Source organism: Periplaneta americana, chromosome 13, assembly GCF_040183065.1.
Source record: "Periplaneta americana isolate PAMFEO1 chromosome 13, P.americana_PAMFEO1_priV1, whole genome shotgun sequence".
NCBI lineage: Eukaryota > Metazoa > Arthropoda > Insecta > Blattodea > Blattidae > Periplaneta > Periplaneta americana.
This window is the reverse complement of record NC_091129.1, coordinates 86,854,053-86,926,141: the sequence shown is the minus strand read 5'-3', so window position 1 is coordinate 86,926,141 and position 72,089 is coordinate 86,854,053. Positions and strand designations below refer to the sequence as shown.

The 72,089-nt window shown below is 35.3% G+C and overlaps 1 protein-coding gene across 1 annotated transcript; it reads right to left on the bottom strand.

Moving 5' to 3' along the window:
* Window positions 1-14,022: 14,022 nt before the first annotated feature.
* On the bottom strand, window positions 14,023-68,999 carry LOC138712090 (sodium-coupled monocarboxylate transporter 1-like). Its single transcript, XM_069843483.1, has 13 exons — window positions 68,812-68,999; window positions 66,371-66,580; window positions 56,585-56,744; window positions 53,169-53,286; window positions 45,797-45,864; window positions 39,977-40,131; window positions 36,554-36,694; window positions 32,737-32,845; window positions 30,023-30,132; window positions 28,276-28,459; window positions 23,521-23,607; window positions 19,272-19,447; window positions 14,023-14,367 (listed from the first exon to the last, which is right to left on the bottom strand). The coding sequence occupies exons 2-13, from the start codon at window positions 66,571-66,573 to the stop codon at window positions 14,076-14,078; spliced, it is 1,803 nt and encodes a 600-aa protein (XP_069699584.1). The 5' UTR covers window positions 66,574-66,580; window positions 68,812-68,999; the 3' UTR covers window positions 14,023-14,075.
* Between the last annotated feature and the right edge of the window lie 3,090 nt (window positions 69,000-72,089).

Below are 72,089 nucleotides of genomic sequence, written 5' to 3'. Positions count from 1 at the left end.
AATTACTATGACGTAGTAAAAGTGTAATAGTCAACGTACATAATAATAGTTTATGTAAATTATTCCGCTTTATCGTTTCATTTCGGAAAAATCACGATCTGAAGACACACATTTAAAATCATGGTTACATTATTTATAGACTTAGTTTATTTGAGCGAAATTTTCCTGACTTAATGCAACTGGGAAAAAAATGATTAAGGTTTTATTGATGAGAATAATGTGCTATTTAACAACGACATTTTTATCAACTGCTAGGTTATTGGTGATAGCCTAGATCATATATGTAACAGATTGCTCACCCCTATGTTAAAATCGGCAGCACTTTGAAGAGAACAATCACCAGGATCGCTACCCGTCCGCCGTAAACGAACACGATTTGGCAGTACAGTCGCTAATGCAATTCAAATGGGAGTTATGACGTGACACTTTATGTAACAACTAGATGGCAGCATAGTAAACCTGACAAAAGTTGTAAGGCCGAGCAATCAGTGTATATATGATCTAGGATGATATCAAGATGGCATTGGTCGAGATGAGGCACAGGATTTTGTTTGTGATTATCTGACATTTGCCTTTTCGGTTGGAAGTGGAAAAATTCAGATATCTTGGAGCAACACTAACAAATATGAAAGACACTAGAGAGAAAATTAAACGCAGAATAAATATGGGAAATGCGTGTTATTATTCGGTTTAGAAGCTTTTATAATGCAATCTGCTGTCGGAAAAGCTGAAAGAGTTTATAAAAGTTATATTATCACTTGTTCTGTATGGTTGTGAAACTTTGATTCTACTTTGAGAGAGGAACAGAGATTAAGAGTGTTCGAGAATAAGGTGCTTAGGAAAATATTTGGAGCTAAGAGAGATGAAGTTATAGGAGACTGGAGGAAGTTACACAAGGTCGAACTGCACGCATTGTATTCTTCACCTATCATAATTATGAACATTAAATCCAGACGTTTGAGATGGGCAGGGTGGGTGAATCTGGAAATGCTTATAGAGTGTTAGGTAGAAGGGATGAGGGTAAAAGACCTTTGGGGAGGCCAAAGAATATATGGGAGGTTAATATTAAATTGGATTTGAGGGAATTGAGATATGATGGTAGGGACTCGATTAATTTTTCTGAGTACAAGGACCGATGGCGGGCTTATGTGGGGGCGGCAATGAGCCTCCGGTTTCCTTAAGTCATTTGTAAGTAAGTAAGTATATTCATCTGTCTTTTCAATATAAAGAACATTAAAATGTATATATAAAATTAAAAGCTGATAAGTGAATGATAGCTAAATGACTGGAGACAACGAATCAATTTTATTCACCAATTTTAATACAGTTTCTCGCAGCACATGACTTATAACTTAAAATATATTGCAAAAATTAGTGTGCTTCCGTTTGTGTGATAGGAATACAACTGAAAGAAACCTCACAAATTTTTCTTGCTGTATGTCACAGAGTAATTTTATTTTTAAATGATAATTCTGTATCGGAATGTGGTATTGTTATGTACAAGTAACTGTGAATTTTTTTTTCCTGAGACTACGTTCTTCTAAATACGACGATGCTTGACGTCGGAAGTATATGGCCAAACCTACGTGACCTCCTTGGGAATGAATTTGTGTGAGTGATGTTTTTAAATTATCATCGTTCACAGGGCTGGAAATGTTGTTTTAAGTTTTTAAAAATATTGACATACGTTATTGTTTTCCTGAACCAGTATTTCTAGAAGAATTGTAAATAACTGCGATGTTATTTTATAATTACTCTTTGAATCCTTTACATCTATATATTTTGCTGATTTTATTACGTAACAATGCACACAGTTTCATAGATTCTGAAACTAACAAATATTACTTTCGAAATAACACAAATAAAGAGGAACTGGTTATAGCACGCTGTTCCCTCTTGGACGCTTCCATCTCACATCAGTGACTTTTTTTATTTATTAGGAGCAATAATGAGAGGAATTCCAACCATACCTACCAATATAAAGTCCATAGCCATTGTTACCAATAATCTTAGTGTGATTTTTCAACACTCCTGTATCACATACTTATTGAGTTCTTAAGCCTCGACATAGGCGGAGAGAGAACCGTTTCCTTGGGGGGGGGGGGCAAATCAAAACCATATAATCCCTATATAACGGGGTTATGGGGGATATCATGAACCTCCTACCCCGTTATAGCTTGACCATGGTACAGTTTATCGAAATATGATCATTTAATAAATGTATTATCGGGGGGGGGGAAATATTTCTTACAGTGTTATATCCATATCCGCGATGTTTGGGACCGACTTGTAGCTATAGAGCCTGAACTGTAGGTCTACTACCAAATTATAATAGTGCATAACTCAAAACAGTCTCCCTCTTTTTCTCTGTCGTACACAAATACATACATTACATCAATAAAAGTACGTAACAGTGCTAACAGAAACTTTTTTATATATGAAGCTTACCTTCCTGAAGATACCATATGAAATGTAAACTCTAATTATTTTATATAATCTCGTCTTTACGTTTATACATTATACCGGGATCACTTTTCTCTTTTCTGAATTGTTTTGCAATATATTATCCATATTTCTCCAAGTAGCGGCCTGAACATCTGCAGACTTCTAACACATGAGTACAGGCTGTTACAAAAGAAACATTACACTGCTTCCATTCCTCAAATCAGGTATAGAAATTCCTAAACATTCAGAAATGTAAAATACATATTATAGTCCAGATACATGATCTGAAGACATTAATTCATCAGTTTAAGCACATAAACCTAATCATAAACCAAAACAAAAAAGATTTTTTGAATTCAATATTTTCTAACGTTAATAGAAAAAAAAAGATTTCAGACAAGTTTGGGGGGCAGTGCCCCCCATGCCCCTCCTTAACTCAGCCTATGAGCTTCGATTAACTTTCAATTGAAATAACCAAATATTTTCTATTTCAAACTGTCAAGAGTGGCTTAGACAAGATCTTCTGGAAAGTTCCCATGTTAATGTTTTGAGATAGCTGTTGGGTAATTTTGAATCATAACTTCCTTCTTATGTTGAGATCAAGAAAATACTATTTCCTTGCCATCTGTGTACCGTAATTTCGTGAAGATGGACAGACTTTATCTTGGCTGTGGATATATTGAAATTCATTTGTTTAGTATTTACTTCTAAATCAGTGGTATTTGTTCAGAAAATGATAATTACAAAAAAAAAAAAAAAGCTGTTTTAAGATACAATCATTTTCATTTTCACTTTTTCTTTGAAGATCAGAATTCTAGTTTACATACAAATATGAATAAAAATAACATAGATTAGGACACCGTTTAATATGTGCTTTTGTACAGCTTCTAAGTAGCCTACCGGTAAGTGTGGATAATAGGAAATAGCCATTTTGGAGTTATCATGTTCTGACTAACACCACAGTCTAGTATATACAGTTACGAAGCTTGAGTTGTGAGGGTGCAAGGAACAATGGGCTGTGCCGGTACTATTTCGCATTGTCTGTAATGAGGCGATATTAGCTATCCTAGTGGTTAGCAACTATCTATGGATGCATATTTACTATGTATTGAGCTTCGTGACTGTATATAATAGACTGTGCTAACACCACAGAAATATCTTCTGACTTGATAGTTTAGTTGTAAGCAGTTATTACCAGTATATTTAAAATATTGTGTTTTCATAGACTTTGTATGGTTCGGACACACTGATAAAAGCTGAACCATTGTACGTCACAACTATTATAAATTATTCTAATCCACAGGGCAAAAAATCGATTCCATAACGCCTGTTTCACCGCGCAGCCTTGTCATATGTAGAGAAGTACCTATAAATAAATAATAACCCCGGTGCACAACACTCGGCAAAAAAAGAGAAAAATATATAACCGCCTTACGATTAGAACGCTGTGGGCGGACAACGGCCAGCTCTCATTGTGAGCTCTAACGCTCCGGTTCGATTTTTGTGCCCCTCCACATAATATGAGCAAAACACGTTACGGCTCGCAAAGGCAACAGTTAGAATGTAATTAAATACGGAATGGTCTGAAATAGTTAATAATTTGGAAGGGGTGGAAATATTTCTCCGCTTGTAGTTAACGTGACGGCTAGGTTGTGCGGCTTTAATGTTGTGTGGGATGTACTGTCGTGGGTTGAAATTCAAATTATGGTGTGGATGTTTGATGATTGCTGGTGTGGTGCTCTCTGTTGTCTTGGTTGGAAAACTTCCGTCGTGTTCACAATGTAATGGGAGGTTTGTGTTGTGTCCAGTGTTGCCAAATCAGAAGAAAGAAAACTCGCTAACATACCCTCTAAAAACCGCAGAACCTGAATAAAAACAGCCAGATTTTAAAATGTACCGTAAATTTTTTACTTGGTTATTTAACGACGCTGTATCAACTACGAGGTTATTTAGCGTCGATGAGATTGGTAATCGCGAGATGGTATTTGCCGAGATGAGGCCGAGGATTGGCCGTAGATTAACTGACATATGCCTTACGGTTGGGGAAAATCTCGGGAAAACCCAACCAGGTAATCAACCCAAGCGGGAATCGAACCCGCGCCCGAACACAACACAGAATCGGCAGGCAAGCGCCTTAGCCGACAGAGCTACGCCGGTGGCTGTACCGTAAGTAACTGAGTAAACTCTAATGTAACATGTAAATGGCTGAAGAATATCACAATTCGTACAAACGCACATAAACATACATACACCACATACATAATTATATATACTATACATACATATATATCTGTATATATATTTAAATCTAGCAATATTTGTCTATGCTGATTTCTTTAGGGAGAATTACATCCTCCCGATTCATCATATTCATACTGTCTGCTCAAGTGCTCAACAAAACCAGACAACTTCCAGGAATTTATTCCTACAGCTAAACTATTACAGGATAGCCCTATTTGAACCATATTCACTCCATGACATTCAAAACTTTCTCTTTCACTGCTACACAAAAATTTAAAAATATGTACGCAACAAATAGAAATAGAAATTTTAGGCTCTAAAATCTTAAAAATAGATTTCAATTGGTAAAATATGCAATATTAGACACCATAAAACCGCTTGCAAACGTTCATATTTTATATAAAATGTGAAGACATTTAACTAGTTTTAGTTTATTTCTACAGACAAAGATAAATAGGTATTTAACCTAAAATCCGAGGTCTACATATAGTATTAACACCAATTATTATTGAAAAAGCGAAAATAACGAGATAAATTCATGTTAAAGTTTTATTAATACTGTAGATTTCATTCATTCATTCTAATGGAATTAAAGCCATCAAGCCTTCTCTTCCATCTCTCCAGAAATAATATGTATGCTACATGTACAAGAAATTGAAATTAGTAGTCTATTTAGTAAATTATTGTCAGTGTATTTCGAACTGGCGGATCAAGATCAAGCAATGAACTGCATTTTCCACGCGTGCTTACCCCATTCCTGAACCATTTTCCTCAACTAAACTCAGCTGGGACAACCGGGATTACCAGTGCTTCAGTTCACAGTTTTCAGTTCAGTGACTCGTGCGTGGTTCATACGTTCCTACGTTTGTACGTAACCTTGTTTCGCCAGTTCGAAGAGCACCGACAATAGTTAGTTATGTTCAATTAAACCGGAAATAATATCCTACTAGTACTTGTAAATATTTTTGTATTTTTTTTATCACATAAACACTTCAAGTTTCACGACAGTCGTAGCATAACTGTAAAATATATTTATGGTCTACAAGAATCGAGTTACGCCCATTATGTAACTGAAATTCAATAACATAATATTAGTGAAGGAATCTATGGAGGACAATAGATTCTAAATACGAAGTAGCTTCAACTGTTAATTACAAGCTTTGATGTATAACTTTCAGGAAACTCATGAAAGTTATCAGTGCAATTAAATTCATAAGAAGTGTTACATAACTGAGAGTTAACTGAGGTGTATCAGAAACCAGAAATAAATTAATAAGCCATCAGAATTAATGACATGACTTACGGAGTAACCGGTATAAATACACTATATGTTCATTGCCTTCTTCAGGTGTCTAATCAGAAATTTGAGTAGATTAATTTTATTCTGAAGTGATATTCCTTCAGTCCATGTGTGACTATAGTAAAGAGCTGTACCATGCTATGTTTGCAAAATTGTTCTCTCATAAAGTAGTCTTTGATCTTACAAAATTATACCTGAAAATTGAGTTGCAAATGTGACTAAATTTACCTCTAAGTATGGTACCATACAACGTGTGAGTGACTAGTAAATAAAGGCTTGTTAGGCTAAAAATTAATAAGTTTGTGAGTCGACAAACAATCTGTATTAAAGGCCTGCCCGGATGTTGAATGCATTCGAGACCTGCGGCGGCAGTAAGCGACGTGTAGAGTGTGAGGTCTACATTCAGGCGCTAGCGACGAATGTAAACAAGGGGGCGCCATCCGCCTGCAGGTTCGCATCTGTAGCTACACGCCCGCTCTCATGACTTCATGGGCTTTTCTGTTTACTGTCCCCCTTCCTGTTTGTTTGCTGTGCGACCAGTCTCGTTTTCTCAGGTGGATGACGTGTGGAATTATTGATGTCTGGTTAATCCATGTGGACTTGAAGTACATTTATGTTGATATAGTAATCATAGTCAATGTTACATATTTTATTATATAGCATTCCGTTTCATCAATGCATGGACATTGAATAACAAATACACGGGTTCAAATTCTAATGAAATGAGTGTGCCTTAACACGAAGAGAGGACACGATTTTACAATCTGAGATTTTTATTATCGTTTTTTATAGAAGCTAACGAAGTACAGAAAGGTAAAATTATACAACTCTCAAAGATTGGGTAATTATTACAAACTAACAGGAAGAGGTCACGATTTTACAAACTGCGATTTTTATTACCGTTTTTTATAGAAGCTAACGAAGTAGAGAAAGGTAAAATTATACAACTCTCGAAGATTGGGTAATTATTACAAACTAACAGGAAGAGGTCACGATTTTACAAACTGAGATTTTTATTACCGTTTTTTATAGAAGCTAACGAAGTACAGAAAGGTAAAATTATACAACTCTCAAAGATTGGGTAATTATTACAAACTAACAGGAAGAGTTCACGATTTTACAAACTCAGATTTTTATTACCGTTTTTTATAGAAGCTAAAGAAGTACAGAAAGGTAAAATTATACAACTATCGAAGATTGGGTAATTATTATAAACTAACAGGAAGAGGTCACGATTTTACAAACTCAGATTTTTATTACTATTTTTTTAAAGAAGCTAACGAAGTACAGAAAGGTAAAATTATACAACTATCGAAGATTGGATAATTATTACAAACTAACAGGAAGAGGTCACGATTTTACAAACTGAGATTTTTATTACCGTTTTTTATAGAAGCTAACGAAGTACAGAAAGGTAAAATTATACAACTCTCGAAGATTGGGTAATTATTACAAACTAACAGGAAGAGGTCACGATTTTACAAACTGAGATTTTTATTACCGTTTTTTTATAGAAGGTAACGAAGTAGAGAAAGGTAAAATTATACAACTCTCGAAGATTGGGTAATTATTACAAACTAACAGGAAGAGGTCACGATTTTACAAACTGAGATTTTTATTACCGTTTTTATAGAAGCTAACGAAGTAGAGAAAGGTAAAATTATACAACTCTCGAAGATTGGGTAATTATTACAAACTAAATTTTTGATGCAAAAACTACAAGAAAAAGTGGTGAGAGAAGGCTAACAACATGTCAGATGAGATTTATGAGAAGAACTGCAGGTTACTCATTACTTTAAGACAGAAGGATTGAAGATATTCTGAATTAATTAAAAATTATTATTGACCCTGTTCATTACATTACTTCATTGGAAGTAAATCCCGAAAAGACAAAGTATATGATTATGTCTCGTGACCAGAACATTATACGAAATGGAAATTTAAAAACTGGAGATTTATCCTTCGAAGAAATGGAAAAATTCAAATATTTTGGAGCAACAGTAACAAATATAAATGACACTCGGGAAGAAATTAAACTCAGAATAAATATGAGAAATGCCTGTTAATATTCGGTTGAAAAGCTTTTGTCATCTAGTTTGCTGACAAAAATCTGAAAGTTAGAATTTAAAAAGCAGTTATATTACTGGTTGTTCTGTATGGCTGTGAAATTTGGACTCTCATTTTGAGAGACGAACAGAGCTTAAGAGTGTTTGAGAATAAAGTTCTTAGGAAAATATTTGGAGCTAAGAGGGATGAAGTTACAGGAGAATGGAGAAAGTTACACAACACAGAACTGCACGCATTGTATTCTTCAGCTGACGTAATTAGAAACATTAAATCCAGACGTTTGAGATGGGCAGTGCATGTAGTACGTATGGGCGAATCCAGAAATGCTTATAGAATGTTAGTTGGGAGGACGGAGGGATTAAGACCTTTGGGGAGGCCGAGACGTAGACGGGAGGATAATGTTAAAATGTATTTGAGGGAGTTGGGATATGATAGTAGGGACTGGATTAATCTTGCTCAGGATAGGGACCGATGGCAGGCTTATGTGAGGGTGGCAATGAACCTCCGGGTTCCTTAAAAGCCATAAGCGAGTAAGTAAGTAATTTGTTCATTACATACAGTAATATAGACTTCAATAGAAAGATTATGTTGAGGAGAATGATCCTCACCAGATCATCTGTTCCATGAGGTCATGGAAGTAAAGAAAGATCCAAAAAAGATGGAATGAGATGGTAGCACTTGCACTGGTAATGAAATGTTCGATCTTTTTCATTGGTCTAATTTACGACGCTTTATCATCTGCGATGGTTGTCTAGCATTTGAGTGAACTAAAAGTGATAATATTAGCGAAATGAGTCCATGGCCCAGCGCCGGAAGTTACACAGCATTTTCTCCTAATGGGTTAAGGGAAAACCCCCGAAAAACATTAACCAGATAACTTGTCCTAATCAGAATTTAAACATTGTATTGAATATATGGAGGTACAATGAGTAGAAAAATCCGATTTCGAGAGCGATCTATAACGGCTGGGGAATCATCGTACCAACCACACATTGCTCCGATTTAGTGTTGGATGATCGTTCACCTCTGCTAAGACAGGTGGATATGAGGCCAACAGTCTGTTCATATACTTCATATTATTATTATTATTATTATTATTATTATTATTATTATATCTATTGTTATATTCATGTGCCAAAAATTATCTAGGCTAGAGAACCTTAATCTAATCTGATGTACCCTAATACAATTTCCATTGCACTAATCCAATTTTAACATAGTCTTTTGTAAGTCATAACCAAGCTCATTAATTTCATTGATAGTATTCTACCCAAGGACAGATATTTCACTACAAACTCAGTATTCTTCTATCTTTTCTATTTTCCATATTTCCCTCTCTCTCTCTCTCTCTCCGTATAAGATCCATATTATCTTAATGTTGTCTATCACCTAATATTTTCTTTTCCACTCTTATTACGTTTCATAAAAAGATCATTTCAAACACTAAACGCTTTTGGAGATAATCGTTTTTTTTTTCTTGGTCACTAGAAAAGTGTTGTTATTTTCAGTGCCAGGCGTTTGACAATAAAGTCATTTGACCTCTTGCACTCCAATATTTTTCAAAGATATTATCATGGTCAGCCAATGAAGCACAGATTTTGAGGTGTTCCGAATCCATTGCTTGGTTTGAGTTGCACAATGGGCAGTTAGGGAACTGATATATTCCAATTCTATGCAGGTGTTTGGCCAAACAGTCATGGCCTGTTGCCAATCTAAATGTAACTACTTGAAAAGTGTACTCATATGGATATATTTGGCTTCTGAAATTGAGGATTCAGTTAGTTTTGAGCAAAATAATTGATATTAGGGATTTATAATTAAATACAACTAAATACGTTTGCTGGATCCTCTGTTTTTGCGTAACTCTCTGCATATTTTGTACGAATATTTTTACCAGCTTATCGGACTGTATAGCGTAAACCAGTCAAGAGCGACTAAAGCTTTCGAGAGTTAGAGTACCCTTCTTACACAAGAGCGATTTAGAGGGAAGCAGTAGACAATACTTGAAGTAATGTAGATAAATATCTCAATGAAATAGGCCAATCATTACAATTGTGCAAGTACAGATTTGCCTCAAGTGATTGTAATAAAAACAAAGCAGAAGCAAGAATTAGCAACAAACGTAGATCATGTAGTTGTATAGCCTATTATCTTCCAGAAGTGACTGGAAAGAAATTAATCTAATCGCTCACATTAACTGTATAGCAAAATGTATGGCGTGTTACAGAGTTCTAAACCATGTTAAGACCTTCACTCTACAGAGATACTGTATTGCCCACCATGCAAACAACTGACAGTATGAGTCAAACCTAAGTTACCGCAATCTTATCGAGTCACGAGGTTGTTTTTTGACAGGCAGTGGCGTTGGGTTATCCCGGTTAGTTGATTCCCCAAAGCCCGGAGCAAGGACACACTGGTTGGGTTTTCCGTATTGATTGTTTAAACTAAGCTGGTGATTCAATTCTGTTGGCACATTACACGGTCAATCTCCGTATTGAACTGTATTGAAGAATACTTACTATCAACCATAGTTATATACACTGTACAACACATTTTCCTCGTTGGAACGTATCTACTCTTCCTCTTTCACAGCATCAGCAATTCGTTACTGGAACTCCCTATCCAGCTTTCTCAGGAACTGCCGAACGATATTGCAATTTTAAAAGTAAATTATTCAAACATGCAACCAGTGTTAAGCCACATAACTCACACCTTTAGATTTGCAAAACTCGAATGGGATTTAATTGACTATGTATTACACGATTAGAAGAAAGTATATAAAGATTAGAAGAAATAAATTACTCTAATGCAATAAAATATTAATTGACTTACAAATATTAAATAAATTTAATTTTCCCGCACTTTAATTTACTTTGTCATGGTTGTTTATGTGCTTTTATCAAGAGTATTCTCACTAGAGAAAATCAAACAAAGAAACAAATGCTAGGAAACTTACTAAAAACTATTTCACTAATGTTAGCTTCTCCAACACGTTTGAACGGAGCCGCCATTTTCAGTTGACTGTCTAGGCTGTAAACAAATGACGATCGTAAAGCATGTTTTATAGTACCGTAAAGAATTTGCAGTTTGAAATGTTGCTCCTATGGTGGAGGGTGGTTGTTTGTGTGTTATGTATCATGATATCGAACAATGTGTGGGTATTGAACTGTAATTGTTTATTAAGTATATGTTGTGGGTATAGCTTTAATATGTTCATTATATCTTGTTTGAAAGGATCTTCCTGTCTGTCCTATGTAAAGTTGTGGGCAACTATTGCATTGTAGTTCTAAACGCCAGTTGAATTACATTTATTTCAATGTTTGATGTGATTATTTAGATATTTCTGTGTTGTGTTATTTGTTTTGTATGCTATCTTGTATTTTAGTTTTCTGAATGAAGTTGAAATTTTGTAAGTATTGGTATTGTGATATGTTAATGTTATATACTCGTATTTATTCTCACGTGGTGTTTGTGTTGGTTTTTTTGTTTTGTTTTGCCTTTTTTATTAATGTGTCTATCATGTTAGGGTTATATCCATCAACAATTTTAAGTTTTTAAACAAAGTGTTAACATGAACTAGAAACGATAAAATGCTAGGATAGTGATAAAAACAAACAAATGCTAGGGAAGCGATAAAATTATGCGATAAACAGCCATGATTGGTTGAAAGATGTCCTTTCGTACCGTTTTATTGGTAAAAAGTAGTATGGTGTAGTAAAAGTATAGTCTAATAGGCCTAGTCATTGAAATTATTAACCTTCATTTTAATCTTACAAATAATTGTTAGTAGGCCTACATATTTTACCCACTATTTCTGGAAATATGTTTTCTGTTTACATCATTCATGTTTAAATCTCCCTTACGTGTATGTATGCATATGTAATATTTACCCAGATTAGCGGGAAGGAAGGTCAGTGCCGAGAGGAGAAGTGAATTTGGTTCTGTGAGTGAAAGAGATGAAATGGTGAGAAGTGAAGTGAAGAAAAAGAATGACGAGTTTATAACAGAAAATGGTGAAGTGGATGTTTCTGGTACAGAGACGGCTAAGGAAGAGACGACTGAGGACTTAGTAAATAAATTGAAATATGAATCAGAAGAGTAGAACAGGAAGTTAGGTAAGACGATAGAGGTAAGGAAAGTAGGTAAAGAGTATGGTGGAGGAGGCTAGCTAGGATAGCGAAGTATAATATGTAGAAAATTAGTGAGATCTGAAAATGAAATCTACACAAGAAACAGACATAATAACGAACATATTGGACAATGGTGTAATATGTTTTAGTAACAAGTGTTAGTAGAAACAGTGTGTGGCCGATATAGTCGAAGTAAACTGAAAATCTGGAACGGAGTGATAAAAGTGTCAATTTTGAATGAATTAGAGGAGTGTAACAGGAAGTTAAGTAGATCGATAGAGATAATGAAAATGGGTGAGGAGTATGGCGGAGGAGGCTAGCTAGGGTAATAAAGTATAATACTACGTAGAAAATTGGTGAGATCTGAAAATGAAAAGTACACAAGAAACAGACATAATAACGAACATATTGCACAATGGTGTAGTATGTTTTAGTAACAAATATTTTTAGAAACAGTGTGTGTTCGATATAAGAGTACTGAAAATCAAGAAGAATCGTAAAAGTGTCAATTTTGATTGATCTAACTGGGACGAAAGTTAAATTGTAAGAGCGTCTACAAAACGTATAACTGTAATAAATGTAATTGTGGCACCGGATACAAATTCTGAGGTCCACATTACATGGATGTAAATGTTAACATCATATATATACTGGGTGTTCATTTCAAAGTGTGTCATGACGTCACTGTTTTGAGTCAGCGATTTGAAGGAGTTTCAGCTTTTATGTCAGAGAAGTTGCCTATTAATCAAGGCGTTCAATCCGAACTTGAGAACGCGTACGATATAACTTGAACGTCGTAGCAACAGATGACGGTCTGTACGGTCTGTGTGCTACCATAACCTCTTTCGAACTGTGTTTTGAGTGGACAAGTCGTACGTAGGGTATTTGTTATCATCGGTTGCGTACGGCAACATTCCACAATACAAATCAAATACTCCGTGTCCATGTTGACCGTCGTGTCAACAAATACGTAAGTAATCGTATCTTAACCCTCTCCCCATATCCCGCAAGTAAGAAAAAAACTCACCTCAGTACGTGTTTCCAAACAGTTCACATTCCTGCCACTACCGGCGTTACCATACGTATCGGTAAATAATCTTCAGAATGAACCCCGTACTTGCTAGGCAACTTCTCTGGCACACAGGTAATACGCCTCTGCGAAAGTATAGGAAAATTGAATTTTCTAGGCTGATCGGCTAGCCACATGACGGCATACAGCGAGCCATGACACACTTTGAACTGAACACCCAGTGTATACATATATATATATATCATAATATTATATCATATATCAATATGTAATACTCCTCAGTGTTGTATAGTTATAATTTACGTCTGAATTTGTAATTACTATAATTTGTAATGTTGGTTCACTTACCACTTACATATTCATTGAGTGTAACTTCTAAGCCTTATATACTTTTGTAATTAATATTACAATGTTTGCATTATTTTACTATTTTGCACTTGTATAACTACATCAATCTTTGAGTGTTCTTTAAATATTAGTTTGTAATTATTAACTTGTCTCAGTTGAAATTGCACCGGCTTCTTTCATTTCTGGCTAAGTGGAAGTGAAGATCTGATGGCCTTAATTCGCCAGAATAAAGACAATTAATATTATTAAATTATTATGACTACTAGGAAAGGAGTCGTACGGGTTATCTTTACGTTTCGGGCTGTGTCGTCTTGCCGAGAATGGAATCTACTTCTCGTCACTTATTTAATAATTTAACACATTCTTCGAGGTTCTGAAATGCCGCCAAAATTTCCGTAGACATGACTCGTTCTACTTTTCACTAGATATCATAAGTACATGGCTGGAAGGAGGCAACTGTGAAAACGTTATTGAAACCTTTATTTTATGACTTCCAAAGGAATACAATTAATATTTACATAGCACTACCTTCTACTTTCGAATTTGACATCTTTCTGTTGTTTGAATTGTTGAGTAATTCCGTTTCTGCTTCTTGCTCCTTGTCCGTGACTTTCTTCTTTGCAAGTATGCGGTCCCTGATGAACGGTGCGAATAGATCTGGGTTCATGTCCGGATCAGGTTGCTCTGTGAAGTAACTCACGATGAGTCCCACTACAATGAGTATGATTGTGCCCAGCATTGTGTAGTACATGAAGGAGATGCGGTACAGGATGAAGGGCTCTTCTGGAGCAGAGCTGTCCGGCAACCTGATGAAGTTAAGTAAATGGATATAAGTTGTTGAGACATCCTACATATAAACGTCAGTTTTTAACATACTGCATTTACAATCATCTTCCTCAGTCACCTTCAAGAACTTAGTCTGTTTTACTGTTCTCCAACCAGGAGATAAACCGTGAAAGGAATGTGCTTACTATTGCGTCATCTATTGGTGCGAAGTAGATAGATAATATTATCGTTATAACGTCAGTTTAAAAACCATGCGCTCTCCTGCATATGTTATTTCCCGTATGGAGGGATTAAAAGACCAGGGGCCGTATTCATAGACATTTTTAGCGCGGGCTTCCGGTGGATGATCAGCGTTTTTCGTATTCATAAACCAGTGTTAGCGATAGGATACGATTTGAATTCTGTACAAGTAACCAGTGGATAGCCGGGGCTAGCTTAGTACGCTCGTAGCGCATGCTGCGAAATGTCTATGAATAGCACCCCAGGAGATTAACAGTGATCTAATTTTGTAACTAGGGTAGTATAAATATGTGTATCAATGTTATTGTTTGTGCTGTGAGAGCTAGCTAATAGAGATACGAGTACCCACGTGTGTGATCTTATGACATCTTATGTCATCAACATTCATTCACAGCATTACCCCGCTTCGTCTCATTCCGCAGAGACTTTCTCGTGGTTGGAGTACAGTAGGTATCCTACAAGCAAAACTCAGATCGAACTCCTCGCGGCGCGCATGCTATACCCCTCTTACTCCTCTGCAGTAGGCGTGAGAGCATGCTGGGAACGGGAGCATAAGTCATCTGCTCGAGAAAGTCACGCCCGCTGGTTTCTGCGCACTGAGTTTCCCTTGTTGGATGCCTATAGTAGTTGGTTTTTTTCTCTCTCTTAAGTGTTGCGAGGAGGAACGTGAACTTATTTACAGATCTCTGATAATATCTCTGCCGGTCATTGGCCGTTAAATTTCAAGTGGCTTATCTTACAACGTGGGCGTCACCGTATTGAATAGCATTGCCACATTCCTCCCATCGCCTCACATCCCCACCGCAAATGTGACGTTGCACAGTGTCAGAGATAAAATACGAGATCTGTACTGCTGCTTGTCTTATGTAAGTTTATAGTCATTATTTATGATATAGTTTAAACCTTTCTTTGAACTTCGAATGAGATATAAATTAATATGACAACCTTAATACACGTAGATTGGCAAATTCAGAGTGATTGTTGGCATGTATTTGTTACATTATGCTCTCGTGAACCTAATAATTTTACTCTGTTTACGAACGCTAAGGTATTGTAGTGACTCAGCTATCTTGCCTTTGGCATCAGGAGAAGATAAGAGGGATATATAAACATGTAGAGCACGATCGCAAAATCGTGGCACCTGCGTGAAAGACGAATTGGCATCCACTTACATGGACTCACCCAAGAGTCTTGTTGGTAGGGGGGAGGGTGTTTGAACAGTACGCTCTATGAGTAAGCAGTCGCCCGTACAAACAGAACCCCCCACTCCGAAGCCTCAGAAAGAAGCTCGCGCATGTTGGTGCCACGAGTTTGCGATCGGGCTTCTAATAGTGGGGAACAACGGGCAATTGCTCAGAGGTGATCTCTAGAGACCTATTTTTGGTAGTAGCGATAAGCACGAAATTTTCCACAATTCCTTTGTTTCCTTGTAACCTTTCAAATATCTGATAGCTATATCATATTTAAACGGAACAAATAAGGCGAAATTTGGACCATAGTGCGAAATATGTCAATAACTATGTAATACATTCCCTCTGTCTCAAAAACTACGAAATAGGCAAAAACATTTTAATCAGTATTGTAAAAAACATGTTTATGATTTTCTATTTTGATTTCGCATCGCTAATATTTCAGTATTATCTCTATTGATATTGTATGCAATTACTTTTACTATCTCTGTCGCTATCGAAAAAAAAAACGATTTCTGCAGTCAACTGCAGCAAAAATTGATTTCATACAGGAATGAAAACAATCTTTGTTGTAGCACGTTATGCACCGGGGAATATATTTTGATGTGAAGCGAGTTTTGGGGGACTAATAGAGGCCCACAATGGATCTGCAGGTAGTGTGGTTCCTTATAGGGTAAAGGTTGGTAATATTATGATACTAATAATATTATGATAGTTCTTTCTGAGAATTTTTTTAAATTTTACTGAGCGAAAAGAAGATCGTTTTTTTGCGTCAACGTATTAAGGGAATGTTCGTGGATATGTTTCTGCACAAAGCCGGCCCTTTTCTCGCTCAGTAAAATTGTAAAAAAATTCTCAAAAAGTACTATCATAATATTATTAGTATCACAATATTATCAACCTTTGCCCTGTCTAATGTGGAAAGTGAAACAGGCTTTTCTGCTTGCACGAACATACTCACTGACTGTCGCACAATTTTTTTGGTGCATAAAATGTAGAAACGATGCTTAGTTTATATTTTAGTGATGCTGATATGAGGTATATGCAGATCTAACTAAAACGAAAAAGAAATAGAAGTAGTCTTAAATTAAACATAACATTATTTTTTCTCTTGTACGGAGGAGAGACCCGAAGGCTTGCACTGCAGCCTGAGGCTTATTTTGCTTACCACTCCTATTCTGTGAATAATTGGGTAGCCGAACAGCCGCGCTCTTCTACAAGTACAACACGCCGCATCGTGATCTTAATTCGGACTGTGGTATGGATGATGATATGTGAATTAAAGATGGCGAAATGAGTTCGAGGTCCAACGCCGAAAGTTACCCAACAATTCTGCTTCAATTGGTTGAGGGTAAATCTCAACCAGGTAACTTGTCCCAACTAGGATTTGAACCTGGGTCCTCTCGTTTCACTGTCAGACGCGCTGACCGTCACTCCACAGCGGTGGACAATATAACATAATATAATGCATTTTATTGAGAATTTATTTCACGATATACCCACCAAATTGACAGCTTATTTCTTGAAATAATCACCAACATAGTGGCAGGTTTAATACCGTAATTAAAAACTTAATTTCATCAAAATATACGGTTCTTAGTGGTCTTAGATTGACGTCATGGAATAGAATATTATTTTCATATTTTTTAATCCTAAGAGAAAGGTAGATCAGAAATTGGAAACACTGTGAAATGTTCCATTAAGACTGGCGAAGGAGATGAAAATGTGAAAAGCCGAATTCTACAGGCAAACGAGTTTTTGTTTAATTGTATATTACACGAAAAAATAAAAATATTTAATTGCAAACAAAGTTTCAATGCCATAGTAAAATGAATCTTTGCCTTTAGTTGTTAATCGCGAAAAATAACAACGATAAATAATAAACACCAATTTTCACAAGCAGATGTGTGATATAATTATTAAACATAAAATAGCCAGAATTTATATCAAATAAAATTAAACGACCTCAAATAGCACAATAAATCAAGCGTAGGAAGTGAACAAAGATAGGCCGTGAGGTATAGAAATCTGGATTTGATGAAGACATGTGTTTGATTGAAATCCGCAATAGGCAAGTAATAGGGACCACTCGTAAATATATGGAAACGAACGATAGGGCCTATAGAGAAATAGATTTGTGACCTTGAAAAGAGCAGAACAAATCTGAAACGGATGTCCAGAAAGAGTATGATGGCGAATTTCTCCTGCTCCTGGATATTCCGCCAATGAACAACGGAAAAGATGAACAGTGCATACATTTTATATTTTCACGCTCGCGCATTCGGCAGTAAGTGTCTGCGCGTGCTGCCATTCAAGGACACTCGTAATCGCTGAAAAAATGATTATATTATAATCTGTTATTGAGTGCAGTACTGAGTTGAGTTTCAGAGCAGTATATCTGAGTTTAGTTGCTCTGTTTTTGCTTGTTGCTTAAGTCATGGTTCAGAGATTTAATACAGAGTAAATAATTTTCATTTACCGTTTTTTTTTTGCAAAAACAATGAATTGCTCAGTATCATAGAGAATTTAAAGAACGATGTCCTGGATTAAAGTTTAAGAAGTAGTGAATAAATTAAAATTTACATTATTAGTACTGGACAAGAAAAGAAGACGAAGGAGCAGTGTTCTGAGATTGGGAAAATTGGATGATATCGGTGCTCGATGTGAAAAATTGCCGCGAAAATCTCTCATGAATTGAGCACAACAGCAGGGACTAGCTGTTCCTCAGCACATAATGCTACAAAGTTATTAAAAAACGAGAAGAAATAGCCAACATTTCGGAAGCAGAGCTGCAACTTGTGAATTTAAATGGTTCAGTCTCCACAACGCCTGCCTTGCAGCAAATGATGAACATTTCCAACATCGCATTTGAAAAGGGAAGTATTATTTAGTATTTTTACAGTTTCAAATTGTAAAATATCTCCTTTCTACGGTTTATCTGTTCTATACTCCTAACCGAGAGCTCAGCGGGTCGTAGGCCTATATGGGAATTTGCACTGTGCACTGCCGCTTCCACTTTACTTCCTGTAATGTGGAAATATAAAATGTATGCACTATATTTTACCAGCAATGGAAACCTTTAAAGATACAACTACTTTGGATAATCTACAGCTGCTTCATTTCTTACACTAAACTATTTATTTTTTTTCAAAATTAATTTTAATTTGCCGTTCTTTACTTTTGTGTTTAAATATTTTGAAATTATAATTGCAGTTTGTCCTCCGTTTTATTAATTCAAGTAATTTTACATTTTTCTTTATTATTGTATTTTGTAAACCGGTGCTGTAGCCATTACCCTAACATTAACAAACTTGAGAGCTCCGAATAGTTCTGCTTATTTTGACAAAGATATGCGTAAGAAAGAGCGAGCTAAGACATTGGAGAGAAATAAGACGAGCACGGTATGAGTATAAACAAATAAATTAGGAGATGAAGAGACAAAACTGAAATAACAGCTAAAAGAGACATAATTGAAGTTACCGATTCATACTTACTCTATAGGGATCGCAGTTGTCGTGGTCGTTGTTAGGGTAACGTTGGAGGCGCTGCATCCGTCTGCGGTCGTGGGGAGGGGTACGTGCTTGAGAGTGCCGGTGGCGTAAGACTTCTGCGTGCCGACCACGATCCAAGCTAGAGCTAACATACTGGTGATGGCCCCAGCAAGTGCGCCCTGCGAACAGACAGGTGTGTGATTATTGAAATTAGAGAGACTAAGAGAGAATGAGGACTTGAAGAAATTACGAAAGAGGTAGAAAATAGATACGCGAGGATACAGAGAAGGAAAACAGGAGGAACGGAGGAAAATGAAAGTAAAGAAGATAATGAAAGACGAAGAGAAAATTAAAAGAAGTCTTTGAATTGGAACGGAAAGGGGAAAGAAAAAGAGAGGGCGAAATGAATAACTCGAGGAGAAGGAAGATGTTTGAAGTAATAAAGTGGAAGGAGGTCAGAAAAATATTTATTAAAAAGTAGAACGATAGAAAGAGAAAATGTAAACGAAAAGGTGAAGCAGGGAAGAAGATAGGACATAGCTAAATGAAGAAAGAAACGAGTCATACAATGCCTGCTCCGTACAGATTAGTTAACTCAACAAGAACAAGTTGAGTGTAAAATACGGGAGCGCAGTTGATGGCCATTAGGAGAATGATGAATGTTGAATCGTGCAGTAAATGTACTCGCGGACGAATCTGGCACTTCGGCGGTCGGTCTGTTCATTGGAACACATGAATATTTTAGCAAGCTCACGTGAAACCACTTCAATGTGTGGTCAGAATTACGAGGAGTTGCGTGAATTAGTAAGTTCCTTTTAGCAGTGGAGAATGCAATCGTGTTGTAAAGGTTTTGAAGTTCTTCAATCAGCCTAAAATTGATAGTTCAAAAGTTATGTTAGTCATGTACAGAATTTATACGCATTTTGGCACAAATCTTCCCAAGATTATATTTTTATATATTTTACCAAAGACTTTAATGTCTGTCGGCAACCCGTAAAATTCTGGGCTTTAGAGATTTCCTTCTGTTGGAGTATTTGCAGGTAGTAGTTTCATAAGCAGAGACCGGAAATTTAGCAGAATGCCTTTTTAAATGTGTTAAATCTATCTTCATTTTGAAAGTAAATCTATACGAATTATACCTTTGTGATTGAAACATCACAGTTATGTTGCCCTTTTTTGCCTTTTTAAATATAAATGCTTAATTTACAAAATAAATGCTTTTTTGCCTTTATTTGATTATTTATCTATTATTTATTAATATATTATTAAAATTGCCTACAGGTATATTTTAATTTATTTCAATAACCGCTACAATGAAAGTGACTTCACCGAATGTACAGGGTGGACCGCTCGAATGTACCAAATTTCAATTGTATGTCACTGGTAAACGGTTGAAGATAGAACCTTACGGTAACGTTTATATGAAAAAAAAACTCGATATGCACATTACTACATCTCTACTTGGGCTCCAGCTGTCACTGTGACGATATCGAGGCGATGAACGAGTTCTTGCCAAAGTACGTTGGAGGATGTCTTCTGGAATGCTCTCAATAGCATCTATAATGCGGTCTCGAAAATCACGAAGGTCTGTGACTGGAGTGGCTTACTCTTTATCTTTGACGTAGCCCCAGAGAAAGAAATCGAGCGGTGTTAAATCTGGAGACGGTCTAGCATCGTATTGGCGAATTCCATTCCTTTGGGTTTGTCATCCGGCTCCAGACGTTGTATTAACTGCACTTTGTATGTGGACATTTTGAGACATTTGTGGACAATTCGTTGCAATGTTGATTTTTGTACTTGAAGTTCCCGCGAAGCTCTTCTTAATGACTTCTGCGGGCTTCGCTCATACGCGGCTTGAACATTTGCAACCATTTCGTCGGATGTTCTACGACCAACACCATGCTTCTTCAACACTGACTCTGTAGTTAAAAATGTATCGTGCCACTTCTTCATGCTTTGAGCAGTTGGAGCATCATGATTAAACACTCGCCGATACTTCCTCTGAACTGTAATAATTGACTGAAACTCCGCATACACAACAAAGTTTGCGCTTTCATCTGCGGTGTCGCCATTTTGACAATCGACACAATATACGAAAAGAACCGTGTCTGCGCTCCATCTACCGACAAGATTTGACAATTGTTGAGTTTTACTTTCATATAGACATTATCGTAAGGTTCTATATTCAGCCGTTCACCAGTCACAATTTAAATTATGTATATTCGAGCGGTCCACTCTGTATATTATTGTCTTTCAGTCAGTTCATATTCTCTTTGCAACAATGAGTGCTGCCGTGCAAAAATGTATAACAGTAAGCGATAATAATGTGTTTATTTGACAAAGCAACAATGAATGCGGGTCTAACGTTATTTTTAACGGTTATTTTTCTTTCAGTTTTCATTGCGACGTTGTTGTAGCTAGCTAAATATTTCATATCAGTATAACCGAAAACAAAAATGCACTTTCCAAGGCTACTGAGAAGAATATTTCTTTGCTTCCAACAGGAATTGCAACAGTGAGTCGAAAATCTCAATTTGCATTCGAGTTATGTAAAGCTTTTCTTGCTGCCGAAATCCCTTAGTGGAAAGTGTAAGGTTGTGGGTCTAGTGCAAGGTTTTAGTAATTGCCTTTTATTGCGTATTTTAGCTATTTATAATGCCTTTTTTCTGCCTATTTTAGCTATTTATGATGCCTTTTTGCCTGCCTATTTTAATGATTCATAATATCTAAACTTTCGGTCTCTGTTCATAAGTATGAAAAGTTGCAAAGAATTATCTGCTCAAATATCTTCGTCTTTCTTCCACAGACTATCAGCATGTTCAAAACAGTAAAGAACGCTGGTTGAGAAGCTGTATGTAAGATGGATGAAAATAAGCATTTTAAGTCATCTATTATATGCTATTAACGAATATGAGTTTGAAAATGTACCATGACACTTTATTTACTAAAATGAAGAAACTATGTCAAATAGAGGGAAGATTATTAAAAAAAAAATATGGGTTACTTTATATTAGAGTTCCTAAAGTGTATACTGCAATATTTCTGCACCCAGTTTTACCTAGTTTCCATCCTTGAAGATCTGGAAGGAGTTTGTAAGTCATTAATTTTATGCCGTATTTGTAAATTTGCTAAAAGGTAGGGTAGGTATTTTCCCCTTTTGTTACTTCTTTATTCTAAGCACCAGACCGACAGGAAATTCCTAAAACGGTAGCAATCAGAGAGAAAAATTGATATTTAGTTCCAGTTTAGATTTTGGTTTTGCCTTTGATAAGTGCTTTTCAGTGAGTGTCAAGGTCTTTTTTTCTTGTAATGGAGAAGTACAGCCGCGTGTGTGTAAATTTGCCAAACAGTTTCTGTAATATATGTGGGCAGTTCACATGAAAAGTCAGCTTCATTCATTGACAGGAAAGGCAAAAGAAGCTTATTACAGGTTTATTGAATGTCGAGCACGCGATGAAAAAAAAAACCTATATTCCTTATATATACTGTTTAACGTGTTATTGTACCCTTATTCAGTGCTATTCCTTAATGTAAGATGGTTGTTGAAGTCTTTAGGACCGCATTCCTGTGAGTACGTGATTCACCGCTTGGTACCATCTTATTAATTCAGCTACGGCATCTGGCGGAGTCCGTGTGAACACGAAAGCTCTTTCGTCTCCATGCTGTTAATCTGCTGCCTCCTCAGAACGATGACATCTGTTCGAAATTCACGTACTACGTTCTGCTGCGTTACATATTGACTTGAACATCACGGCACCATAGATACCGTGATTCACCATGACGACATCTGTCTAAGGGAGCTACACTAACTGGTCTGCCGTAGTCAGCTGTGAAAGCTCCTACACCACTCTGGGATCTGTGCAGCTTGCTCAGACAGATGACATCTGTAGACGAATCACGGTACCACGTCTACCGGAACTCCTGCTGGACTTCAAATTATTGAAGATGATAGATCAACTTCAGATTTAATGAAGGCGAAATGAGTTCGAGGTCCAGTACCGAAAGTTGTGCAGTAATTCTGTTTCAAGTGGTTGAGGAGGAAAACCTCGGAAAAACCCGACCAGGTAAATTGTTTCAACCAGGATTTAACCCGGACCCACTCATCAGTATTTTATCAGTATTTTTATTTAGAAGACGATGTGAAGCTAATCTTTTAAATTATTTCGATAATCATTTTTACTCCCATGTAGAATAAGGGACATAGCGAAAAAATTATAGCGGTTATCAAGGATAACATATGATGAGTACTTACTTTAGAGTTTGCTCTTGGGAAGAATATTCCAAGCGAGAAGAGTCCCAGGAACGCTCCTGAAGTCACACCACCTGTCGCGTACGCCAACTGTAAGAAACGAGAATCAATAGAAGTCAAAATGGAGGAATAGTCAAATGTAGTAAAAATGTATTAATCCTATACATTATCAATTATGAGTAGACTTCGTGGAATTGCCACTAGAATCGGAAGGTTTGCCTCGCACGCGGTATAGATTTTATGAGAAGGGGGGGTGCAAATGCCTCTAATGTAAACACTGAGCACTATACTGCGGTTACAATAAAACCTGTATCCTACATTCAAGAAATATAATGAATGATCATTGAAGTAGGAAATGTCTAAACATGTAAATACACTATTATTTTATAGTGAGATATATTAACTCTTAAAATTTAATGTAAGGTACTCACATCATCCTTGAATATGTGCATTGCAGTGAAGAGTTACGAACATTTTGAGCGACTGCAAAGTAATCTCCTCCGATGGTCACTTAAACAGTTTTTATTTTGGGAAAATGTACGTTTAACATCACACGATGTAATACAGTACATATTTGAAGAATGAAAAGTCACTACGTTTTAGTACACCAACTTCAGATGTCTTGTCGTGACCTGATGGTACATTATTTATAACATGAAGTTGTGAATAGGCAGAATTTTTAGCAATAATGTTTCTCAACTTACATTTCACTTTTTCTCAAATTAGTGAATTATTAATTTGGATTTCGGTTTGTGATACTTTATCCACTATATTAAGAGCTTCTGAGAGTTGAAGTTTAGACGATTCTAACAGGATGATGCTTTTGGATAGGATTTTAAAATTAGAATCAATGAACAGAATATCTTCCAATAGCTGTTCAGAAGGCAATGATTTTACAGCTGCAACACCGGAACTGTCTGTGCTATTCAATGCATCAATTACCTCCATTATTTTGCTGTAATGTTCTGCATAATAATTAACAGCATCCAACCACGTTCCCCAACGGGTCAAGAGTGGCTGCGGGGGTAAGGGTATTCCAGGGGCAATTATTTGGAACAGCAACACTCTCATTGTAGTATGTTTGATTGAATTCTTGTCTGCACTGAACAAATGTTAAGCTTTGACTATTCCAACCACAGTAATGCAAAAACAAGTGCTTACATAGGTATACATTAGCTGTAGCTGCTCTATCTATTTGGACCGGTCACAACTCTTAATATGAACTGCTTATACTACGAGACCGGGCGGTCGCTCACCTCCTCTATACTACCGTACATCGGCAATCTGATTGCATGCTCCGTGTGTCATTTCAACCAAGTCTAATTGTGAGTATTTCCTTTTTAGAGCGTATGAAATATCAGTTTTGTAAGCAATTTATGGTTTTACATTTATGTACTCATATATAATCATCTTTGACAAAGGAATTTGGAGAGTTTCATCTGAATACAATATATTGCGTTGAATAATGAAGTTGCTTTTTGTAGTATAAAACCAATATATATATATATATATATATATATATATATATATATATATATAGACATTAGAATACCTTGAAGAATCTGGAATGGTGATGCATAAATGAAATGGACTATGTGATCTATCATGAACGAGTAGGAGAAGAATAAGAAAAGACGACTAGGTTAAGAGAGTGTGAAAAAGTGATAATTGCGTCAGACATACACGTTAAGTGTGCTTAAATGCGACAGGCTCATGTCAGTAGATTTAGTGGCATGTAAAAGAATTACTGCGGGACAAAATTCCGGCACATCCGGCGACGCTTATGTAACCTTTGCAGTTGCGAGCGTCGTTAAATAAAATATAACATTTATAACATATACGTTCTGGGTTGGGTGTTACTGCGATATTTAAATTTGTAACGAATTAGTTCTTATTTTTAAGGATTTTGAATTTAATTGAGTGTGAAATAAATTTAATGCAATTTATGTGTTATATTATTAATGATTATTTCCTTTTTATTTCTTTATTGAATATACACCATAAATACTACATAATATCTGTACAAGTATTTAAAGTGGAAGTAGAGTTTTTCTTCGGAATGATGCGTTCTTAGCAAGTGATATCAGAATAATGACAAGCTCATTGTTATTACTAAGCAAGTGAAGTGAGATATTGAAATTTTTTTCTTCTTCTTCTTCTTCTTCTTTTTCTTCTTCATCTGAATTTCCCCTATCAGGAACTAGCTAATTTCAACCTCTACAAATCTCGGTCTTTCTAATCACCAGACACCAGGCTCCTTTCATCCATGACTTTGTTCATGTATAGGCTACTTTCCACTCCAAAGTCGGTTTACCTCTTCTCCCTTTCCTTCCTGGGGACCATTTTATAATTTTCTTTGTCCATCTACATTCCGGTAGGCGTTGAATATGTCCATACCTTTTCAGTCCTCTATTTTCCTAGTGTTTTGAATATTGATCAGGTAACCCCCATTTTTGTCCAAACTTGATAATTTCGTATTCTGTCTCTTCGTGTTAGTTGCAGCCATCTCCTCATGTAGTTCATTTCAACAACTCTAAGTTTGTCTCCAGTCTTTTCTTTAAGAGACCACATATCTGCTTCATATAGCGTGATATTTTTCACAACACTATGGAATATTCTCTTTTTTGTTTCTTGCCTAATATTTTTATTCCATAGTATCCCATGCAGTACTTTTGTTGCTTACTAGCCCATTGTAATTCTATTTTCTACATCCCCATCACATGTATCCGACACATTTATTATTGTTCTGAGATATTTAAAGTTGTTACATGATTTCATTATTTCAGAATCTAGTATAATGTCAATATTTTCTCCGTCTCTACTCATATATTCACTTTTAATGAAGTTTATGTTTAAACCTCATCGTTAGTAGGCCTATTCTTCTTTCAATTACCTGAGCATGTATGTCATATATTGACGATCTTGTGCAAATACTTATAATTTGGTCATCAGCGAAGAGCAAAGATTGTAGGTTATCATCTTGTATTTCTACTCCCATTCTCGAGCACTTTCTATACAAAGTTTCCAAAGATTGTTCTAAATAAATATTAAAAAGGAGACAATCCACAATCTTGTTAAAGTCCCTTCTTTATACTTATACTTTGTGTTGGTTTATTACCTGTTTTTATTTGTGCTTTATTGTTACAGTACAATTTTTTTACCAAATTGATCCATTTTTCATCTACATCCTAGACTTCTAATTGCTTGCCATAATTTTGCTCCAGGGATGCTACCGTACCCTTTTACCAAATCAATGAAGGTTGAAATTTTCTTAATATAATAATTTATTATTCCACACTCAAGCATAAACCTTTCACGTAAGTTGATAAGACTGAGTAGTGAAATAATATATTTCCTATACGAGATTCAAAAACAATTGTTCGTTAAATTTGTTGATAAAAGCTGACATCTGTACAGCTGAGGCGTCATCATAATCAGCATTATCATTATCATTGTCTACAGTTCCGAAGCAGCACTCTACGTGAGTTCGGCGACGGTTTGGGTTCATTATATAGTTGGGTTTTTCTAAGTTTTTTTGCATTTTGTAAGGTCAAAGTCGGGTATTTCCATGGATACTTTTCGGCATCATCTGTCCAAATACGACCTCGTTATCATCAGTTCCGTGAACGTTAAGTAACATAGTAGGCTAGCTTATACAGTTTCGTTAAATAACGATTGGAATATTCATTCACCTCTGCTGAGGCAAGTGAGGGAGATGGAAGTAGTCGGCTTTATCCCTCCATGGGCTGTAGCGTTACAGATAAAATATAGTCCATACATTTTATCTTTCCAGGCAGTATACAGCCCAGCTGTCCATACGCGTTCTTCTGTAAGCTCGGTTATGGGTCTAAAACACGCGAGATAAACCGTAGAACGGGAAATTTTTTTTCGAATTCGGAATTATGAAAATGCTAAATAATATTTGGATTTTGAAGGACGATGATGAACGTTTTCCCCATTTGCTGCAAGAAAGGCGTTGTAGCGTCTAAACACATTTTAATTCACACGTCATCCGAGCATGCTGTGCTAACTTCTTGACAGATTTCCGCGGTGATTTTTCTAATCGAGCACCGATTAGATCCAACTTTCTCTTTGTAAAAAAATATATCTTGTGCAATATCCATCCCGTAGTTTTGAATTTATTCATTATTTTATGAACTGCAGTCTTTTCCGGCTATCAATCTCTGCAAAAGTTTTTGAAATTTTCTATGATAATGAGCTGGAGATTCGATTTTTTAGTTACGACAAATAAAAATTCTTTTTGTATTGAATCTTTGAACCATGATTCAAGTAACAGACAAACAGAGAGATGAAATTCAACACTGCACACAATGACCGAATTACTGTTATGATTCTGAACTCAATACTGCACACAATAACAGAAAACCGCTTCTAAGTGTCCTTGAATGGCAGTGCGTGCAGCTACTTACTACTGAATCTGGTCCCTTGCGCAAGCGTGAAGAGATAAATTGTGTGCACTTTTTAATAACGATGGTGTGATAATTATGACGGAGAAGATAACAGTGACAGTATGAATAATGATACTGATGGCGATCATGTTACAGGCGGAGACTAAGATTATGGTGATTATGATGATATACGGGTTGTCCTAAGTGATGCTGATGATGTTCGCAATGGTATTGGAGGACAGACTATGATATTGCTATAGTTGTTGGCCTTTCAGAGTGACTTTTTATATTGCAATCCAAATTCCGTGGGACATTGTGTAGCATTGAAGAGTTGCGTGATGGCCTTTACCTGCAAAATACCACCAAGCTTCTCGACGATGAATACCATGAAAACACAGATGGCGCCGATGATGAATACCATGATTCTCAGAATGTAACTGGCAATCTTCTCGGACACCTTGCGACGGAGACAGGGCTGGATGAAATCCTCGTACATGGTGCCGGCTAGCGAGTTCATGTTACTTGCCATCGAGCTGCAACACAGTCATGCAGTGGTTGTTACATATGTACACTCTGTAACGAACTGACTTTAATTACCCGAAACAGTTATGTATTTCAATGAAATGTTATCAGTTCAATATATCATATTTCTCAAATGAAACATTTTCTACGAAAGCTTTGAATATAGACAAGTTTTTGTTGTTTATATGTAAGATAGTTTTAATATTTCACAGAGAAGGAAACTTCTAAGTTCAGGTCTCATCTTGGCACTTAAAATTTTAAGAATATCTCTTCTTTTAGAATTTTTTTCTTCGCCTCTGAGGAGCATTTCAGTACTCTAACATTAACGGATCACATGAGACAACATAATATATCCGTGCGGAGAGTAAAAACATGACAAATAATGTAATCTATTGCACAGATGTTTATGGAACATGTTTTATCATTTAGGAAACAAAGTTTTTTATTTTTGCCTTTTAAAGAAAGCATGTTCATGTCTAGTTGTTGAGTGCCTATTTTACTTTTATCCAGGCACTTTGAAAATCTGAAATATTCTTTACAAAAATTAAGCGATAAAAGTATGTTCAACTTGATAAAGAAATACCATCCAGAGATTTTTTTTCATATGCGGTTGCACTCAGTATACATGCGAATAATTGTATGTAGAGCTCGGGACACGAATAACAGATTGAAGTCAGTTCCATAGAGTAAGATAGGCAAGCCGTCAAGAGGAAGGAAAAAATACAGTCGGATCTAGTAGTCAGGGTGCATTACGTGGTATTACAGACTGGTGTGCTTGGTTCCTTCCGATCGGATCCTACATTGTTAAAATGGGTATTTTACTAACAAGAGCAATTAGCTGTCTTCCTTAAAGAAGTAACTAAACAGCTAATGGTCTCAAGAGCGAAGTGCAATTGAATTAAATAAATGAAAATGATTCTTTCCAAACCATTTTCGACTTTGTATCAGACGACTCCATGGCATCAACCGAGACTCCACTACAAAATGGAGAAAGAAAGCGTACCATTCATTGTAAGTAATTCCATTGCGATCCTTGTATTACAATATATCTGTCATGATTAATAAATCTTGCTTAAATGGAAGTTAATACTATTTGAAATAGTTTGAACATGAACTCATGAATAGTCATGAATAACCTAAGTGATGTTTCCAAGTAGGAATCCTGTTTATAATTTCTTGTAGTTCTGTCGTACTACTACAGTGGTGTCAGATCCTGATAAGGGTAACATACTAATGGAATAATTGGGAGGAAATGAATGTAGTTGATCCTTAGCTCGACCCATCCGTCGCCCTTGTTGAATTAATACAAGGTTGGCACGACACTATGTCTAGCTAAGAGTTAGTGGTTGCAAGAAATACATGACTGTGTTGTTTTCCAGGATACGGTATTCGAGGGTCAACTATGATACAGTAGTTCTTAGAAACAAACACGCTTTTACTTCGAAGATAGCCGATATAAGAAATATATGGATATAAGGAACAAAATTCAATTATATCTTTTCTTCGTAGATAGCTGTCTAGGAGACATAGCTGTGAGAAACGTCTGATTGCGTGGTTGCTAGGATATAGCGTACCTCAAGGCGGCACTGAAGACTCCAGCGACGAAGAGTCCCGGCAGTCCAGGGATTGACGCAGCCGTGTCCATGATGTAGTAGGGAACGAGCTGGTCCTGGCGTTGGATGGCCTGTGCAGATCATAAACAGGGGAGTCCACGATAATTAAGTAGGCTAATTATGTCTCCATTAATGTACGAATAATAGAAATGCACTATAATAAGCTACATAAGTGCCTTTATAATGAGGCAGTGCAACAAAAGATATAAGGAGAATGTAATAGTAATGAATGGAGGAAAATTGGAACAGAATAAGGTTGGAAAACAAAGAACATAGGGGGAGAGAACGAATACGGAAGGAAATATATAAAGAAAAGAATAACATAAGAAGTAGATGGGTAAAAGTAAAAGGAAGAGGTTGGTAGGGCGAAAAGAAAAGAAAATAAAATAAAGAGAAGAACATTAGGAAGAAACAAATGGGAAAAATAAAGAAATGATATACAAAAGAAAGGGGAAAATGCAAATAAACATGGAGGGAAGGGGAAAAGAATATGAGAAAGGAATGAAGAAAATAACACAAGTCGATAGAAAAATAGAGAATAGCAAGAATGTGATGAAAAGAGAAGGGGAAAGAGGAAATAGAGAGAAAGGCAGATATAAAGGAAATGAATAAAAGAAAAGGTGAGAGGAAGGGGGAAAATAAAGACAAAGAGAAGAATATGAGGAAGGAAAGAGACAAATAAAGAGAAAAATAAAATAATTACCTGAAGAGTAAGAGAACAGAATAAATGGGGAAGAGAAGAAAAGAAAAATGGATGAGGGGAAATGGAAGAGAATAAGATGAGGGAAAGGAAATGAGAAGATGAAATGAAAAGGGAAGCTGTAGTTACAGGAAAGGGAGATAGGACAGAAATAGAAAATGACAAAAAGGAAGAGAACGATGAGATGAAATGAGTAAAATTAGGGAGATAAGAGAGGAAGAATATAAAGAGAAAGGAAAAAGAAAGTTGAGAAGAAAAGAAAGGAAAAAGGGAAGAATGAGGGTGAAAGCAGTGGGCAAGTGGAATATGATAAGAGGAGGAAACCAAAAGACGTAAAGAGAGGATGAAGAGAGGGGTGGAGATATAAAGGTAAGAGAAAAAGGAAACGATATGAGAAAATGCATGATAAGGAGAAAAGAAGAAAGGATAATGAAACCATTAGTAAAGGGAAGGAAAAGTAAAGGCAGACGGAATCTTTTTTTATTCTTTATTTTTTTTTTATTTTAGTTGGTTATTTAACGACGTTGTATCAACTACTATGTTATTTAGCGTCGATAAGATTGGTGATAGCGAGGTGATATTTGGAGATGAGGCCTAGGATTCGCCATAGATTACCTTGCATTCACATTAAAGTTGGAGAAAACCTCGGAAAAACCAAACCAGGTAATCAGCCCAAGCGGGGACCGAACCCGTTCCCGAACGCAACTTCATACCGGCAGGCAAGTGCCTTAATCGACTGAGTCACGCCGATGGCTAAAGATGGAAAGAAAATGAAAAGAAATAGGAGAACAAAAAAAAGAAAAAGGCAAGGATGAAGGAAAAAATGGAGGAAAATGGTTTGGAAAAAAATGTGTAGAAATGAAAAGGAAAAGGTATAGAAGAATATGATGAAGAAAAGAAGGAAGGGATAGAGAGAGAATAAGGAAAAGGAAACTAAAGAGAAATAGATGGAGGGAAAGCGCAAAGAAAAGTTGAGGACGAAACTAAGGGAAAATGAAGGATAAGAAAAAAATGAAAACTAATGTCGAAATCCGAATGGCTAAGGCAGTGAGGAGAAAAGGAACAGCGAAGGAAAAACATAAAGAAAAGGGAGAAAGGGAAAAGAGATAAGAAAAAGGAAAAAGGAAGAGGAGAATGTGTGAAAGTAAAGAAATATTTGAGAAAAAGTGTGAAAAGGTAAGAGAAAGAAATATAGGAAAGTTAAAAAAAAAATAAGTTGAGAAAGGAAAAAGAAAAACATGATGTAAAAATAAGGTAAATTGAAGAGATTAAGAAGTTGAAAACAGAAGAGAAAAGAAAGGTATGAAGAGAAAAAAGGGGAAAAATGGGAAGGGGTAAAGGAGGGGAGAACCAGCAGACATAATTATATTATGACATATCTTTACCTAGAACTACGTTTAGGTACGATTACCTGTCGACAGGTGAATAACTTTACTATGCTGCATATCTTTACATAGAACTACGTGTGTGTACAGTCACCTTTTCATTCAGTGGATATCTGCATATCTTTGCATAGAACTACGTGTGTGTAAAGTCACCTTTTCATTCAGTGGATATCTGCATATCTTTGCATAGAACTACGTGTGTGTACAGTCACCTTTTCATTCAGTGGATATCTGCATATCTTTACATAGAACTACGTGTGTGTACAGTCACCTTTTCATTCAGTGGATATCTGCATATCTTTGCATAGAACTACGTGTGTGTAAAGTCACCTTTCGACAAATAGATACCTTCACTGCGCTGGATATATTCATATAGAACTAGGTGTAGATTCGATCACCTGTCGACAAGTGCATAGCTTTATTCTGCTACATATCTTCACCTTGAACTATAAGATTCGATCCTTTATTCCACTTCGACAGACTATAATGTAATGTATATCTAACGACGTCAGCATAAGCTCAAAAAAAGAGAAGCAAAGAAGTACATTTAAAGTTTATGTCTGAACCGAATCCGGCTCCGCCATAATTACCTTAGACTTGAGCGGGTCGCAGTCCATATAAGTGGCATATATGATGAGGCCAGTAAAGCAGCTGATGGTCTTGATAATGAATATTCCCAGCGTGAACAGCAGCAAGGCCCTGGAGCAGATTTACGTTTAGAGAGAGACACTTGCAGCATACAGGGCTATGAAAAATTGTACATTAAGGTCGGTTTCTCTTCTAATCTCATTTTACCATCTAATCCAAAAATATTACTTTCAATTCAACCATACACTTTGGATACATCGGGGTAACATTTCGTCATGAATTAAATATATGTAACAATTATACGCACAAATAAAATAAAAATGCGTTACTTTAATTATTCATAGTCTGGTGACGTGTGAAAATGTACAAGTTACATTAATTTTGTTGAAGTCATATATAGGTACTAATATTAATTCTATTAATTATTAAGAGATGTAAATCTATTTTCAAGAGGGAATAAATAAAATTATGTGCTTTTAATATTAAAATGAAACTAGTAATTTATTTAAATGAAGTACGTGAACAATTGAAAAGTAGAGAAGAGTTGAAATGAAATAAATTACATAATTAACTACATGGACTCTTTAAGATATATCAAGTCAGAATTGAAACTAGGTGAGTTTTCAAATTAAATACATGAAATATTTACTATAAATAAATATTAACTTCAAGGAACAAATGAAACAAGTGGAAATACTTCTCAGTTATTAACATGAACATAAATTGGGAATTAATCAAGCTAAATATGTAAATGTCCCGCACCGTGTCGTCGTGGTCTAAGGCATCACGCCTAGGACTCGCGTTGCGGAATGCGCGTTGGTTCGAGTATGCAATAGTTCCATTTCTCAGTACCCTCATTTTTCGAAGGGATAACAGCCCATCACCGTAAAAGAAGATCCTGTTACGAAACTCCAACATAAGACTCGGAGTGGAGAGGATTTGGAATTGAAAGAGTTACATCAGCTGTTTGTTTATTCGGATGACGTGAATACATTTGGAGAAAATCCACAAACTATTAGGGAAAACATAGGAATATTACTTAAAACAAATAAGGAAATAGATTTGAAAGTATATCACGAAAAAAAGTGATCATGTCTCGTAATCATAACTTAGTACGAAATGGAAATACAAACATTGAAAATTTATCCTTTGAAGAGGTGGAAAATTCAAATACTTGGAGCAACAGTAACAAAATATAAATGACACTCGAGAGGAAATTGAACTCTGAATAAATGAGGGAAATGCGTGGTTTTATTCGATCGAGAAGCTTTTATCATCCAGTGTGCTCTCGAAAAAACTGAAAGTTACAATTTATAAAACAGTTATATTACCGGTTGTTCTGTATGGTTGTGAAACTTGGATTTTCACTTTGAGAGAGGAAAAGAGGTTAAGGGTGGTCGAGAATAAGGTACTTAGAAAAATATTTGGAGCCAAGAGGGATGAAGTTACAGGAGAATGGATATAGTTTCAGAACGTAAAACTGCACGCATTGTTATCTTCATCTAACATACGAATAAGTCATCATCATCATCATCATCATCACCTGGCCCTGGGTGCGTTTTCGCCGCTCCATTCTGTCCTATCTTCAGTCTTCTTTCTCCAACCCATCACTCCCATTATTTCTAGGTCCTTGATGACACCATCCAGCCATCTCTTCTTAGGACTTCCTTTCCGTCTTCTGTTGTGGACTTTCCCTTGTAATATTCTCTTGGGAATTCTGTTTTCATCCATTCTTTATATGTGTCCCAGCCATCTCAAACTCTGGGATTTTATAAATTTAACAATATCTTGTCCTCCAATTAGTTGATTGATTTCTTCATTATAACGTATACGCCACTCGTTTTCATATACCGGTCCGTATATTCTTCTTAGGATTCTTCTCTCGAAACACTTTAGGAGATCTTCTTCTACTTTAGCTAGTGTCCATGTCTCAGATCCATATGTTATTATCGGTCGAACTAAAGTGTGATATATGTTTAGTTTGGTTGTTCTCGTAATTAACCGACTACTAACCAATTTAACATCCGCAAAGTATGCTCTGTTACCTGCCAGTATTCTGTCCTTAACAGTTACGCTCATATCGCAGTTGTAATCGATTATGACGCCCAAATATTCAAATTGTTTACTTACTTCAAACGTCATATATCCTACTGCATACGAGTAAGTAGGAACATTAAATCCAGACGTTTCAAATGGGCTGGGCATGTATCCGTATGGGTGAATCCAGAAATGCATATAGAGTGTTAGTTTGGAGACCTGAGAGGAAAGGACCTTTGGGGAGACCGAGACGTAGATTGGTGAATAATAGTAAAATGGATTTGAGGAAGGTGGAATATGATGCTAGGGAGTAGATTAATCTTGCTTAGAATAGGGACCGAGATAGTAATAAAAGTAAAATAACGTATATTACAAACAATATAAGATAAAATAATAACTACAATAGAAAGAGTTTATAACTAACATTCATAAATAGCTAAATTGCATTAATATTTATCAATTAATTACCTACCTCTATGTTAATTTTTCTTAGTAATTCCTTTAAATTTAAATTTAACTGTATTATACAGGGACATAATTTTATTTGTACTTCAATTTTCATTGTACCTGAATTTTTTAATGTACTTCACTCCCACCCCCTCTACTAGTAAACTTTCAACCGTCCACCATACAGAACCAAGGCCGCGTATGCGGTCATAGTAAGCAGTACTGAGTTAGTGAGTGTAGTACGTTCCAGAAATATGTTCGCGTTTTCCAGTGACGAAAGGATTTTCAATATTGAATCATATTTTCGCACAGATACTGTAGTCCGTTTACCTACGTCGCATCCCGGAATCTCCCACTCGCTTCTGCTCGCCCGCTGTAAAGACTAGTGGCTGGGCTGTCTTAGCTCTTTTCTGAAAACAATTTCTGTTAGGAATTGGACGTCTACGTAATATTAAACAACTGTGTAAACTAACTTAAATAAAAGGGCCTTGTTAAGTAATTAAATGTCACGTGATCCTCCCCCCCTTTCTATGACCCTGCTATATAACTACTTGGACGGACAGTAGATAGCATGTCTGAGTAATTTAATCTTTTCGGATAGGGTAGAAGTGTACGTAAGGTACTCTTTTTATATAGAGTAGATACAGAATTATTTCAACATGAGTTACTAGTATGAAGGACGAAACTGGTAATTGGAATTAGGTACAGTATTCTACAATGTGATAATATGCACAAAAGGAACTGAAGCCTGTGTATTTGAATATCCTTATTATGATTATTTTTCAATTTAACTTCATTCTCTATATTGTACGCTAATGTGCTGTAGACAGTATAATATACACTGCATTATGAATACTTCCGAATAGATAGCTCAGTTCGTGAGTAAAAACACTTATTGTTAATATAGTACTGTATTTTGATTAAACAAAAACCTAATGAAAATTATCAAATTCAAAATCGCGATATTTCCTAGTTTACGTAAATGGATGAACTACTTTTCTTCCCTCCTATACCTATTAAAGTGATTTGTTTGTATTTTACGCAGTATCATCGAACTCCAGGGGATAGCAAACGGTGTTTCCGGTTCTCAACCGTTAATCCAAAGGTACATCCAGGTTAATATTAGAAATGTTAGTAAAAATATTATGTTCCTGTATTTATATAAATATATACGTTTTTATATATTTAGTAAATCAGGGCACCTAATTACTTATGGCTTTTAGGGAACCCCGAGGTTCATTGTCGCCCTAACATAAGCACGGCATGAAATATTAACGCTTACTATAGACTAGCAGAGTTGACGCTTGTAACAATGGGACTAAGACTAAGACTCACTGCTTGGCGTGGTTGAGAGAGGGAAGAGCCAGAAACTTCTGCACCATTCCCTGGTTCACTGCGCAATAATTGAGCCAGGAAAATATGTTGCCAATTATAACGCTCCAGAACGTGGCTCGTATCAAGGGACTGGGATCCATCCTGAGGAAGAAGAACAAAGTTTTATGAGACGAAAAGAAAAATAAAAAATAGGGGTGGTCGAACATTGGAAAAAGTCTGTATTTTGGGTCATTAAAGCTTTTAAGAAATCTCTGGTTAATGTGAACCGCGCTTGTGAATAATGATAATAAAAATAATAGTAATAATAACTACAATAATAATAATGATAATAATAACAATAATAATAGTACTAATAATAATAATGTCTGATGTAAATCTAATAAAATATTAGCAGAAAAGGAATGTACGTATGAAAGGTACTATATTAACTTGATAAATTGTTTAGAAATCCGTTTTCTCAGAAATTAAATACATGCAAGTTATTTTATAGGTTTTTCCGTCATTTTTGGAACTTATTTTAAATATCTAATGTTATCGTTTGTGATTCCTAGAATTCTAAAACTTCAAGAAATTTGCTTTAAAACACGGAATTATACTATAAATCCGATATTTAGGATTATTCTCTGGAAATATGAAAACATGACCTAATTTCGCAGCTGAGAAAATATTAATAAACTGAGTAATAAATACTACAAAGCTAGCAAATGAAAAATTCGCCGTCCTCGTCCATGCCCATAATGAAATACTGCTAGCTGTTTTGTCTGCTGGTGTGTTTCTTTTAACCGTTTATTATATATCTTTACAAAAAACTAGATGTGGATTGGAAAAAGAGGTGACTGTTCAGTAACTTTTATATGAAACAACGATTGAAAATCAGAGCGGGAGAAGAAATTTTAGAGTGAAGTCGAATGGGAAGAGGAGTAGGACAAGGATGCCTTTTATCACCTACCCTATTGAAGATCTACTTGGAGGATTTAGTAAGAACTATGTTCAGAACATGGGAGTGGTGATAGTAAGAGGAAGGCGAATAAAGTGCAATAACATTTGCTGATATAACGTTGTTAGCAGAAGAGGAGACGACACTAAGGGACATGCTACTGCAGCTGTGAGTAATATTACATTAATATAAATGCAAACAAGACTAAGATCATGGTTGTCGGAAGAAATTTAAAGAAAGTATACTTCCGAATTCGAAATGAAGCAGTGAAAGAAGCGTACAGCTTTATATACTTGGAATGTACTAAAAGTAGTAACATGAGTTGTTGCCAGGAAGTCAAAAGGAGGATAGCAATGGAAAAAAAAAGATTTTAATAGAAAAAGAAGTATTTTCTGCGAATCTTTGGAAAAAGAACTACGGAGGAGAATGGTGAAGAGCTTTGTATGCAGTGTGTCATTGCATGGACATTACAACGGAGTGAAGAGAAACACTAGAAGCATTTGAAATGTGGATATGGAGAAGAATGGAACGTGTGAAATGGACAGGTAGAGTAAGAAATAAAGCTGTGCTAGAAAGAGTGGATGAAGAAATAGTAATGCTGAAACTCATCAGGAAGAGGGAAAGAATTGGCTGGATCACTGACTAAGGAGAATCTACCTACTGAAACACTCACTGGAAGGAATGATGAACGGGTGGAAAGTTCGGGGCAGACGAAGATATCGTATGATACACAGCATGAAGACACATGGTGCGTATGCGGAGACTGAGAGGAATGCAGAAAATAGGACGGATTGGAAAGTGCCGGGTTTGAAGTAAAAGTCATGCCCTTTGGCAGAATCTATGATTGTATCAATGGATTAAAGATTGTGATCCCAAAATGCGTTAAGGCCATTTTTGTGAAAGCACTTGGCTATTTATTTTATCCACCGGTGTATGGACTGAGCGAGGTTTAAAGTGACATACAAAATAACACAAACTTTTAGAGAAGAATTGGCGTTATTTAGAAGAAAAGAAGATTAAAATTATAATGATAGAGTACTCAAACAAAATCATGTATTAACTTAGAAGGCATGATAGAATATTCAGACTGTCAATTTCTATAAATGAATACAATATAATATTTTATTACTCAGTCAATGACAAATCAATGTGAAATAATGACTTATTTTATAGTCATTAAGTTTATATACATAAATTACAAAATTGCGAACGTTTTCTCCTATTCAGGCATCCTCAGGCAGAGTTATACAATATCTCAATGTCACATACGTAGCTATTGGTGGTGAGTACTATGCTAACTATGCAGTTGTCCCATTTTAAATCGACATATTCACCACTCATTGGACTGAACAAGAGTTCCACATATTATAAAGTTTAATTACTAAATGGTTTTAACATTTTTAACATTATTAAGTTTACTACCTGTAATATTACATTTTATTAATGGCGATGGCTTGTACATCATTAATTCAAAAAAGTACTCACCACCAATAGCTACGTATGTGACATTGAGATATTGTATAACTCTGCCTGAGGATGCCTGAATAGGCGAAAACGTTCGCAATTTTGTAATTCATGTATATAAACTTAATGACTATAAAATTAGTCATTATTTCACATTGATTTGTCATTGACTGAGTAATAAAATATTATATTGTATTCATTTATAAAATCATGTATGTTATACAAGATGAACCGTATTAATTTCAAGGGTTATTCTTTGAGATCATATGTTCAAAGAAGTATATACAATAAAATTTTGCTCGTTTTTGCCTCGTTTCCGAGAAAAATAAATGTTTTATTTGAAATATTTTTTAGCGTGTTTTGGGAAAGCCATTGATTTAATTCCCAATATGACCAGTGAATTTAAGAGAACGGCGTATTATTATAATAAATGATTGAATGGATTTTAGTTTGGTCCTTTAAATGTGTAGAAATTTGATCCGAACACAAGTAAGATTTTAAAATTCCTTTGCAGGACGAAAAGTTCCATTTGTTCGAATCAAATTTCTGCACATTTAAAGAGAAACACCCAATTCTTTCAATCATTTATTATTATAATACACTGCTCTCTTGAATTGACAAAGCATATTGGGAATTAAATCAATGGCTTTCCCAAAACACGCGATGAAATGTTTCATATAAAACATTTTTTTTCTCGAAAAGGAAGCAAGAACTAGCAAAATTGTATTTAACATTTTTGTTCTTAATATCTCTAAGAATAACCCTTTGAAATTAATGACACTACTTACGATCCACTCCGTATATGTATGTATAAATCATAAGAATGGTCAAATAGATTGAGCGAGTTTTTAGATCACACTCTTTACTTATGCCACATTAGATATTTCTTAAATCGTAAGTAGAATTCCTATCAACAGCCTTGTAGAAGCCGGTAAGTGCGTGATGCCACTTTCCCAAACATTATGCAATAGTAAACTGTCTTTTTAATTGTGAACATTAATATTGGCTTATGCCTGTCTTACACGAATAAATCAACTCTTCCTCCCTCCACACCGGCATTCCAAACTCTGCCGAATCCTCCAGCGTAGATAAGCCCTAGCACGATGATGGCGATACTTGACACCATGATTACAAATGACTGTAAGAAGTCTATCCACACAACAGCCTTCAGACCTCCCTGTAAATATTAGAAAATAAATGTTACAGGTGTATTATATTACGTATGTCACAAAATTACAATATTATGTGGCATGTTATGTAATGGGTGTATTTACGTATTTTCATGTATCTATATATGACTGAAAATTTTATTTTTAAACTCACTTTTGTCTCAGGAAAATGTGGCCAATAAAATAATCTATTACTATTTCATTTTATTTGTATGCAGTTCGACTCATTATCACAGAAGGAAATATCCCATAGCAACAAGTCGAAGCCAATAAAATTTGGAATTTAGAACATAAGTAAATATAAAGAAATGAAAAGCTATAAAAGCGCAAATTTTACGTTGTACATTAATATGATGTTCTTCTTTCTTAAGGGGTTAGTACAGCTTACAGCAGTAAAATTTTGGAAATATTAAACATTTTTTTCCTCCATAACTATATATTGTACAGGGACATCATTTTATTTTTACTAACATTTTTAGTATTAACCTGGCTATACCTTCGGATTCATGATTCAGAGCCGGAAACAACATTTGCTACTCCCTTCCACGAATGAAGTTCGATGATTCTGGCGTAAAATACAAACAAATCACTTTACTAAGTATAGGAGGGAAGAAAAGTAGTTCACCCATTTACGTAAACTAGTAGATATCGTAATTTTGAGTTTGATAATTTTCATTAGGTTTTTGTTTAATCAAAATACAGTATAGTATTAACAATTGGTGTTTTTACTCACGAACTTAGTTATCCATGCGAACGTATTCATTATGCAATGTACAGTTTCCCTGAAAAAGGATGAGACGATTGAATATTCCTAAGTCTCAGATGTGAGACACTGCGCATGATCGGAGACCAGAGCACTGATACACAAGATAACGAATATTGAGTTACTTAAATTCAGACTATTTGGTTTGTTACTAGCATCGTTCCGAAATTCACTTCAAAAACTGCAAAAAATATGATAATATTACGTAAATGAAAGGTAAATATATACATAAATCGTGTAGTTAAATCGACAATGGACCTTCATGACTAGATCGACACTCCACACAGAAAGGAAAGCTTTCATGTCGTTTCAATAGCTCAGACGGTAAGACTTCTGCGTGTTGTGTAGAAGAGTGCGAGTCCGATTCTTAGTCTATACAACGATTTTTTTTTGTCTAAATAACGTTGAAATAGAGTTTAGAAAGTCCTGAGATTAAGTGTTAATGATCGCAAACAATACAAAATTACAAGTTATAATATTATAAACGTTAATCTAATGAATGCATTTATACACACACATATACAATGTAAATGCATATATATTAAAAACTAACAATTAAAATGAAATTATAAAAATATATATAATAATAGACAAACTTTTACAAAGGTTTAGAGTCCTTAGGCTATGTAATTTATTGAGTAATTATTACAATATATTATTAATAGCTTTCCCATATGTGTAAGAAATGCACTCGCACAAAACAATTTTTGTTAAAAGTATGGCTTTAGATTATTTCATTCTCACACCTTCAATTAATTTTAACTATTTTATCTACGTGTTTGCAATAGTGTTTAATTTAGTATGCATTCAATTTTATTCATGTCATGATTGAATGGAAAAGCACTGTTGCAGTTATTGACTAATTACATATATTAATACTAATTATTAAATGCATCTATTAAGTAACCAATTGCAGTACCTTTTGCAGAATCTTGAATGTTTAAGTTGTCAATAATATTTCTGTACTATATACTATAATACGTTAAAAGAATTTGCAATAGATTTGGGATCCTCTACTTTATAATCATTGGTTTTAGTGAAAAAATATTTTCTTTCTTAGGATATCTACAAGTTTAAATTTAATAATATTCCGAATAGATTTAATTGCATTACATGAATTTTGTAGTTTTCTATTCAAATATATTCTATTTCCCTCTTTCATAATTTTTGATAAATTACACTGTACACCTTGCAGTATTTAAGAACATGAGGATCATTACATTGCAACTCATTACATATAGATTCTTCTTTTTAATACATGAGATTCTGAAGTCCCTGCGTTATCTACATGTTTTTACTTTTGAATTTTTTCACAACATTGAGTGGAGAAAATCCACTGAAGTGATTATGAAATTAAGTGAAAAATGCAATACATTAACTCTTAATATCAGTAGTACCAGTATCATATACGTTTTTCCAAGATTCATTTTGTAGACATAAATGTAAATAATCATTAGATACAACATTTGCGATCCTTTCTTAGTTTTTAAATTAATATTTTGAAATTGTTCAGTGACATTGGAAACACTTAGGATTTGTTTATCATGTTCAGGCAAGCCATTGATTATAGGTTATGTCGAATAGGAATTCAGTCTAATTCTGTGTACAAAACATTTATCAATGGCTGTGCTACTTCAGCTTAGATTTAATTTGATTAGTTTCGCAACAGTTGGACTTCCTGTTATATCATGTTATTTAATATTTAATTTAGGGTTGATTTATTAACTCTTACTATGCAAGATGCCTCTTATTTCAATAATTCTATATCACGTTAAATAGTCATTGTCTACACTAAAGTATTATCGTCATCCCTCATTTCTCATCGTAATGGCGAACTGACGTGACATGAGACAGCGAGTTATAGCTCTAGTTGAGGCTGGATATGGGGCTAGATCTGCTGGCCGTTTGGTCGGTGTTCCTGGAAGTACAGCCGCGAGGTGTGTTATCGTTACCAAAATTTAGGGGAGGTCGAAAATCGCCCTATTCCTGGGCGTCCGCGGATTTCTTCATTGGAAGAGGATGCTCTCTTATTCGAGACAGTTCGACAGGACCCCTTTCTGACTACTAACGAAATAAGAGCAGTATCTAACTTTCCCGGCTCTTCACAGACTGTGATCAGCAGGTTGAGGAACCACGGTATTAGGAGCCGGAGGGCTGCGCAAATGGAAATATTGGGGGAAGCACAAGCTGTCGAACGTCTTGCCTTCGCTACCAATCGAGTGGATTTCGATTGGAGAAATGTAATTTTCTCCGATGAAACAATCTTCTCGAGTGATTACGAAGGTCCTGTCCGTGTCTATCGTGAGGATGGTCTCCGACATGACCAGCGCTATGTGCACCGACGTGAAAGATCGGGGCGCTTTAGCATATCGTGTTGGGGGTGGATGTCTTACGATGGACCTGGCGTTATAGAAGCATCTATGGCCGGTTTAATGCGGGAACTTACGAGCACATTCTGGAAAAGATATTCCTTCCCTCCGCCCGAGAACGTTTTCCCGAAGGAACATTGCTCTTCCAGCAGGATAGCCATCCCGTGCACTATGCTGCAAGCATTCAAAGATGGTTTCAAAGGAGACCCGAGATCGAAATCATTAATTGGCCTCCGAAGTCATCTGATTTGAATGTCATCGAAAATTTATGGGTGGAATTGAAAAAGAGAAGGATAGTCCCTATGCCCACCGACGCCCTCGAAATCGAGACGAATTGTGGGATCAAGTTGTTGACACCTGGGAAGATCTCGCCGGGGATCAGAACTTATTTCACAATCTCGTGACATCCATGCCGGATCGACTTAGATCTGTAATAGAAGCTGATGGCATGTGGACAAGATTTTAAGTTAACAGGTCTCTTTTTGTTTCTTATGATTTTTGTTTGGGGAAGAATACTTTTAACTTCCAAGTAAGTTTTATTTTTTTTTTTGACGAGGTTCAGCCAACTTGTAAAACCCAGAAATTGGGCATAAATTATTCATATTTTTCGACAAATTAGACAGTCGAGGAACTCTGAACAAATTAATTACACCTCAATAAAAAAAGTTTTACCCGGGATCGAACACGAGACGTTTCGGTTATACAGCGGAACCAACACGCTACTATATGAGCTACCGAGACAAGACAGTGACAACAGCAGTCCAGAATGTAGATCCCTTAGCAGGCATTTGCCATTCGGTACAGTGAAGCAATGATATTTTGTGATTCGAGCTATGTTGTGAAATCCTGGCCTTAAATGGCAGTCTTCTTCGTGATCCTTATTCTGGTCCTTGTCCTTGTTGTGGTCCTTGTAACAATTCTTGTACTATTTCTCATGTTATGTATCGTTACGTCGATATCGAGTGAACCGCGCTGTAGAACTTTAACTTCAGACGACCAAGAATCGTCTCATTCTTTTTAAGGGTAACTGTACATTTTACTGCCTACAGCACGTTAGCGTACAATACAGAGAATGAAGTTAAATTGAAAAATAATCATAATATGGATATTTAAACACATTTTTGAAAAGGGTGGCCGTTCATTTAGATACAGGCTTCAGTTCTTTTGTGCATATTATCGCGCTATAAACTATTGCATGTAATTCCAATTACGAATTTCATCCTTCGTACTAGTAACTCGTGTTGAAATAATTCTATAGCTATTACATAAAAGAGTACCTTACGTACCTACTGTAAATTCAATCTTCACCTCAGTCCGACCCGCACAGATAAAATTACTCAGACACGCTAACTACTGTCCGTCCAAGTAGTTATGTCGCAGGATCGTAGAAAGGGGGGGGAAATCACGTAACAGTTAATTACTTTTATCTATGTTATTTTAAACAGTTGCGGGTGAGGGAAATCGGGATGCGACGTACGCAAACGGACGACAGTACCTGTGCGAAAATATGATTCATTACTGAAAGCTCTTTCGTCACTGGAAAACGCGAACATATTTCTGGAACGTACTATACTCACTAATTCAATACTGTTTGTGTTTACTACGACCTTAAGGCGACTTTGACTGTATACGCTTGGTTCCGTGAGGAGCACAATTTGGAAGTTTACTAGTAGACGGGGTGGGAGTGAAGTACATTCAAAAACTCAGGTACAATAAAAATTGAAGTAAAAATAAAATGATGTCCTTGTACAATAATGAAAATTAGTAGTCTATGTGTAAAAAAACTGTCCTTCTGCTATATGAATAAAATATTTTACGATTAAAAAAATATTTACATTTTTATTTGAAAATTCAGTTCACTGTGTAGTGATGAAGTTTTTCCCACATAACTCAAAAACTATCCAACATTCTGTGATAAAATTTTTTGTGTGTATTTATGCATGTCATATATACAATATGATGCAAGCTGACCTTACCTTTGATAGATTGTCTGTTAAAAATAAATTCATTAAAAAAATTATCAAATATCAATATTTTCTGCTAACACAAAATAAAAAAATATATTATTTATGTAAGAAATGTAATTGAAAATGCATTATATTGTAAACATGAGTTTCAGCAATAAAATAAAAGAGAGAATATGAAAAAGTTAACAAGTTTATGGGTTATGAGGAAAACGCTTCATCACTGCACAGTAAAGTACCACCATTTTGAATTTTGAGAAAAAATATAAATAATTTTTTTTAAAACCATAAAAATATTTTATTCATATAGCAGAAGGACTGTGTTTTACACATACCGATTTTCATTATTGTACAAGATATAGCAATGGAGGAAAAAATGTTGAATATTTCCAAAACTTTTACTGCTGTAAGCTGTATCTAACCTCTTTTAAGAGCTTGTAGCAGCGTACAAATTTTTAAGTAGGGTTTCGTTCTGTTATACTTTCAAACGTTTCTGTAACAACTTTTATTCTAATCTTTTTAAATATATTCACTAATATTAGGAATTTACTAGAGAAACATTTAATTATAAACTTACCAACATTGTATAGAAGATACAGATTATACACACCAAAGGTGTTATGAAGTGCATGCTGACACCGCTTACTGCAAAGACATAGAACAGAGCATTAGAAGGAATCTTTGTAGCAAACAATAAAAGTATAATGATAAACCATTAAATAACAAAAATATTAGTAATATCCTCTTCTTCTAATATACTCTCCTTCTTACTATTCTCTCTTTTACTATTCATCAATGATCTACCAAAACATATACAACATTCCAATTGCTTATTATAGATTGATGATGTTAAATTATTTAAAGAAATTACAGATAAATCTGACTCATTTGAGCTACAACAAGATATTAATAGTATTTATAGGTGGAGCACTGTTAACAAACTCAAGTTTAATATTAAGAAATGCTCACACATTACCTTCACTCGTAATACTAACTCTCTGAATTACACGTACAGCATAAATAACAAACAATTAGCAAGAGTCACTTCAGTAAATGATTTAGGAGTAATCTCTCATGACCTATCCCTTTTAACGCATATAAAAACAATTGCGAATAGAGCCTTCAAATTGGTAGGTTTCATCTACAGAAACTCAAAAGATTTCAGGAATGTTGAAACTGTGTTAAAAATATATAACAGTTTAGTACGAAGTAAATTAGAGTACGCATCTATAGTTTGGAACCCTCACTCGCACTGGGTCATTCTAGAGAGAGTTCAGAATAAAATCCTAAAACTGCTATATATGAAAAAACATTCATATTACAACATATTCCAATCTTATGAATCCATGCTTGTTGAATTTAATATACTATCTCTCACTAATCGTAGGATAACAGCACAACAAATGAAGGGTTCAGAACCATAGTGGGCCAAGCGTCATTTACTAAAACCGTAGAAAACAAGGGTTAAAATAAAGTTATTACCATAATTCAATGGAAAGATATAGAAAATAATATAAAGTATACACATTAAAACTAAATTATATGTCAGTCTTCATTAAACTATGATATTCATTTAACTTTAACCTTTGCTTTCTCCGTTTTTAATAAATGGCGCTTCGCCCACTATAACTCTGAACCCTTCAAATGTATATGTTCAAAACCATAAAAGGTTTAATAGACAACCCTGCTTCCCTACAGATAATTAGTTTCAATATTGGTAAATCGAATTTGAGAAAGCGATCTCTCTTTTATATACAGACATCAAAAACACAATCTCATAAAATGTCTCTACTTCTATTATTGCTTCGAACATACAATCATCTATCATATAAACAGAATTTAGATTTTTTGTTATCATACAATATGTACAAGAAAAAGTTATGTGAAGCATTATTTGATGTCAATGATTTAAGTACTGTTAAGAATTATTAGAGATGATTTGTACTTTATCATGCTTAAATATTTAAATGTGTATCTTATATTACAAAGAACAATATATGTATCTATATATAGCAATGTTTCATGATAATATGTTAACCTCTAGTTGCATGTTAGCTGTTATACTTATAATCATATAACCTACTGTACTTTGAACACATATTATGTAGTAGTGATGAAATAAATAAATAAATAAATAAAATGAACAACAAGACCAGTAAAACGTGACTGACCTCAAGCCTGCTTACATAGAAAATTGCTATGTATACCCACACACATAATATTCAGGACTGAAAACTCGTGTATTGGAAGATAAATTGTAACTCTGGAAAATTGTGCGAGGTAAATGAATGGCTCGAAACATGAGATTGTAAGATTTATGTTCTGTTACCATGACAACGGCAATTAAATGTCAAACGGCAGTTGCTGGCGTCGTTGTACAGCGTGCAGGCTTGTCGAACCTGTGGAGTCACACGGAGAGCTGTAATTCATTTTGCTCAATATCTGGAGAAACCCTGTCTTCTTTCAGAAAGCGCTCCGATCCGGGCATTGTGCCGGAACAATGGGCTGTCTGGTAATGAAACGCAGCCCCGTCTACTGTCGATACACAAACCGTGGAGCAGCTGACGTTCTACAAATCGCCCTTTTCCTTTATCGCTTGAATCCTATGAAATATTAACGTCTACAGTGTGTATGTGTCGATGTTTCCCTGGACAGTATTGCGGACGGAAGATAAACTAAATCTACCCCAGGGATGACGTTAACTTAGATGGTTATGGTGATGATGTCTGTGGTGAGCGTTGTTGATAGTGATGCTTGCTTCGACGGTGACGACGTAGGTAATGATAAAATCTATAGTGATGGAATGAACTAAATTTTGATTATTTCAAAGAATAATTATGCTGATGGAAATGATGATCATAGTCTTGATGATGACGATGATGCTGATGATGATAATGATGAAGATGATGACGATGATGATAGACTTTAACGTCGTACTCGCATTCATACAGTACAGTACGATTATTTAGTCCTGACAGTCGCCAACAATGTGCGTCTGGGCCAGGCGAGTTACTCCAAGGGGTGTTCGGGTTAATCAGTCGCTTGCATTCAGAGCGATCGGATGTTACACGTGCGGTAGAGTGGTTGTTACCAGTACAGTTAAGCTGTACTGCATTTCCTTATTGCTCGCTCGCTCTTATCTCTACTCCGGAGTTCTCCCCACTACTCCTATTACTTCCCCTCTTTCGCGTCGCTGAGCTGTCAGGACTAAATAATCGGTCTGTACTTGTCTGTGCTATGAACTGTATCAGACTATAATAAAATTTGTCGCCTTTAATACCAAAAGCTTACTTGGTATTTCATCAAAGTTATCTGATACTTCATGAAATGTACTACAGCAGTGACGACCAAATTGGCAGCCCGTGAGCTTGATCCTACCCGTGAGTACGTTTTTCCGGCCCGCGAATAAAAAGTTAGAGTATTGCTGGCCATCGTAATGTGCCTACTCAGAATTTAAACACAATTTACAATTGCAAGGGTAGAACCTGACAATTTTCTAATGATGGCATTTGTAGATGCTTTCAAAAAGAATTTAAATCTAATCCAGAAAATGAAGGAAGATAATTTATACTACTTTTATTGTTGTAAATAACTGTATCAAGAAGAAAAAGTTAGTTTTAAGAAGTATTTTGAATTTATTGAAGATACTGCGTCATTTTATAATTTGGTAGTGAATTTCAAGATTTTGAAGTATTTCGATCACGGATGGAACTCTTCAATAATGCCATGAAATGCAAAGTAGAGTGCCAGCCTGAGTAAATGCAGTTAGAACTGTGTAAACTCCAGTGTGATCCTTCTCTTCAAATAACAGATGTAACTGGTGCTAATTTATGGAAACTCATTTCAAAAGAACGTTTTCCACATATTAGAAATTGGGCCTTAAAACTCACTTCCATAATTCGTAGAACTTATATATGTGAAACTGTCTTCTCTGCAATAAAACTAGTGAAATCGAAGTCCAAAACAGATTAAATGATTCATTGTTATCCCAGATCCTTAAGATTGCAACATCATAAATGGAAAGTGGACTTTAAATCTCTTGTAAAAAAATTGACAAACCTCATTGTTTCCATTAAAAAAGCAATGATTATCTTTCATTGTGCATTAAATATCTCTGTTCAATATTTAAGTAATAATATGTGCTTATATTGTCATTGTTACAAGTTTATTTTTATTACAGTAATTTTTAATTTTGATGGCCCTCAAGTATGGTTCTTATTCTATCTCGGTCCTCAGTGCATTACTAATTTGGCCATCACTATACTACAGTACAGTATATTTCTCAGAAGGTTACATGGCATGTCATACAAATTACTTGATACAAATCAAAGTCACATCAAAGTCACTTAAGATCTCAAAAGTTAATTTATATCCATATGATATGATATGTGGTATGATATATGATATATGATATGATATGATGTGATGTGATGTGATGTGATATGATATGATATGATATGATATGATATGATATGATATGATATATGATATGATATGATATGATATGATATGATATGATATGATATGATATGATATGATATGATATGATATGATATGATATGATATGATATGATATGATATGATATGATATGATATGATATGATATGATATGATATGATATGATATGATATGATATGATATGATATGATATGATATGATATGATATGATATGATATGATATGATATGATATGATATGATATGATATGATATGATATGATATGATATGATATGATATGATATGATATGATATGATATGATATGATATGATATGATATGATATGATATGATATGATGGCCCTTCACATTTCTGTATACAGTGCCATCACTCCCTTGGAACATATTCTGCTGAGATATTTTTTAAACATTCGACTATTACATATAAATAATGACCCTGATCACTTTCCTATCACGTCTCTCAATTCTGTTTCCCTTTCCTTCTTTTTCTACTTACCCCCCCCCCTTTCCCAGTTATCTATTTTATTCTTACTAATCTCATTTAACTGAACTATCACTTCTCTCAATTCCTTATTAATTGTTCCCAACATTGTTTACATTAAGTTGAAATCTTTCATAGCTGTCAACTTGATTTATTCACTTGAATTACTAACGTTCACTGACCACTTATTCCCATTAATCTACTCTGTATATTTTCAGACGAAGTAGTTTCTACAGTTTCATTACATTTCCATTCCCACTTTCTTTATTATATTTGTATCACTCTTAGTTATTATCACTCCTAGGTTATTATTTGTATCTGATCCTTATTCACTATTATTCCCTTGCCTTACCGTCTTTTCTGTCACCGTCACCATTTTCACTCTATCACTTTCCTAAGTTTTGTCACTCATGAATACTATTTTCACTGCATCACTTTCCTATCTTCTATCACTCATGCACCAACCTCTTAAGTTATATATAACTTTCCTGTCCCTTACTTCTTCCCACTGACGTACCTCTATTCGGTGTCGCCAATGTTACTTCATTCCTTCCAGATTTATATCCATATAACTAGTTCGGTACATCGCACTTCATCAAAATTATTTGATGCACCACCAATGTTACCTCATTTATACAATAACGTTACGTGGAATGTCCCATAAATATTTCATAACATAAAAGTTGCTTCTTTTCTGATAAAAATTATTTCATTATATGCCGACGTTTTACATATTACAGTGGTTTTCAGTCGTACCCACCGGGCATAACTTTTCCAAGTGCTACTCCGTAGGACCGTTAACAGTCCCATAGCTTGAAGATGGTAGGATTATAAATAACAAGTGATGATGAAATGGTAATAAGGATTAGTAACGAGTTGCATCGCGGCCATACATTCGCCTGGATGGAATATTTAATGTATTATCATCATGAGACTCATCTAAACCTTTTTGGTGGTCCTTTTTACGGTATTCATCTTACCCTCTTAGGTCCCCTGTTGTGGCTAAGTGATCACACCTTAAACTTTTCTCGCAGGCGGTCCTGGTTCAGGTTTTTACAATAAAAAATCCATAGTGACACTTTTGGCGGATAAGTTCACAGTTGGCATTTTCTCGGGGTTCTCCCGTTTCCCCACACTAGGCATCTACATCACTTCGTCAACATCTCTCCATCCCGTTATCATTCCATAGCATTCCCCGAACGCTGGCTGGCGACGCATGGCGGGGGCAGGCCTAGGGACGAGTGGGGTTGTCTGTTTGAAATCTGGATATGCCTACTCAGCGAACCTTAGTATAGTCAGCCGGTGTTTGTTTGGGAATACGCCTACCTTGAGGTTTATCTTAACAGATCTTAAAAAGTCTCACTGCTGGGTAGTATGCCCCTCTCCCGAAATTCAATTCAAATTCAAATACTTAGGGATTCGAGACGAAGGTATTCTTTGGATATTATTAAATTTATGGATTATTGATACCTTTTTTTTTCCTTTCCACATAGATTGTACTGTATATGTGCAGCTTCAATTAATTATATTCATTTCTTTGTTATCTAGTCTTCTTTACCGGGCTACTGGTCTCAGAAATTTAACCTGACATTTATCAAAATAATGAAATTTCTGTTTAATTATCATCTAATATTCACTCCCATCTTTTTCTAAAATTTTAAAATTGTTGCCGTTCTACATGTATTAAGTGTAATATATTTAATTTACATATACGAGTAGATATTAAGTACACTCATCATGTAGTCTATATTAGAAAATTACAAGCTATTTGATATGACACTAACTATACTTTAAGTTCATCAAAGTTTAATGATAGGCCTATAATATTAAAAATACCTGAAGTCTCATCATGTCGTTTTGTCATCATGCATAGGCTAGTTGATTTTACCATCAACGTTATAAATATATCAATAAATTATAATATGACTTTCCATAAAATTGTTTCATATATAACCAAATGTACTTGCTATTTCATAAGCAGCGTTCGATATATGATTAAATTTTCATAACCCATTACGTTTTTGATATGCATAATACGCCATACTTTATGTGCTACTAAATTTAATGAATATCTGGTCACGTTTATGCTATTTTTAGTAGGTTATTTTACGACGCTTTATCAACATCTTAGGTTATTTAGCGTCTGAATGAGACGAAGGTGATAATGCCGGTGAAATGAGTCCGGGGTCCAGCACCGAAAGTTGCCCAGAATTTCCTCATATTGGATTGAGGGAAAACCCCGGAAAAAACCTCAACCAGGTAACTTGGCCCGACCGGGGATCGAACCCGGGCCACCTGGTTTCGCGGACAGACGCGCTAATCGTTACTCCACAGGTTTTTATGTCATTAAAAGTATTTTATATGTCCAATAATAACTTCCTGTAGCTACTTGATATGAAATTAGAGCTATTTGATGCACCATTAAACTAACTTAGTTATATAACAGAACGTTATTTCATGTGTGACCAAAAGTACTTGATACGTCATCAAAATAGCTTTATATGGTAATAAAAAAGTTGTTTGATATATCAACAAAGTTGTTTAATACATAGTTAAGAGTTGTTTGATATTGATAAAACACTTGATATACCATTTAAGGGATGTGATGTCATCACAGGTACTTGATATGCCATCATAAGTATTTCATGTGATTGAAGATACTTGATATGTCATGAGAGATGCTTGGAATGTCAACCAAGGTACATGATATGCCATTAAAGGTACTAGATATATCATCAAAGATACTTGATATGTCATCAAATGTACTTGATATGTCATCAAAGATACTTGATTACTTGATATGTCATCAAAGGCATTTGATATGCCATCAAAGGTACTTGATGTCATCAAAGGTACTTGATGTCATCAAAGGTACTTGGTATGTCATCAAAGGTACTTGATATGTCATCAAAAGTACTTAATATCAACGAAGTGAAGGGAAAGCTTTTTGGCTCCTCCTATGTTTGAAACTTGGCTGTTCAATTCCATATCCAGTGAAATATTGTAACTTACCATAACTGAATGCGAGAGCCGGCACATATATAACGATCGGGATGTAGAGAAGGACGGAAACTGTGAACAGGAAAGACGCCATGACTCGGACGCTCCTGTTAAACCGAAGCTGAAGATACTGCAACAAGTAGAATGTAACAAAGCCTGGATTATAATAATATATAATTATGAAAGCAACTTTACAGATGACATTAAAATCTATGTTAACTTCAAAGAAATTCAAATGTATTTCATCTTACATAATTAATTACGTATTTAATTTATATTATTAGGTATAGCAACTAATTGGAGTAGTGGTAAATTTGAAACGTCTTGAAGTATAATTTCGATTCTTTTGTTAGATATAAATAAGGCACAAGATACGATACAAACTAGGGATTTGAAATGTAGTTATTTCATGATAGTACAGTAATTATATTGCATTACACAGTGCGTATACTAATTGGCTCCGCAGTGAAGCAAGCGGCAGTATTCGACCCGGCAGCAATATAAAGTTGGTACTGTGAAACGCCTGGTTTGGACGTGGGATACTCGTATTACATCTCCTCTCTCTCACCCTCCACCATTCCATGCGGCCAAGGTCATTGACTCTACCTGCACGATACCAACACAATCCCTCGAGTCCCCGCATTCTGCTTGCCACTTCTCCTGCGGAACTAGTTAGTATACGCACTGTATATTATGACTTAAGTCTTCATCTTAACATAATATAGTCCTGTTATTCTAGTAGATCTAACAACTTGTCCATTAAATTTAAATTCATAGATACTGTAACGCTGTGCCGCGCTGGATCTGAGGTAGCGTACGCGCTACCCGTCCAAGCGATCCGTATTTTCTTTTTTCTGTCTTGGACAATAGAAGAAATTCATCATCCGTCTACGGTACTAGATGGTTGTCAGTTGTTTTATGATTGTACTATGATGTCTCTGCGGTGGCCCTGCTTTCTGCCAAGTTCACATTCAAGAAGGCCCGCAATAAATGGATGTCTAGTGTTGATTCAGAGACCATATCCCTCCCTTTCCTACACCTGAATACTGCAGTGGTCTATACGTTTGTACTACAGGCGAATTAAACAGAAGTAAGAGAGAAAAGAGAAATTGGCGAAAGGAAGGAAAAGAAAAAGAAATCAATAAAGAAGAACAGAAAAGAAAGACCTAAATAAATAAATAAATAAATAAACAAATTAATAAAAAGGGAAAGAAATAAACAAATGAAAAGGAAAAGAAAGAAATAAATAAAACAGAAAAGATAAGTAAATTAAAAGGAAAAGAAACAAAAGAAGGAGGGTAAAGAAAGAAAGAAAAAGGGAAAAGAAAAGTGGGAAGTGAAAGAAAGAGAAAAAAGAAAGAAAGAGGGAGAAGAGAAAGAAAAGAGAGAGAAAAGAAAGAAAAGGGAGAGATAAGAAAGAAAAGAGAGAAAGAGAAAAGAAAGAGGAAAGATGGGAAAGGAATAAGAAAGATGGAAACAAATAATTAAGAAAGAAGTAAGAGGAATGAATAAAAAAGAGGGTACAGAAAGGAGCGGAAATACAGGAGAACAAAGAAAGAATTAGAGAAGGATGGGAAAGAAAAAGGGAAAAGAATGATAGATAGAAAAGACAGAAAGAGGGAAAAGGAAGAAGTAAAAGAAAGAAGGGAATAAAAGAAAGAGGTAAAATAAGAAAAAGAAAGAAAGAAGAAAAGAAAGAAAGAATTAAATAAAGGAAGAGAAGAAGAAAGAAAGAAGCAATGAACAAAAGAAGAAAGGATGTTAGGAACGAATGAAAGAAAGGAAGTAAAGAATGAAAGAAGAAGGGAAAGATATGAAAAGGAAAGGAAGAAAGAAAGGGGGAAAGAAAAAAATAGAAAAGAAGTGAGGAAATAAATAAAAATGAACTAAAGAAATAAATATGAAGGAAAGGAAAAGAAAGAAAGAAATGAAAGAGGGAAATAAAAAATAGAAAAGAAGTGAGGAAATAAATAAAAATGAACTAAAGAAATAAATATGAAGGAAAGGAAAAGAAAGAAAGGAATGAAAGAGGGAAAGAAAAAATAGAAAAGAAGTGAGGAAAGAAATAAAAATAAACTAAAGGAATAAATACAAAGATAAGGAAAAGAAATAAAGGAATGAAAGAGGGAAAGAAAGAATAGAAAAGAAGTGAGGAAAGAAATAAAAATGAACTAAAGAAATAAATATAAAGGAAAGGAAAAGAAAGAAAGGAATGGAAGAGGGAAAGAAAAAATAGAAAAGAAGTGAGGAAAGAAATAAAAATGAACTGAAGAAATAAATATAACGGAAAGGAAAAGAAAGAAAGGAATGAAAGAGGGAAATAAAAATAGAAAAGGGAGATTGTAAGAAAGAAGAAAGGAAGGAATTGTAATGTGTAAAATTTGCAAATTAAAAGTGTAAAATTCATTACTTTAACTTTAATGCCAAAATCACCATTTCTAACTAGTTACGATAAACTGGTCATTTTTGAGTTCACAAACTGCAGACGTATGGTCCTGTTCCATTATTACGAGTCTCCACAAACTAAAGTGCAATGTAATACTATAATAGTGCCTCTGTCTATTATATTATTATCCTACTATATCATCATATAATATACATAATTATATGTTGTATCGATCCATGGTGTAGGGAGCTATTAAAGACAGAAGTAACACTTTTGCATACAACATTCTATGCCATACTCGTATCGTGTATCATGCACTTTTTTATTATATCCAGGTCTTCAATCAATCCTCGCTTATTTCTCGGAATAATTGGCCATGTTCTTTATGAAGAACAAATACGTGTTTAATTATTCTACATTCAATTTTGTGAAGCGTTGAAGGCTTTTGAAGTTTTTTGAATCCACATGTTCACGTCTTATATATATATATATATATATATATATATATATATATATATATATATAAAATGAGAACGAATTAAAAAAATGAGAATATACTAGCTTTTATTATTACCAAACATGAGTATATATTCTGTGCAATATGGACACTTGAGCATCCATGTTACGAGTATGTAAACAAATATGAGTAGGTACTTAAATATTTTTCTTACCAACAAGAGTATTTATTAAAAAAATCTAGTATATACTATTATATTCTCATTTTTATTCTTATCACCTATTGTAGTTAGTCTTCATTATACCTTTGTTATTAACGAAAAAAATTTGCTCCTGCACCGAGAATCGAACCCGGGTCTCCCAGTTCTACGCACTGGGCGCTCTAACCACTGAGTTATGCCGAAATTAAACCCACCGCACCGGATCGAACCTTTCTCCTTTATTTCTTTTCCCGTAGTGGCCTTACTCAGTTAATAACAAATGGTAACAATTACAGTTAATCAATAGGATCAACAATATTAATCTATACATAGTTCATGACGCTCATTTTTGTCGTTCTACACTGTAATATTTGTTTCCCACATACCTCATACGTAGAGGTGAGTTGTAGACGGTAGAATAGCGGTAGGTAAATATAGTTGATGATGACGGTGACGATAGTGGATGACACGTTGACTAGCCAGTAGAGACTGCCGTAGTAGAATACCTCGGATGGAACTCCCATCAGCGTGATTCCAGAGAAGTGACTGAAACCACACACAGCAGTTTTTAATTCGTTGACTCTCTTTCGTCCAGAACACGCCGCATTTTATGAATCGTACAGACGTCAACACTTTATTTTACGTCTCGCGATCTGTGATTGATCATTCTATAATTCGATATGTCATTGTATTTCTAAAATAAAAAGCGAATTAAACAGTTGCCGCCAGTGTTTTAATAGTAAAATTGCTCAATATGTAGGGATTAATTTTATCTACTTACTTACTTACAAATGGCTTTTAAGGAACCCGAAGGTTCATTGCCGCCCTCACATAAGCCCGCCAGCGGTCCCTATCCTGTGCAAGATTAATCCAGTCTCTATAATCATACCCCACCTCCCTCAAATACATTTTAATATTATTCTCCCATCTACGTCTCGGCCTCCCTAAAGGTCTTTTACCCTCCGGTCTCCCAACTAACACTCTATATGCATTTCTGGATTCGCCCATACGTGCTATATGCCCTGCCCATCTCAAACGTCTGGATTTAATGTTCCTAATTATGTCAGGTGAAGAATACAATGCGTGCAGTTCTATGTTGTGTAGCTTTCTCCATTCTCCTGTAACTTCATCCCGCTTAGCCCCAAATATTTTCCTTAGCACCTTATTCTCAAACACCCTGAACCTATGTTCCTCTCTCAGAGTGAGAGTCCAAGTTTCACAACCATACAGAAGAACCGGTAATATAACTGTTTTATAATTTATATGGTCGTCTTTCTCTTCTGTAGGGGCGTGAGCATTTATAACTATGATGTCGCACCATCTACCCTTAAGTACTAAATATGATAACCTGTCACTGATAAATTCGACCTTTTTTACTGCTGATTTTATTCCTTTATGAACAAAGAATCCTGTTCCTAATTGGTGATTATTGTTTCCTTCCCCATAATACAACAAGTAATCTCCTATTTGTGATATGCCATTCCCATCTAACCTAACCTCTTGTACTCCTACGAAGTCTATTCTATATCTAGCTAGTTCTTTTGCTACTAATGTTACCCCTCCTGTTCTATAAAGACTAGTTACGTTCCAAGTGCCAAATCTCAAATCCTTATTCCTTTGCTGTGGTCGTGCCAGAGAATCAGTCCTATTCCGAGGCTTATTATAGGGATACGTAACAAGCTGTTTTTTACGGTGATGGGTTGTTAGCCCTTCGCCCAACCCCCAAGCTGGAGGACCACCCCTTATCGGCCGTCCACGACTGCTTATTCAATATATTCGCAGCTACCCTCCATATCTGGAGGCCGTCTCCTCTATCCGCAACCTGAGGACGCGCCATGCCGTGGTGATAGGGACCCACAATACATACGTATAAAAAGACAGCATTTCCAACAGCACTGAATGTAAGGTTTCCTGGATATTATACGCACTCACTTTTCGCAGAAGAAAATAAAATGCATCTAGGCCTACATAGAAGATTTTTTTACGATTAAACACATTGCTAATAATCATATTAGAATGGAACATTTCTGCACTGATTTACAAATTCTTATTGGTGGTTTATTTATTAATATTAATCTAAATTCGTTGGTTTTATTTTTATCTCTGGAACCCATTATTTTTAAGCAAATTATTGCAACTGTGACTAAAGAATCAAATTCCTACTTAAAAAGCAAGAACTTTTGTTTACATAAACAAAACACTATTGTTACCGTGGTATGGTCGCCTTCTGAAAACAAATGTTTCAATATAAGGGTTTCGAGATAAATATATGAAGGCTGTCATTTGACATGTACATATTATTTCTTTGATCTATTTAATTCCTTTTTTTTCTTTATCTTTTCATAGAAGAAATATTCTGTAACATGTGTTTCCAAAGGGGGATAAGTGCCAAATTTTTAAATTTAATTTTATTCAACGTAAGAGATAGAAAAATTTATTTTAAAATTCAACCTAAGAAAGGTACATCGCTTGAGAATTTCAGACTAAATAAACTCTTTGTCGTAGTTCATCTGTAAGTGAATCATTTGTGTGCCGAAAAATGGTGTCGAAGGTATCTCAACATGTATTTAGTAGTGTGTTCTTAATCAATATCCCAGAAAGTTTATTTAAGCGCTTAGCCCCTTTGGAAGATAAATCTTTGGTAGAAGAATATCCTGTAAGAATAAATGCGGAAATGGTAGTTGAAGACTTATCTTTTCAAAAGAGGGTGTGTCAATTATTCAAATTTCATTTTATTCAACATAAGGAATACAAAGTTTTTACCTAAAAATTCAATTTAAGGGAGGTACATCCATATCAGAATATCAAACTGAATAGGATCTGTCGTAGCTCAACTGTCAATGACCCATTCATGCGCCAAAATATGTTGTCGGAATTATCTCAACATGCATTTGACAGGGTGTTTTTCATCAGTATCTCAGAAAGTTGTTTTTGGCGCTTTGTCCCTCAGAAGGAAAGATCTTTAAATGCAAAATACATATGATTGGGACACGAGAGAATTGTCTCGCTCCTAAGTTAATACTTTTTTTACAATAAAGCCTTTTCCACACTTGAATTGCAATAAATGTAGTATTAAGTTGCCCTAAAAGGTGTTACAAGATGTTTATAATTCTTACTATTGCATTCATTCCTAATACAAGAAGTGATGTTGATAACCCTGTAAACAATGTCATTACAAGTGATAATGTAAAGGACTGAACTCTGAATAACAACGATTCATGTCAATGTTATGACATCATTTTAAAGGCCTAGAAGTTCCATATTCGTGTCAGATAAGTTGAGAGTTTGTCTTTGGTGACAAAGTGAGCGAAATATGATACTGAAATAAAGATATAGGGAGGAAATTTGAGGTGTCATAGATAAGGAAGACATGAAAAAAGACACTAAAACATTAATATGGATAAAGAGAAGATAAGGATGAAGAAATGAGAAGGAAGGGAATCAAATGAAGAAAAAAAGGTGAGTTGAGATTGCAAAATAAGAGACAAGCACTGACATGAGGAGAAGATCAAGGGCAAGGATAAATAAGATTTTGACAAAAATATACGGACAAATAAAATCCCTTGTGGATTTGTGTATTTATGGTCGCTGGGTAGGTGAACTGTGGAGGAGTAGTAGCTTGAGTGAATGAGTGAGTGAGTGATTGATAGTTTATTAGTTTGATTTGTTATGTGAATATGGATGAAGTGATGGACAGATAGTTAGGTTAAGTGGGTAGACGATTCGATGAATGGGAGTATGATCGTTGATAGGCAAGAAGATATTCATTGAATCGTTTGCTGGTTTGTTCCTTTTTCGTTCGTTGGTTTCTTTGTATGTTTGTTTTTGTTGTCTTTGATTGGTTGGTTTATTTTTTCTTCGTTTGTTAACTGGTTTATTTGGTTGATTTATTTATTTTCAGTTCGTTGATCTGGTGAGGTTTAACTCTTCTATTATATTCTGTTCTGTAGGTGAATTCATGACATTCAATAACACTTCATGAAATTGATACTAAAACTATGTGTTGTACTAGTAGACCATATTGTAAATCTCGTCTGTATGTATATTTCATCTAGACTGTGACTATAAATTAAGACTTTACAATAGTGTTAAGTTTTTTGACTTGTTCCATATTCCAATGTATGAATACCATGGAATGTTAATAAATACAATACAATACAAAACTCTTTACGATTACGTTAGGTTAGGTTAGGCTAGGTTTATATTTCCTGCTGATTGGTTGTTTGGTTGATTGGTTATTTGGTTGGTTTATTTCTTTTGGTTTGTTAATTGATTTATTTATGTTTCTTTTGGTAGGTTGATTTATTTATTTTCAGTTCGTTGGTCAAGTTAGGTTTAACTCTTTTCGGTTAGGTTAGGTTAGACTATGTTTATATTTCCTGTTGGTTGGTCGATTTGTTTCTTTCTGATTGATTGTTTAGTTGGTTTATATTTTTTGGTTGGTTTGTTTATTTTGTTTTAGTTTGTTCACTTATTTCTTTTTGGTCGGTTGTTCTTTCTGATTAGTTCGTTGGTTTACGTATTTGGTTGATTGTTTTTTCAGTTAGTTAGTTGGTTTATTTCTTTCTCGTTGATTAGTTAGCTCACTTATTTTTAGTTGGTTGGTTAGGTTACCGTTACTTCTCTTTCCTTGTTGGTAATTTTTTTCATTTGTTGTTTGGTTTGTTCAGTTTTCGTTGATTTGTCTGTTTAGTTATTTTGGTTCGTTTGTTTCTTTTTATTGGTTATTTGCTTTACTCATTTTTGGTTTGTTGTTTGATTAGGTGATGTTTACTAGTTGTTGCTTGGTTAGTTTATTTATTTTCAGATGGTTTGTTGGTTTGCTTCTTTTTGGTTTGTGTGTGAGCTATTCTATCTCTTGGCGGACTGCTTTCTATTTAGTTGCTTGCTCTGTCCTTTCTGTTGGATTCCTGGTTTTATAATAATTATATACATGAGTGAGTGGTTTGTTGGGATATTAACTAATTGGGTGATTTAATGGATGTAAGCATGATTGATGTTTGGTCAATGGACGAGAGCATGAGTTGGATGGATGAATGTTGAATGAATGAATAGAAAAATTATAGAACAGATAATGAAGTGGATTAATGATGGAGTGGATGAAAGTATGTGTATAGTTGACTAGAAGGATATTCCTTCATGGATTCATTGTGGAATGTTTTGTCATCGTTAAAAGATCGATTTGTGTGAAGTTATACTATAACAGATAGTCATAATCATGAAAAATGTTAGTCACTAACAAGTCCCGAGGCGTGGATGACATACATAGTGAATGAATATGTTGGGCTGTGGGTTAAATTCGATGTCAATTTCTGCCCACTTCCAGCACAACATTCCCACCGCAACCAGCGTTCTCACGAGTTAGCTCGACGGGTTCTAAACTCCCAATGAGCGACGCCTCTGACTGGCTCTGACCGAGTAGCAAACATGCATATTTCCACCCTCTCTCACAGGCAGAGCGCTTCACCTCCATCGTTCTGATCAGCATTAGCAATCTGTTCTCCGACAACGCCATGAGTTCGATCATGACAACTTTTAAACTTTCGCCATGTAGACAATTGGCTTGTCCCCCAAGTTGAAATACTCATCCTGCCTACGGTTTTGCACGATTTTGCTAAGAGCTACCATCTTGGGATGGTGCCTAAAATAAATGGACTATTAAATTTTTCAGAATTTTTCACAAAATATTAAGCATCTACAGGGACATCTTTTTATTTTTACTTCAATTTTTATTGTAACTGAGTTTTTGAATGAACTTCACCTCCACCCCTTCTACTAATGAAGTTAAACCATCGTCCACACAGATCCAAGACCGCATATTCATAGTAGCCTACTGTCATTGTAAACAGTACGTTCCAAAAATATGTTCGCGTTTTCCAGTGACGAAAGAGCTTTCAATATTGCATCATTTTCGCATAGGTACTGTCTCCGTTTGCCTACGTCGCATTCCGGTTTACCTCACCTGCTTCTATTGCCTCTCTGTAAAGGCACGTGACTGGGCTGTCTTAGCCCTTTTCTGAGAACATTAATTTGTGTTAGGAATTGGACGTCTACGTAATATTATACTCATACAACTGTTTAAAATAACTTAAATAAAAGGGCCTCGTTAAGTAATTAACTGTCACGTGATTTCCCCCCTTTCTACGATCCTGCGACATAACCACTTGGACGGACAGTAGATAGCATATCTGAGTAATTTTATCTTTTCGGATCGAGGAGAAGTGAAGATTGAATTTACAGTACGTAAGGTACTCTTTTACAGAATAGGTACAGAATGTTTTCAACATCAGTTACTAGTGCGAAGGACGAAACTGGTAATTGGAATTACACACATTAGAACTGAAGCTGTATCGAAATGAACGACCACCATTTTCAAAAATGTGTTTAAATATTCATAGTATGATTATTTTTCAATTTAACTTCATTCTCTATAGTGTACGCTAATGTGCTGTAGACAGTGTACTGCATAATGAATACGGCCGCATGGAACCTCAGTTCGTGAGTAAAAATACTCATTGTTAATACTGTACTGTATTGTGATTAAACAAAATCCTAATGAAAATTATCAAACTCAAAAGCGTAATATTTCTTAGTTTACGTAAATAAATGAACTACTTATCTTCCCTCCTATAGGCCTACCTAGGAAAGTGGTTTGTTTGTATATTACGCCAGTATCATAGAACTCCAGTCGTGGAAGGGGGTAGCAAACGGTGTTTCCGGTTCTCAACCATTGATCGAAAGGTATAGCCAGGTTAGGCCTAATATTAGAAATGTTAGTAAAAATAATATGATGTTCCTGTACTTACAGACCAAGGAATCTTAGCTTTCTCTTCTTACAGGATTACGGCGTAATTCCTAACACAATAAGACTTTCACTTACGCAGCCCCAGGTTTGATTCTCTAGACTAATGAAGATTTCCATGCACACCACTAGGTACATAGAGACTGAAATCTTGGCGACCATACACTGATGCTGTTAAATCCACTCCTAATAGAGATATTCGAATTTTTCCTAATTCTATAGTGTTACTCAAATAAGTAAAGTGTATGATTTATTTAATTTTTTCTTTGAAAAATTTTTTGAGTTTATCAGTGGAGTAGAAATTCACGGAGTGGGATAATTAGCCAAACTGCTTGCAGCTGAGGTAGTTTCGTGCACGTAACCCCTACACTAGACAAGAACGCTATCTGGATGCAATTCGTTTGCGCCAGATTTACTGTTTATTTGCAATTGAAAGGTACTGTCATATTTAAGGGCAATGGGTTTGCGCCAACTACAGTTTTGGGTAAGAATTTTCATTTTTCTTAAGTTGGTAGCGCACGAAATCTACTAGTGCACGATACCCAGGTGGCGTGTTTTGTTTATGTAGTACCATTGAGTGGGAGGACATAAGCATTGTGAGGGAGACTAGTGACTAGTGAAGGTTGTCATGGAGGTAGTCCAAAGGTGCAGCAATAGAGGACAGGGTTTACTTGTAAGAAATAGTTTTAATTTTCGCAAGACGTACACATATGTAGATGGACGTATATGTTGGCGTTGTACAGTGAAGAATTGTCCTGCCAAAATAATAATCTTAAACAGTGAAACGAAAATTGTAGGCAGCCGTAATCACCAAAGTAATAAAAGAGATCTCGTACGGCAAAAATTCGTGCGTCGTATAAAAGGAAAGCGACTAGTGACTTAGTGAAAAACCAGGCATCATAATAATCTACAACATTCAATGACAATGTCCTAGTGTACTGCATTTCACTGACGTTAAACTATTACGAGAAGCAATCTACAGAGAACCACGTCACCAAATGACAAAACTACCAACAACCTAACTTGAAGTTCACGAAGCTGTAACTGAATTGCAACCAATGTCCTCCACTAACGAAGATTTTGTATCGTATCGTAACATCTTAAATATTTTTTGTACCAACTTATGAACAAAAATATTGCATATTACGTTTGAGTTACTGGCGCAAACCCAATACGGATATACAGCAACCCATTTGGGCAATTACAAGTGGCGCAATCATGGTGGCCCGCGCTAGCTCACGTACCTTTATTCATAACTCGTCTCAGTTGAGACGATAGTTGAATAGATAGATGTTCAGAGGGATAGACATGTTGGTAGGATCTATTGATTGTTGTTAATCATTAATTGCTTGTATTTATTTATTAAATAAGCGAGCTTTTATTTATTAATTGATTTATTGATCATTTGATTAGATAGACTTTTAATGAATTCGTTTGATTAGACTTTCAATAGAGGAGAGTCTCGTTAATCCGAACTACGCTAATCCAAAAATCTGGATAATCCGAACAAAATTATTTTAAGAAAAAACCTAATTTAACTGTAATAGTACAAAGTAGCGAAAAGAAAAAAATGTATAAATTCATTCAATTTCTTTTATCTTAAAAATTATGAAAACAGGACATTCAAGGGTACAATTAGTGTTTTCTGTACATAATTTACACATCTGTCATGCTCATAAATTAGTAATTTTTCTGTTATAATGAAGTGAACCTGTTTGTTTTGGTTCTGAAAATAGCAACAGGGTACTCCCACCACCGTCTCTCAGCGCTCGTGAATAGCATGCATTGCATTACAGGAAATATTTCACTTTATCCGGAAATCTTGTAATCCGAATAGGTCTTGGTCCCAGTTAGTTAGGATCAACGAGATTCTACTGTAATTGATTAATTAGATGTGATTTATATTAATAACGTTGGTTTATTAGTCGTTTTATTCATTTGATTAATTGAACATTTGGTTGATTAATTGGTAGGATTTTATTGATCAGATTGTGGTTTTGATCGTTTGAATGGACTCTTAATTAATTGTATTGATTAATTGATTCATAAAAAGAAAGGAAAGATTTTAGGCGTATTAAAGTCTTATCCACTGTGTACAGCTTTCACGAGTGCGTTACTCCGTCGGATAGATGGCAGGCCGATTGCGAAGAGATGATAGATGAGAAGTGATGATGAACGAGTAATAAGGATTGGGAAGGAGTCACGATTCTTGAAATTGGTATTATACCAGCATTCTCATGAAAAGATTTGAGAAGCCACCAGAGGTCTGCATCGGACGTTTTCGCTCGAGCGCCAAGTAGTTCATAGCATAATCCGATAGGTAGCAGACATGCATAATGGATAAATTGTCACGAGTGATAAATCCTCGAACGGTATAAGCCGAACGTTAGATATTCGTTCTTGTTACAGCGATGAACTGTGTAGTAACATCATAGATGTTTATCATTTCAAAACTTTGCAGTGTTTAACTAACCTCTCCATAGTACAACTAGAAAACTTGCAAAACTTGCTTTAAAATGTAATATAAATGTTGTAGGTAATTGTTTTTTTTCTTCACACAGGAGTGATTTTGTTTTTGCCACATCTGATAGATGTTGTTGGATGTAAATGTAATTATTATAAATGGAGAACACAATCACGATAACGCAAGAACTGTATCAATTTTTCTAGTGATAATAATAATAATAAGAATAATAATAATAATAATAATAATAATAATCTCTAATAATTAGTGTATCAATCTTTGCATCTGTAACACTTGCGCAGCATGATTATTCGTTTTATTATATTTTCTGTGACGTTATCTCTGTACTAATATTGTTATTAATCTACTGCTATATCAATAATATTTTGTAAAACGTTTCTACATTGTCGCAGTATATAGGCGGAACATTATTTATGGACCTATTATATTATATATATTTGGTAAATCAAATATTTTATAATTATTAATTAGCAATAATAACTGTATATCGGAAGTTTTTCATACTATTTTATTTATAACTTCATGTTCCTGTTTTGGTACGTTCCATTGACTATTCCATTAAACGTTTGTCATAAACGCAGAAAATAAAGCCTTATTTTTACCGTGTGAGCAAAACATACGTGTATCTTATCTGGCGCCTTCCATAGAAGATAAGACATGTCGGTGAGATGACCTTGTACTGTGCTTCTATTTATTACGAACGTATCACGACCGATCGTATCTCACTCGAGGGTGCGACACTCGACCGAGTCCAAGCGAGCCATTTAACTCCAATGCAGCACTCTGGAAGCCACAAAATGCTCGAACCCCGAACCGCCCGAATTGGATTTGTTTAATTGAGTGGTTTATTGGTTGGTTAATCTATCAATCGATATCCTGATTCACCTTGCTACCAGTGACACTGCTACGGGTAGAATCTTAAGGTTTTTCCCCCCGAAGAGGTAGTCCACACGACTTTCCAGCTTCTTCTCGCAGCAGCCGAAGTAGACTCCTATGAGAGCGGAGAAACCCAGCATGAGTCCGAAGAGACTGAAGTCCAACCATCCGAAATACAGGTGGCGAGTAGCGTCGTCCGTCATGTCACCCATCTTTGTACTGGAAAGTGGGAGATGTTACAATTCAATATGTAGAGTGAACCATAAATAATGTCATTAATGACAGATAGTTATTCTTTGAAATATTTCAAACAAAAAAGAATTAAAGCGATTTTTCTCGTTTCTGCTTTCTTTTCGTGGTAAAAATTGTTTTGTACGAAACATTTAATAGCGTGTTTAGGGAAATTCATTGATTTATTTCCCAATATGCCCAGTAAATTTAAGAGAGAAGTGTATTATGGTAATGAATGATTAAAAGAATTTTAGTTTTGTCCTTTCAATGTAACTTACAGAAATTTGATCCGAACAAATGCAATTTTTCATTCTACAAAGAATTGTACATTTATTCCGATAAAATTTCTGCACAAATACAGTGTTCTCTTAAATTGACTGAGCATGATATGTTTCATATAAAAAATTTATCTCGGAAAGGAAGCAAAAACGAAGAACATTGTATTAAACCTTTTTACTCGAAATACCTCAAACAATAACTCCCTGAAATTAATCACATTACTTACGGTTCAGCCTATAACACCCTTTGAGTGTGTGTTTACACGTGTGCTGAAACGAGTAACTTAAATCTAGGTCCAGCATATCTGGCAGCAGAGTAAACATCAAGGATAATACAAAGGTGAATATACAAAACATAGTGCATTTATTTTATTTGGGCTCGCTACAAAGTGGAATATGTACGGAGGTGACACTTAGGTAAACACAAGCCTGGTAGTAAGGCGGCATGACGCTTGAGTTTGTTGTTTTGAGAGCCGTGTGCAATGAGGTTTCATTTCTCTGCATGTGACTACCGTTTGCGACATGGTTTAAGATTTATTACTGAACAAATAGTTGGATAGGTGTCGGGTAGAGTTCCCGGGTAGCTCAATTGGTAGAGCGTTGGTACGTTTAACCAAAGGTCCCGGGTTCGATACCCGGCCCCGGAACAATTTTTCCCTCGAAATTATTCCAATCAACTTTACAGAGGGTTATACCTGAAAGCTTGATTTGCAAGAGTTTTCATTTGTTGTAACTTTTTAAAGAACGAATCAGCTACTCACTGTCGAGAATTTCAGTAACGATTTCCTGGGGTTGATTCATCTAACAGAAGAACAGTTCATACAGTAGTGAACAAATGCAAGGCTATGGGATCAATGTTGAAAAATAAATCAAATCGAAGATGTCACAAAACAACACAAGGAAAGAAATAGCCAACAAATCGGAATCAGAGCAGTAACGTGTGAATGAAAATTAGTTTAGACACCACAACGCATTCCCCATAGCAAATGGGGAATATTTTCAACATTTTATTTGAAAATTTAATCATGTCTTATAATTTCAAATTGCAAAAACTCTCCATTCTACAGTTTATCTCGCGTGTTCTTGACTCTCAACCGACCACTCTGCAGCCGCATGTGGGCAGCTGCCCTGTTCAAGGCCGCATATATTGAGCTTCCGCGAGCGGGCCCTAGCAAAATAAATGCACTGTAACTTCTGATAACGTATTGAAACACATGTAAATCATTTTATCCTATGAAGGTGATGTATGCTTTATTATACAGAGCGTTCAGCTTGGCTGCCGGCCGGAAACACGCGCATCAGACATGCTTGCATGGCCGACGTAGATTAAGTCATTATCGATTCGTAACCTCTCGTTTATTTTTACCTATATACCTTTAACTAATAATAGCTTGCTTACATTTTTATTACATAACGAGTATAAGCCATTGTTACAAAAGTTATTCAAAGTGGTATTCGTCTATATTTACATATTCCCGACAATTTTCCTTTATGCAATCGTTATTCGCACTCCCAAATAAGCAACAAATTTGAGTGTACAGGAATAAAACCCAATTAAACGAAATTGGCACAATATAAGAAGATAAATAGCAAGTTCTATAGAAATAGATTTTATTTATAGATAGATAGAATTTATGTTAGTTGAGATGTATTTGTTGAAATGAGTTCAAAGATTCGGCTTGAGACTGTCTGACATTCGCATTACGGTTGGAGAAAACCGCAAAAAAAAACGCGAATCAGGTAATAAATTCACGCTGATTTCGTACTCGCATCCTTAAACAAATGTGGGGTACAAGTCTAGAATTAATTTGTTCCGTCCACAAAATTTTCTATTACACTTCCTAAAATATTAGTAAAATATAAAATAATTAATATTTCAGACGAAGAAATTTCTTAAAATATTTATAGGAAATCAAATTTCATGTTAAGATGCTAACTTACCTGATATCAGTATCCTATTTATGTAGTTGATATAGGTTGAGGACTGCACTAAACACTATTCTTTAGCAAAAAGACTTTCACTTTGTTCAGTAGAAGGAAATCTTATTTAATATTGCACACGGGATGACTAGAGAAATAACAATATAAATTAAGTGATTAGGTAAGTGACAACGGTCTTATGTTTGAAAGAAACGTGGAAGGTTGTATTTAAAGCGCGTAGTTTAAACAAAGCTATCTATAGACATTATCTCTGACACCTCTATACGTGGCGCATCATTTTAAGCTTTTACCGCTTTATGCCAATTACTCGACCTTCATTTCTCTTGCGAAATATGAGGGGTTTGCAATGGTTTATTTGTCGTCTTCTTATCAACTGAATTATTTTGATACTATGTAGAGATACAGATTTAGATCTCTTCTAGGTTTAATTGAAATATTGCACAATTGGTGACAAAAAAATATAGTCTTCGTGCGCAAATAGCGTGAATAATTTTCGTATAATATTTGGCGGAGTTGTTCCAGTGGCAATGATTTCATTGTAGCATGTGCCGATCTTATTCTACTACAAGGGCTTCTCGACTATTGCCGCGTTGTACGAAATATTTCACCTTAATTTATTTTGGGAAATACAATGAATTTGTTATTTTTACTTCTCCAGTTCTTATCAACTGGAATTATTTTGATACATATTAGGGACAAAGACTGATTTCCCTTCTAGGTTTCACTACAGTATTACGTAACTGGCCATATATAAGTGTAAATAGTGTGAGTAATTTTCGACCATATATTTTAAGCTGTCCCAGTGGCATTGACTTCGCAGCAAGGCCTCCAGACCTTCAGGCCATTAGAGTGACTTTTAATTTTCTATTTTGTACTTTGTACTTTAACAGTGTAGTCAAGATCTTATCTTCTCATTCATCACGTTATGAACCAATGTTTAACATATTATCCAATGCAAACTTCTCTGATTTTCATTTCATTCTTCGTTATTTCCTCCGTGGTTTGGTAGTCAGTATACTGGCTTCCAGATCTGGAAGTCCCGGGCTCGATTCCCATGTTTGGATCTCGGGGAATTTTCCTTGTAGAACAGAAGTTCTCTGGGTGTCTAGAGTCTGGAAATTTGTATGAATATGAGTGTACCGGATTATTTATTAACCAATATTGAAATAAATTATAATTTATCAGGACTGTCGCTGCACAGAAACCTGACACATGTTTCAACGTCATATTGTTGACACAATAATGCAATTTATGGGCCAATTGGAATGCACTAAGAACTGCTAGAGCAGTGACCGGCATGTTCCGTGCTCTGTGACGTCATACCACGGAGCCGCCACGCTCTTTGCTCGGCAAACTCCGCATACTGACCACAGCGTGGAGAGAATGTTCAACTGATCAGTGGCGGTGCACTGACAGAGCGCGATCCATTCTTCTGAGATAGTATGGGAATAGCACAATTACAGTACATTTGTACGAAAAAAAAAACTGTGCAACCGTGATAAATCAGTGTAACGAAATATTTTGGTTTGTAATCAATTTAATGTACTTACAATAACATGAAATTCATAATACAGCCAGATGCAGAAGTGATCACATAGGCTATATAAATGAGGGTCCGAAACTGCTTTAAACATACAAATATAGAAATAAATACCGTGATAAATCAATGTAACAAAATATTTTGGTTTGTAATCAATTTAATGTACTTACAGTAACATGAAATTAATAATTCAGCCAGATGCAGAAATGTTCACATAGACTATATAAATGTGGGTCCGAAACTGCTACAAACATACAAATACAGAAATAAATACCGTGATAAATCAATTTAACAAAATATTTTGGTTTGTAATTAATTTAATGTACTTACAGTAACATGAAATTCATAATACAGCCAGATGCAGAAGTGTTCACATAGGCTATAGAAATGAGGGTCCGAAGCTGCTATAAACATACAAATATAGAAATAAATACTTTAAGCCAGTAATTGGCTGAATCAGTGGTCTGTGACATCATCCTTCGGAGCAATCGTGCTCTTTTTTAAGAATATCGGCATCCAGAGCTCTGAGGGCGAAGAATAGCTTCAATACTGAACTCTACAGTGACGACCTATGGGCCTACTATTTCGTGCATATGATTATTTTATACAACTTGCTTGTTTTTGTTTCCTTTTCGAGACAGAAACGGTTTTTATATGTAACACTCCTTAGCGTATTTTGGGAAAGCCATTGATTTAATTCCCAATATGCTCAGTCGTTTTAAGAGAGCAGTGTATAATGATAACAAATGATTGAGATAATTTTAGTTTCGTCCTTTAAATGTGTATAAATATGATCCGAAGAAATGTAACTTTTCGTTCAGCAAAAGTAAATTTACAATGCTACATTTGTTCGGATCAAATTTCTGCACATTTAAAGGACAAAACTAAAATTATTTCAATCAATTATTAATCATAATACACCGCTCTGTTAAATTGACTGAGCATATTGGGAATTTAAAAAAAATCCCATCAAATATGTCATATACAATAATTTTTATCTCGATAAGGAAGTAAAAGCGAGAAAAATTGTATTTAATTTGTTTGAAATATTTCAAAGATTAAGCTCCTGAAATTGACATTACGTACGGGTCATCCTGTATAGATATAATACAACGTATAAATAAAATTAGAACTTAACCAATTCCCCTGAACCACTTACTATACAACTGTACTAGCTTGCCGCTGTGAGATTGTTGTGCTCCTCTTCAGGTGCTCATCTAGTCCGACCTTGCTCCGACGTCACAAATGCACAACCTGCCTACCGCTGGCTAGAGTGTTAAGAATTAATTTAAAAATTGTTATACTACAGTCACTACTAAATATACCAACACTAAATATACTACAAACGTCACGACCGAAATCAATACTATCACTAATATTCATTCATTCATAGTATTCTGCCCAAGGGCAGATCTTTCTCTTCAAGTCCGGCTTTCTCCAATCTTTCCTATTTTCTGCCTTCCTCATTGTTTCCGCATGTGATCCATTTATTTTAATGTCGTCTATCACCTGATATCTTCTTGTGCCCCGAACTCTATTTCCGTTCACCATTCCATCCACAGCAATCTTCAGTATGCAGTTTCTTCTCAGACAGTGACCAATCAATTCCTTTTCCTCTTCCTGATCAGTTTTGGCATCATTATTATTTTACCGTATCCACATTTCAAATGCTTCTATTCGCTTCTATTCACTTCGTCGTAATGTCCATGTTTCTGCTCCATACAATTCCACGATCAGC

Coding starts and splice junctions, on each gene's coding strand:
- LOC138712090 (XM_069843483.1), bottom strand. CDS start 66,573: ATGGGTGACATGACGGACGACGCTACTCGCCACCTGTATTTCGGATGG. Junction 40,132..45,796: donor GTATCTTCTATACAATGTTG/GTAAGTTTATAA, acceptor TAATATTTACAG/GGAGGTCTGAAGGCTGTTGT. Junction 28,460..30,022: donor GTCTTCAGTGCCGCCTTGAG/GTACGCTATATC, acceptor ACTGTGTTGCAG/CTCGATGGCAAGTAACATGA.